The sequence below is a fragment of the Mauremys reevesii genome, linkage group 13 (genome assembly GCF_016161935.1).
Source record: "Mauremys reevesii isolate NIE-2019 linkage group 13, ASM1616193v1, whole genome shotgun sequence".
Lineage (NCBI taxonomy): Eukaryota > Metazoa > Chordata > Testudines > Geoemydidae > Mauremys > Mauremys reevesii.
In genome coordinates, this window is record NC_052635.1 from 6,659,378 (window position 1) to 6,729,752 (window position 70,375).

The 70,375-nt window shown below is 50.6% G+C and overlaps 2 protein-coding genes and 1 pseudogene across 2 annotated transcripts; 2 read left to right on the forward strand and 1 right to left on the reverse strand.

Annotated features, from left to right (window-relative positions):
• Positions 1-9,878: 9,878 nt before the first annotated feature.
• On the forward strand, positions 9,879-21,097 carry LOC120380382 (mast cell protease 1A-like). Its single transcript, XM_039498089.1, has 6 exons — positions 9,879-9,983; positions 10,729-10,807; positions 18,525-18,672; positions 19,365-19,500; positions 19,684-19,956; positions 20,288-21,097. Exons 2-6 carry the CDS (start codon positions 10,741-10,743, stop codon positions 20,429-20,431), a joined length of 768 nt encoding a protein of 255 aa, XP_039354023.1. The 5' UTR covers positions 9,879-9,983; positions 10,729-10,740; the 3' UTR covers positions 20,432-21,097.
• Positions 21,098-32,788: 11,691 nt separating this feature from the next.
• Positions 32,789-45,147, forward strand: LOC120380385 (granzyme H-like). Its single transcript, XM_039498093.1, has 5 exons — positions 32,789-32,849; positions 42,593-42,740; positions 43,433-43,572; positions 43,758-44,026; positions 44,366-45,147. The coding sequence occupies exons 1-5, from the start codon at positions 32,789-32,791 to the stop codon at positions 44,507-44,509; spliced, it is 762 nt and encodes a 253-aa protein (XP_039354027.1). The 3' UTR covers positions 44,510-45,147.
• Positions 45,148-51,214: 6,067 nt separating this feature from the next.
• LOC120379856 lies at positions 51,215-66,545 on the reverse strand (annotated as a pseudogene).
• Between the last annotated feature and the right edge of the window lie 3,830 nt (positions 66,546-70,375).

Below are 70,375 nucleotides of genomic sequence, written 5' to 3' on the forward strand. Positions count from 1 at the left end.
GAAAGGAAAGAAATTATGTAGCATCCGGTCCCTCCTCCTTTTTGTTCCTAGAAGGCAACGATGAGGAGAAAGTAGATAAAACTCCCTTCTAACAGTTTTGAAGATAAGCTCATTTTGTAATTCTTTGGCTAACAGTGAATACAAAGATACATATTTTAACAAAAGTTGTTCTCCTTCTCTCAAAAAACCACTGGCTTGCTTTTTAAACTTTTGCCCAAAGGAAAAGTTCTGTAAAGAAATTATACAACTTTCACAACCCGAGGCCCCTCTTCTAACATAAAGACAATGACCGACAACTCCAGGGTTAAAAACACCAACCCTCAGAAAGACCCCAAGCCATAAAATGATTTAGCTGTAAACTTTGTAAAGTGTGAAAGTCCTATTCCCAGCACTGACAATAAAGGTTCAAAAGAACCTATATTAGCAGGGTTCTTACAGTGGATGACTCTAAGAAAGCAGCTTATACAAAAATCAGATCCTTTTACTCAAAAAAGAAAAACCTTATATTTTACAATAAAGAGATACCTCTTCTAAGATAATCACCCACACTGGTTATCTGAAGAAACACAAGCCCTCAGTAAACCATAAAACCAGCATTGAACAAGCTGTAACATAACAAGGTCTTTTTTAGAAATATTTTGTAGAAGTTCAGTGACATGAAGATGTTTAAGGTACACTAGCCTATCCTTTGAAAAATAGCATTTTTAAAGTACCAAAAAACAACTGAGTAGAATATGAAAACTGTCACAATTGAGGGGAGTTTCCATATGTGTTTCAATAAAAAAGAAGTTAGAATGCAGTGAGGACAATTTGAAGCAGCATATATTTTTAAAAGTTCTTAAATAACATAATCCCAAAAAGATGCTAAGTTAACTCAATTTCCATAACTAAATAATGATCATCTCTGCAACACAAAGATCTTAGTCTAACTGACTTACCTGGTAAGGTCAACCTCCTTCTTCCCCCTCCCCCTCCCCCCGCACCCCGGTCTGGTAAAATTAGGTTATTCGGGAATGTAAATTGTGAAGAAAGAAGCTCCTGAAGGACAGGCATATAATACAAAACCCTCATGTAAAGAAGAGTTTTACAATAATAAAATAAAATGTAAAGACAGGTTATAGCTTTCTACATGGTTAGGCGGGGTCTTTAAAATATAGTGTTTGTTTGTTTTTTAAACTTTTGTGTAAATGAATTGCCTAGAATACAAAAAGCGCTCTACTTATAAATGGTAAAGAGAGCTTTAAAAGTCAAGGGTGTGGTTAAGAATCTCCTCCCCCGTATCCCCCAACACCACACACACACACACACACAGAGGCAAATGAAGGGTTTTATAATAAAACAATTAAAAAGAGAAAAGCCACAGCCATAGAGAACAGGGCATAGGGATAAGAGAGCTGTCCTGAGCTTTTCGGAGAATATTGATAACTGACAGAAATCTTTTTTAGCGACACAGTTTTGTAGGCAGCCATTCTCTGTGAGTTGTTATGCTTGTGCACAGGCAAGCGTTTGTCATTCAGAATCCCTTCCCCACTCTACGAGGTATTATCTCCCCTATCCAATGACCTATTAGAAATAATATTAACAAAAACACAGAGGACTTACATACTTGAAGATACGTTGTAGTGGTGCCTGCAAAGCAACAATTCCAATTTTGTTTATTATTATCTTGTCTCGACATCATAGAGCGGGGTAGGCAACCTATGGCACAGGTGCCGAAGGTGGGACGTGAGCTGATTTTCAGTGGCACTCACGCTGCCTGGGTCCTGGCCACCGGTCTGGGGGGCTCTGAATTTATTTTAATTTTAAATGAAGCTTCTTAAACATTTAAAAAACCTTATTTACTTTACAAACAACAATAGTTTAGTTATATATTATAGACATAGAAAGAGACCTTCTAAAAACATTAAAATGTATCACTGGCACACGAAACCTTAAATTAGAGTGAATAAATGAAGACTCGGCACAGCACTTCTGAAAACTTGCCGACCCCTGCCTGAGAGAATTTTTGGTTGTGTTTTTATAAAACACTTTTATGCAAACTGTAACCCTAGATGCTGCACATCATTACATTATATGCACCAGTAGATGAAAGACCTGAGACATTGCTGAAAACAGAGGTGTCATGATCCCTAAAGTCCTAATGCAGAGGGCCTGCAGGGCAATGAAAAGGCACAGCCGAAGCAGAAGATGTTGTGGGTTAAGAGGGTTTCTGGAGCTACTTTGCAATGGCCCAGATGCCCCAACAGCCTATCCCTCATGCACAAATAGCCAGGGGCTCTTGTTAGAGGAAATGGCCGTCCATATATTTCTTGTCGTTGAAAAACTATAACGTAACTACAAGTATACCATGGGTTCAACCTACTTCTTTTTTGACAACCACCTCCACCCTTGAGCCCCATAAAAACATGCTTTACACAGACATTTTCAACTGACATTTTATTTCCAACAAGCAGCTTCATTTTATTTGTACAATATGCCGTTATGTTCCCAGACCACACTCTAACTTTTATCTAATGTGTATCCGTTGGTTTGATGATTTCATCTAACGCTCTATCTGGTTCCTCCACCTCTGTCATCTTGTCCACCAACTCTGCTATGAAACTGTTAGGTAAAAAGCAAGTCCTTACTCACCTCTCCAGCACCCGAGTTTGTGCGGAGTTGGTATGGGGCTCACAAATCTGTCAGAGACCAGACAATTCGTTGATCAACGGGCTCACACCATCCTTAGCTTAAAAGCTTCGGAGTAAGTGTGGCAAGTTTATTAGGGGTGAGCATCAATGTTTATACACAGAAGTAAACAAAGTGATTAACAGATCATAATGGTCATGCATAATCAATCAAGATTCTACAGGATAAAACAGGTTAAAATGTAAATTAGAAAAGACAAAGGAGGAGATGGCTGCTTATTGCGAGGGGGGGTGTCATGAGTAGTTCGCAGGTCAGAGCTTTGATTAAAAGTTTCAGATAGAGACATCAAGTCTGGGTTAAGTTTAAACTCATGAAAAGTTCAGACTCAACATTCCTCCATTTGTAGCTTTGGGATAACTATTTACCAAAAGCTACACCCCATTTTAAGGAGCCAAGGGCCGCTTGGCAATTTCAGCCTGGGCCAACTCGAAGAGAGTAAGGCCTTTGGCTGAAGTAGGAAAAGAATAAACTGACCCACATGAGTTTATGAGGGAGGGGACTCACTGAATACAGCAACACAGTATTATAAGGATTACTATGGCCCCAACAATACCCACCAAGAGTTTTTTAACCCACCCAAATCCAGGCAGCCAATTCCATAAGGCTCCCCACCAATCATAAGGTGGCTGGCCAGAGGAGTAGTTCTTAGCCATTTCCCTTAGATGTTTGGTACGTTGAAAAGTGTCAGGGTAGGTGTCGTTTACAAAAACACAGCATTCTTCATTTATGAGGGCGCAAGTTCCTCCTTGGGCTGCTAACATTATGTCTAAAGCCATTCGGTTTTGCAAAGCTAACTGGCGCAGCTGGGACATTTCCCCGGCCTGATTCTCAAATAGGGTCGCAGTTTCATTGGTTACCCTGAGATATCTGTTAATTGGCACTCCTGTTTTGTCCCATGTAAGATTGTGTTGGACTGGATCTTTTACTCTAGCCGGTGGCATCCAAGTCATATTAGCAGTGGTCAGGGGAATGGGTGTGAAGGGGAGTCCCTGTTCTGCATTTACTGGAAATTGAGTACATACCCAGCAATTACTTCTATTTCCTAAAATACGAGTTTTAACCTCGTGGGAATATCTAATAAAAGCATTATCTTCATAAGCAGAAAATAAACTAAAAAGGCATAATAAAAAACATACAGTTGTCAGAATAAAAGGTCCTCTCATTTTTTTCGAGTCAATTTAAGTCTGATGTCTGAAAGAGGTAAGCTGGTCCACTTGTCAGAGGCAGTGTCCTCAGTGGTGGCAAGAGCTGCTGGTCCGTCACTGTGGTCCACTACAGCTGGCTTGACGTGGGAGTGGTGGATCCAGGATTTGCGTCCTTCCAGGAACACTGCAGTCTGGGTTGTTAAAAGAACCTGGTGGGGTCCAGTAAACCTCGGCTGGAGGGCGTCGCCACGAACGAACTTTTTGGCCCAGACGAAGTCCCCTGGTTGGAACGGGTGGATCTGTTCTTCCAGCGGCACGGTCTGGGAAAACTGTGAGGCTTTCCAAAGGGTACGGAGGCGAGCCTGTAGGGAGAGAAACTGGCACGCGGTCATATGATCCCCTCCCAATAGTGAAACATCAGCACGTGGTAGCGCCCCGCCTTTGAAAGGGGGGTGTCCATAGAGCAGTTCAAAGGGGGATAATCCCAATACACGGGTTGGGCGAGTACGAAGGTGAAACAGGACCAAGGGAAGTACCTGAGGCCACTTTAACCCTGTTTCCTGACAGTATTTAGCCAATGTAAGCTTAAGCTCCCTATTCATACGCTCAACTTTCCCGCTAGACTGGGGGTGGTAGGGTGTATGAAAGGAGTGTGAAATGCCCAGTCCTTGTTCTAAACGGCCAAGGACATTACCAGTAAAGTGGGGTCCGCGATCTGAATCAAGTATGAGAGGGATGCCAAAACGGGGTACAATGTCTCTAAGGAGGATCTTCGCCACTGTGGCAGCAGTACAATTAGCAGTAGGAAAAGCTTCGACCCATGAAGTCAGAGGGCAAACCAAAACAAGGAGGTGCTTTTTCCCAAAAGCCTTTGGCATATCTGCAAAGTCAATTTGAAGATGTTGAAATGGGGCAGCAGGCGGAGGTCTTCCACCCTTAATTTTGTTAAGAGGCGGAGCAGGTCCATTTTGCTGACATGTGCTGCATGCTTTCACTATTGACAGGCAGTAGGGTTGAATGCCTGGAGCATACCAAAAGCGAGCGATGGTGTCCACAAGGGCGTGCGTGCCGTAGTGACCCCCCTTATCATGGTGCCAGCGAACTGCCACGGGGTATGTGGAGCGAGGGAGGCAGGCTCGGCCATCCGGCATAAGCCAGGTCCCTTTGACCAGAGTGGCTCCGAGGCTCTCCCACGACTGTAGTTCAGCAGCGGGTACCGGTACGGGGTGCGGTGGAGTAAAGGAGGAGGTCACAATAGCCAACGTGGGCATGGCTAAGGGTAAGACGGCAGCCGCCTTGGCGGAGGCGTCAGCCAGGGCATTCCCACGGGTGACGGGGCTATCATCTTTAGTATGGGCCCGGCAATGAACTACAGCCAGGACCGAGGGTTCTTGGAGGGCATCCAAAAGCTTGTGGATGAGGGGGAGGTGCTGAATGGGTTTACCGGCAGCTGTCTGGAAACCTCGAAACTTCCAGAGGTGGATGTGACAATGCACAACTCCAAAAGCATACTTGCTATCAGTAAAAATGGTAACGGTCTTACCAGCGGCCAACTGGCAAGCTCGGGCCAGGGCATAGAGTTTGGCGGCTTGGGCTCCCCAGTTGCCTGGCAGTGAGGCGGCCTCTTGAATGTCCCATTCAGAGGTGACTGCATAACCGGTGAAACGCTTGCCATCAACATAGAAGGAGCTTCCGTCCGAGAAGAGGATGCAATCAGGGTTGTCCAGTGGCACGTCAAACAGGTTGTTCCTTATCTGTAAGATGCTATGAACTACTTCCACACAGTCGTGCTGATCCTGGAGGACTGGCAGATCAGGAAGCAAGGTAGCTGGATTAAGGGGCCCACACCTTTCAAAAATTAGGTTAGTGTCTTCTAGGAGTTCGGCCTCTAGCTGCTGCTGACGATGGGCCGAAAAGACTTGGGTCGTGCCCCTACGCAGAAGGGCTGACAAAGCATGAGAGGTCCAGACCGTGGTAAAATGACCCAGGGTCAGGCTCTTTGCCTTTGTGATCAGCAGGGCAGCTGCTGCCAGAGTCCGGGTGCAGGATGGGGTTCCCTGAGTGACAGGGTCGATCTGCTGGGAGTAAAAAGCAAGCGGGAAATGGTGGGGCCCACTCAGCTGGGTAAGGACGCCACTAGCAATTCTGCCCCTCTTGTGAACAAAAAGGTGAAAGGGTTTGCTGTAATTGGGGGGGGGGCGGAGAGACATGGAGGAGGCCACACTGTCCTTGAGTAACTGAAAGGCTTGGATCGTGTCTGGGGACCACTGCAAAGGGTCAGGAGCAAGGTTAGCAGTGAGTCGGTGGAGCGGTTTGCTCAACTCCCCGCAGGACGGCAACCAAGGGCGACAGAAGCCAATTAATCCTAAGAAACCTTGAAGTTGTTTCTTGGTGTTTGGCAGAGGGCAGTTTTGGATAGTCTGTATGCGGACTGGGTCCATTTGTCTCCCCTCTGGGGTTAACAGGAAGCCCAGATATCGGACCTTCTGTGAGACCCACTGAATCTTGTTAGGGTCTACCTTGTGGCCTCTGGTGTGTAGGTATAATAAAAGTGCCTTACCATCGATGCGGAGGGCGGCTTCTTCGCGGTTACCTAGTAGGATGTCATCTACGTATAGGACTAACGTGGATCCCTGCGGACTGGTGAAGCCTTCCAAGTCGTGGCGGAGGCATTGGCTGAAAATCGTGGGGCTGTCTCTGTAGCCTTGAGGAAGTCGTTGCCAGACATAACTTTGTCCCTCCCAGGTGAAACCAAAGAGATATTGAGAGTCTGGGTGCACAGGAATGCTGAAAAAGGCTGATTTTAAGTCAATAACAGTGAACCACTCAGCATCCCAGGGGATTTGGCTGATGATAGTAGCTGGATCAGGAACTACTGCTTGAAGAGGGACCACATACTGATTAATAACCCGTAGATCCTGTACAAAGCGCCAACGAATAGGGTCTCCGTCCTTTTTAGGAGGCTTTTTGACAGGCAGTATAGGGGTATTACAGGGAGTGCGCTGATGGCGGACTAGCTTTTGTGCAATGAATCCCTCAACAATGGGGCGGATGCCCTCCCGGGCTTCCAGCGACAGGGGGTATTGGGGGACTGACGGGGGGGCTAAGGAGGGCTTCACTTGAATCCTTACTGGCTCTGCCGAAAGGAGCAGGCCAACATCAGTGTCAGAAATTCCCCAGAGGGTTGAAGGCAAGTCAGTGAGGTCGGGGGGGGGGGGGGGATTCCCAATTACCCTGAGCTGGGGCCGAATCTCCTAACACTGTCATCAATAATCCTACCCCTTCAGGAGTGCAGGTTAAAGTAGCCTCAAGCTTACAGAGTAAATCCCGGCCCATCAAAGGGATCGGACAAGCTGGGGAAAAAAAGAAAACGGTGAGAAAAACATTTGTCAGCATAAATAACATTTAGAGGCAAAGTGAGTCCCAGAGACTGTGGGTTGCCTTCCACCCCAGTTGCAGTTTTAACCTCAGAGGATAGCCAGGGAGAGGGGGCATGATTTAAAAGAGAGAAAGTAGCTCCAGTATCAATGAGGAAACAGACAGGCAGTCCCTGGACTGAAAGGGTTAGATGAGGCTCTTTGCTGGGAGGGAAGAAAGTGAGGAAAGAGCCGGCTAAAGACATTAAGGAAATAAGACCATCACATTGTTTGCCTTCGCCCCCGGGGTACCGTCATTGAGAAGGCTGAGTTTGCTGCAGCTGCTGCTGTTGCCCGTAGTTGATCCAGGCCTGAGGAACGGGCTGGGCTGGTGGTGCAGGGTGTATTCGTCCCTGGTGTAAGTATCTGTGGATGCGACCGGACCCTCTGGGCGTCCCCAGGGGCATTCACGTTTAAAGTGACCGGGCTGTCCGCACTGAAAACAATTTCCTGGTGGCTGGGGTTGCCAGGACCCTCTTCCCCGAGCACCCTGAAATCCCCTGCCATGGCCACGGCTTCTGCCTCGAATACCACCGCGAAAAGCTAAAGCCATCAACTTATATTCTTCCTTTTTCTCTTTCTTTTTACTACTTTCCCTTTCTTTCTCCCATGCAAAATCAGCTACGTCCAACACTGAAGTGACTGACTCACCTCCCCAACCAGGCGAAACTTTAAGAAATAATCCCTTACAGGGGGTACTGACTGATTCACAAAAAATGAAATAAGAGTAGTATGCATCCTGCTGCATCTGCTTGATCTTTTGCCTAGTAATTACTCCTCCCGAGGTGTGCCCTTCCATTTCCTCCTTATCCCTCTGCAGAGATTCCGATCTGGAGTCCTGCAGATTCCCCTCTGCACTCTGGAGAGAGTCCCCTTGCGGAGGAATAGGGGCAGGTGCAGTGGGGACCAACTGACGAGTTAAAACACGCCGTGGTTTACACCCTTCATCGAAATAACATGGAGGGGTTCTCGGAAGAATACCTGACTGCCGTAATTTTTAAAGATTTCCACAGCTCTGCTGCTGTGTCCCAACAAAACCAGTAACATAACTGTCCCGGATGGTCTTTTCGATCTGGCTCCTTACTCCTCTTAAGGCAGCCTGTCTGAAAGAGCCACACTGAAGGCCACCTCATCTCCGGGTCGGCCAATACCGCGTATACCCAGTCCAATTCCTTACACACAGTGTGTACAACTTCCTCCTAGACATTCCTGTCTGTACTGGGAGTTTCCCTTCATTCCATAACTTATTTACAATCCCCAGCGGACTCTCAAGAGGCACGCTAGTCCCTTGACCCATGGTGTCTGACAGGAGCCCTCCAACTGGCGTTTATCCTGCTGTCCAGTACACGACCCCTCAATATTGAATTGGCTGGGAGAAATCTCCCGTGGCGCCTGCCAATTCGTATATGAGTGGTCTGGCCACTGGACAGAGGCACCGCACCAGAAGGAATCCCGGACGAGCCCCCAAATTGTTAGGTAAAAAGCAAGTCCTTACTCACCTCTCCAGCACCCGAGTTTGTGCGGAGTTGGTATGGGGCTCACAAATCTGTCAGAGACCAGACAATTCGTTGATCAACGGGCTCACACCATCCTTAGCTTAAAAGCTTCGGAGTAAGTGTGGCAAGTTTATTAGGGGTGAGCATCAATGTTTATACACAGAAGTAAACAAAGTGATTAACAGATCATAATGGTCATGCATAATCAATCAAGATTCTACAGGATAAAACAGGTTAAAATGTAAATTAGAAAAGACAAAGGAGGAGATGGCTGCTTATTGGGAGGGGGGGTGTCATGAGTAGTTCGCAGGTCAGAGCTTTGATTAAAAGTTTCAGATAGAGACTTCAAGTCTGGGTTAAGTTTAAACTCATGAAAAGTTCAGACTCAACAAAACCTAAATGTTCCTGGGTTAAACTGGGTCACTGCAGCTCATACCCCAATGTAATGATGGTATTTTAAAAATGATTCATGCACAAATTACCACAAATTTCTTTAATTTTACAATTCACATCATCTACAGACCAGTTCACACAGTCCAGACCTGGGGTGGGATCGGAGCTGGTTTCCCCCAGAGAGGAAAGGTCCCACCTCGCATTTCTCATCACCATTGACAGCAGAAGGAAATGCATTGAGGGTGGCTGGATCCTAGTGGTTTGTTTAACTAACTGCCCATGTCAGACAGGCAGCTCAGACTGCCAGTGACTGGGGCTCCCCTGCCGTGGGGAGCTGAGTGACTGGGGCTCCCCTGCCCTGGGTGACAGTATACAGGAGAGAAGGAAACACTCACAGGGACGGGATTTCATAACACTCTGTGTTCAGGGCCCGTGTAACCATTTAGGCAAACTAGGCGGCCGCCTAGGGCGCCTAGTGGTTGGAGGCACCTAAAAGCCCGCTCAGGGGAGGAGGTGGAGTGGAGGTGAGCTGGGGCGGGGGGCGCGGGGAGGGCCGATCGCAGTAACCGGGTGGGGGGTGCACAGGGGAACTGCTCCCCACCCCAGATCACATCCACTCTGCCTCCTCCGCTGAGCACACAGCCCCCACTCTAATTCTCCTCCAATCGGCGTTGCAAGCCTGGGAGGGAAGGAGAATTAGAGCGACGCCAGCATGCTCAGTGGAGGAGGCGGAGCCGAGGTGAGCGGGGGTGGGATCGCCGGGTAGGGTTAGCTGCTGCGGGGCGGATGGGGGAGAGTGTCTCCCCGGGCAGGGTTAGCTGTCGTGGAGTGGGGTGTCTCCTCAGGTGAGGTTAGCTGCAGAGGGTGGGTAGCTGCTGCGGTTGGGGGGCTCCCCGGGTGGGGTTAGCTTCCGCGTGGGGGGTCTCCCCGGGCGGGTTCTCCCCAGGCAGGGTTAGCTGCCATGCAGGGGGGGTCTCCTTGGGCGGGGTTAGCTGCAGAGGGGGGAAGCTGCTGTGAGGTGGGTGGTGGGCTCCCCAGGTCGGGGGCTGGGTTATCTGCCACGGGGGGCAAGCTTAGCTGGTTGAGGGGGTGGCACAAGGTGGAAGTTTCACCTAGGGCACGAAACTTCCTTGCACCGGCCCTGTCTGTGGCTGGGCTACAGGAAGTCACAGCAGGGCCCCCGTCCCCTTCTTACTGCTCTGAGACGGATGCTGAGGCAGAAACAGGGAGCTGAGCCAAGCCAGCCGGTGACTCAGCCTCGGCCGCACTCCCCACCAGATGAGCTGCTGGAGCAGAGGAGATGGGCGAGCTGCAGATGAGCCCGATGCCAGGTGTGCTGGGCTCCAGGCAGATCCCAGGGGGCCCTGCTCCCAGATGTTCTGGGATGGGGTGAGAGATGCCTCGTCCCAGAGGGATTTTCCCCTGAGCTCCTTCCTCCAGAGAGAGGTTATTCTCCAGCCACCAGCTCCCTCCCTCATGTGTCGGTGGAGTAATGCTGAGGTTTCTGAGGGCGCCTGCGTGGTCCCAGCTCCCCACGAGGGGAGAGCGTACGTGATCTGCGGTTTCCTGCTGACTCTGTAAATCCCCCAGGGCTGAGGCACGATGGTGACGATGCTGATCCTGATCCTGCTGCCCGTGGCCTTTCTCCTGCCCCCCAGGGCCGGGGCTGGTGAGTGTTTTTGGGGGGTCAGGGATCCTGGGGAGTGGAGCCAGGAGCTCGCTGGGCTGTTTGCAAATCCTGGATCCTCCCCAGAGTCAGATGCTTCTGCAAGGGTGATTGCTGGCCCCCAGGACCCAGCTAGGGAACAGTTTGGAGATGGGGGATGAAGGAGTCTGGGTGGTGGAGCTGGAACTGAGACATATGCAGGAGAGAGACTCCTGGGTTCTATCCCCGCTTGGGAGTGGGGTCTAGTGATTAGAGTGGATCTCATGGGGAGGCAGTCAGGACTCCTGGATTCTAGCTCCTTTGTCTGTGATGTCATTTTAAATTGAAGCTCTTTACGGAAGGGATTGACTTTCCCGGAGCGTCTGTGCAGCACCCGGCACAATGGGACCCTCATCTGGGTTGGTTGGTGGCACCATATGCAGATAACAGCGACAGACTGTCAAAACAGCCTCATTCATATGGACCTCAAACTAACAGCCATGAGTCATCTGTTAAAACATTCAAGTGTGAGCTGCACACAGACTTGTGTTGCTTTAATTAACCTGATTTTAAACCGCATCTGTGGTTCAACTGGTTCAGCTCTTCCTGTGGCTGCTCTGATGTTGATTTAAACCTGGCGAAAGCGTCGGAAGCTTCCCAGGGGCCAGTTAACCTCAGTGAACCAGCCTTCAACCCATACAAGTGCCTCAAGACGAGCATTTGCACAGGGTTAAAACAAACCGCGCAGACTGGTAATTCCTAATTCCTACGTCCCTCTGATGGCTAGAGACCTTCTCACTTCCACCTCCATCTATCCCTGCCTGGTATATCCCCTTTTGTTCTTCTACCTACATTGTCCTTCAGCTTCACCAGCTCTTTCCCCCCGTTCTGTCCCCTCCACCCTGATGTCTTTACACCGATTGTCTAGGTCTGACTTCATCCACCTGGGCTGAGACGTTTCAGAGTTGGTCTGAAAAGTTTTTCCCTGGGAAATTTCAACTTTGAGTTGAAAACCCCCAAAGTAATTTGTTTTTCTAGTAACTCTGTATTAATTTTTAAAAGATACATAGAGAGTGAGAAAACAAGCAGCAAAATATACATAAACTTCTCATAAGATATTAAATATTTGCTACCTCACCTTAGCTAGGCTTGAAACATTTCGTTATCTGTCGTATGAATGATCAGACTATCAGTCCCTTGTTGTATTCCACAATTTACAAACAAAATATGCTTTATAAAAATCCAACTAGTTAAAGAAAAAATATTAAAGTAAGATAAAGGCTAGAAGCAAAATTCAAATGAGAGGGATAGATACAGGGAGCAGAAGTGGGTAGGGAAACGGGGGATTAGTGGGATGAGGTGGGGCCATGCATTTGATAGGATCATCAGATACTTCCAGGAGAGCTTCTCAGATCTCTAACAATTTTGCTTGGGAAGCTCTGTAACGGTCTATAGCTCTTTCCATGGTAGCCAGGCTTAGGGTGTCTACGCTCTAATCTTCTATTGCTGGTTGTTTTTTGGATTTCCATTTTGATGGTACTTGCCTTTTCACTGCTGTTAGTGCTCTGCTTTGCCAAAGTCTTTCTGATTTATTCTGCTTCCAGTTAATACCCACTAGGTTGAAAAGTACATGATTAATTTTATTTGATAGGAGAAAAAAAACCCACTGCCCCCTTCAGTTCCGCCCAAAGCCCACCGATCTATGAGCATATGGGTTAAGTCAGCACCTGCTGAGTCACAGCTGACTTAGCAGCACCTGCATTGAACACTGAAGAGGGGTCCGACGCCTCCTCCATATGATTCCTGTGGAATTAATCTTAAATGTAGCTCCAAGGAGCGGTTCAGAGCACTGGCTATGATTTCTTTCCACTTGGTTAGCAGAAAATAATTGGCCTAGTTTCTCCTCCCAATGCCTTTTTAGGGGATCAGTGTTTAGTTCAAATTTGCTGGCCAGGTGTGCATAACATTACCATAGAGCCTGGCAATCTGGGTAACGTTTGCAGAAACGAAAGCAGTAATGGCTGAAGGAGAGCGAAAGCAGCAGGGCTAAACAGATGGGGGGCGGCACGTTTCCCTTGCATACCTCACCACTCCATCTTAGTCTGTAGTGTGACCAAAATTAAAATTGTTTTAGTGACTAAAAAGTTACAAAGTTTCAACTGAAAAGTGCCAAAAACTGGGGGGAAATAATCAGTCCTCCAAGAAAAATGCCAAAATGTTTGAGGCGAGGAGACGCCTTCTGGGAAACTTTTCATTGTCTAGAAAATCTGATTTTCTGTACAAAAACAGTTTGGAGGGGCAGCTTGGGAGCAGCCCTGGCTTGTCACTGGGGGTCGGTGGAGAAGGTGAAACTTCAGCAGGGGACGTGTCAGTGGCGTTCCGGGTGAGACTGACCCTCAAAGCTGTTAACTCCGGGCAGTGCGATTACTGACCCACTCCTGGTGCATTTGGCACTGATTCTCCACCCAGTGATGTCAGAGCTTTAGATTTACCTGTCGGCACCATGGGGTGTCCAGTCTGGGGCAGAGCTGAGGAGGGGGCAGGGTTCCAGGCACAGGGATCCCCCAAGGAGAGCATCACAGGAGGTGGGTTGAGACTGTGGGGACTCCCCTTTGGGATGGGGAGCTTGGTCCCAACCTGGCCCGGGGAGATGATGGGGCTCTTTGTATGAACCTTGTCTCCCCCCAGGCAGGGCCGGCTCTACCATTTTTGCCACCCCAAGCAAAAAAAAAAGCCGCCCGAACTGCCGCAGCAAAAAAAAAAAAACCCAAAACCCTTAGTGTGCCACTCGAAGAATGAACGGAATGCTGCTGGTGCCTGGGGCCGGCCCTACCCCTAGGTGAGATCATCGGGGAACAGAAAGCCCAGCCCCACTCCAGACCCTGCATGGCCTGTCATATGACGTGCAGGGTTTTTGGTGAAGACAAACTTCATGTTGGCAGCCGCTGACTGCAATGGAGAGTAAGCGCCTCTGTGCTGGGGACATCAGGGCAGGTTGGGGTTAGTGGGTGATGGGGGGACTGGGAGCTCTGGCACCGTCATAGGTTGCAGGGAAGGAGCAGTTAGCAGGACAGGCTGGGAGAGCAAAGCCCAGGGGTCTGATGTGCTCAGGGGACATCGGTGTGTCTCTAAGGGCATCTGCAAACCATGGTCCAGCTCCAATGCGGGGGCTATGGCCAGTGACAAGAGCTGCAGTCTGGCCCATTGATCCCAATGGGGCTATGGCCAGTGACACCAGCTGGGGTCTGGCCCATTGCCGACATGGCGAATGGAGGGGCTCAGAGCCCCAGGACAGCTCTGCGGGGCTCTGGGGTGGGGGGAGCTGGCATGGGCCCCTGTCTGGATCCAGCTGGGAGGGGTCCCCTGGCTGAGGGGAGCCGAGGCCCAGGGGACAAGGGGAATGAAGGAGTCTGAGATCACTGCCTGAGCAAACCAGGCTGATCTCCCCCACCCCAGACATCGCTGCTCTCAGGCAGTGCCCAACCCAGGAGCAGCAAGGCAGGGAGCCTCAGGGAGTTAGGAGCCATGTTCAATTCCAACTGCATCAGCTCCGCTGGCAATCCCAACCAGGCCCTTAGGCTGCGTCTTCGGTAGGGAAACAGCTGGTTTATTTCTCCCGGTGTAACGGACACAAGCCAAACCCTGGGACAGACCTGGCAGTTTGTAGCTCTCCCCCATGTCAGCTGGTCGAGTGACCATTTATGGGAGATCCTCGTCATTACCTGACCTGCTAACTCCTGTTAAAACTGCAGCCTGCCCTGTCCTCACTGGGCCTTTTCCATATGCTATTTCCCCCGGGGGTAGCCACCGCCCATTCCAACAAGGGGAGCGGGAGTTTGTTCATGGGAGGAAAATTAGGAAATTATGCACTGAACTGATTTCAGCTGAAATGACAGTTCTGAGCACCTCCTTCTAACCTCCCCTCCCCTGCCCTGCCTCAGGGCCTGGTGTATTTTGCTTGCTCCCGCTTAGCCAGCAATGAATAAAAATGAAATTGCAAACAATGAAGTGGTGCCTTCCTGGGAATTGAATGAACGCCCCCAGCCTCGGACTCCCAGCTAACTTGTACCTAGCAGGGGTAACCAGGATTTGGGGCCTGGTGGGGAATTCACCCCCTGGGTTTGAGTAGTTCATGCCGGATCTGCCAGAAAGACAAGGAAAATCACAGGTGAAAAAGCAAATCACTGTGTGTGTTGTCAGCTCGCCTGACTCTGGCATCCCACTTCTGACACCTGGGCCAGCTCCCTGACAACAGGAGTGCACTTTAGGCCACCTGAGGAGAACTCGGTACCAGGGTATTCTTAGTTCCTTTGTACGTCATTCCTCTTCCACTCTGCACCTGTCTGGGGACAGAGGGGTCACAAACAGCAGGCAGGCCAGTCCCTCCATCAGGCACCTCAGCCCAGATGTCAAGGCCTGATCCCAAGGAGCCTCTGTGTGTGTCCCCCGTCTGCCTGACTCTAATCAGGGGCTATTCGGGCAGGGGGTAAACTCCATTGCTGTTTGCACCAGCTCCCCTGCAATGAAAATGCATCACAAACCTAGCCCAGGGCAGCAAGAATCAATGGATCGGACACGGCTCTGATGCTCTGGGAAGAGATGTCTCAGACTTGGACTTGGCACCATCTGCCGATGCCTGTTAGTGTCATCTCATTGTTCCCCTGGTTCTTCCCCGTCAGCCTGTCTGTATCCACTTGTTTTCTCCTGTCCTATACCTAGACTGTGAGCAACTGGGCACAGGGGCCATCGCTGTGTTTTGTGTTTGTGCAGCACCTGGCACAGTGGGGTCCTGGGCCATAGCTGAGAATCTACCTAGGTGCTACTGTGATCCTTTGCCATGACTGGGTCTTCTAGACACTACCACAATACACCTAATAAACTGGAACTCTGGAGCGGGACAAGCCCGAGACCTCACTTCCTGGTGGGAGTTCGAGGGCCAGATTAAAATGTGTGGAGGGCTGGATGTGGCCCCTGGGCCGTAGTTTGCCCACTCCGTTCGACAGTGACACTGATGTCTGGATGGACAGATCCCACCCCTCATTAATCAGACATAGCAATTCCAAGAGAGGGACCCAGAGCCAAACAATGGAAGAGCTGAGATTGGTTCTACCAATAGGCAGATACTAAAGGATAGAATCAGAGTTACTGCCAGTCAACGTGAGTTCATGGAGAACAGATCATGTTCAATGTCATTTCTGAGCAATCTTAAAAGTCTGGTTCATTAAGGTGACCGTGCTATTATGATATATACGTGGATTCCCATAGGGAGTTTGCCCAACTACCACACAACATTCATATTGAGAAATTAGCTCTCTAAATACTCAACATGGTTCCAAACTGGGCTAACTGATTCTCCTCAAAATATGATCCTCAATGGGGAATCAGAATCCACTGGGTTGTTGCTGGTGGGCCCCGCAAAGATTTGTTCTGGGCCTGAGGTTATTCAGTATCTAAATCAATGTTCTGGAAGTTCATGTAAATTGTTGCTGGCAAAGTCTGCAGAGAACACAAGGATAGGTGGGGTGGAGGACATCTCCAAGCTACAGAGCTACCTGGGTCACCTGGTGAGTTCGGTACAATTAGACCTGCACATGAATCCAGCCAAATGCAAGGTCAAACACTGAGGGAGAAGGGATGTTATTCATGCTGGCCGGATGGGAGCTGTGTCCTGGAGAGCAGGGGCTCTGAAAGGGAGCATGGTGGAACCCATCGAAACAGGAGATTTCAGTGGAATGCTGGAGCTAAGCAGGCAGATACCATCCTTAGGTACATAAACCAGGGGATATTCATTAGCAGCAAGGAGGTGGGGTCACCTCTGGATTTGTCCCTTGTGGGACCATGAGTGGAGATTTTGTCCAGCTCTAATGTCCACACCTTTAGCAGGACTTTGGCAAATTGAAAAGCGCTACAAGACCAAGCTGGCGGGGAGAGCGTCAAGGAGAGTGATCTCCTGAGGGTTTTGGAGGCGAAAAGGGGTGGGGGTTTTGAGAGCAGGGTCTCTTCAACCTCTGTGGCCAAGGCAGGACAAGATCCAATGGCCAGGAGATAGAGTCAGAAAAGGTCTGGCTGAGATTAATATGCAAACATTAAACATGGAGCTATGGGAACAACTGACCCAGGGCTGTGGTGGAGGCAGGAGTTGCTGGGTGGTTTCTGGCTCTGGGGTGTCCACCAGGGGATCAGATTGAAAGGTCACAATGGGCTCTAATGCCCTTGAAATCTATGGGTCTGGGTATCTTGGTGAAGAGAAGCCCAGGGGTGTTTCTTACACCTGCAGTAGGGAGGGAGCAAGGTTAACCACATCCACAGCCATGCTGGGTTGGCACCAGAGCAAGGAGAAAACCCCCCACCCTGATGTGGGCACAGCTGTGGCTGGAGGCTTCTCCAATTGGCGTCTTCACCCCTCCCCTCTCCTTGCCTGGTCCATATAACCCCTGGGGCTCAGGCAGAGGCTCTGTGCCCATCCCTGGATGTCTCTGATGATGCATCTCTTGATCCTTGTCCTGCTTCCCGTGGCCTTTCTGCTACCCCATGGGTCTCAAGCTGGTGACTTTGGGGTGGAATCAGGGCCCGTGGGGAGTGTGACCCTCACATATGGGGAGCTGTGGGCAGTGTTTAGGGTCTCCCCCTTGCTCCTGCTCGGGCCAAGCACCGGTATCGAATCCTGCATCCTCTCCTGACTGCGGCTGGGGCTCTCTCAGCAGCCCAAGGGGTTGGGTGGCCCAGCCCCCACAGGCTGCTTTGGCACCCCACTGCCAATCCCTGTCCCAGACAGGGAGGTTGGCCATGGGGCTGGGCCTCTGGGCTGGGACCCAAGAAATCTGGGACCGTTCCCAGATCTGCCCAGGATCTCTGTGGACAGAGACTTGTATGGATTGAGGATGGTCACCGAAATCCCTTTGCAGGTTTACAATCTCCCTGGGCCTCAGTTTCCCTAATTTTTCAATGTGAAGAACAATTCTGCTTGTGTCAGGACACTGCCTGGGTCAGTGAAAGGCCTGGAGCAAGGGAGCCCCTGATCTCAGTTAGTTTCTGCGCAGCCCCTGGCATAACAGGGGTTTGGTTCTCGGCTTATGTGCCACCCTCATGCGAATAACAGCAATTTGTAAAAGGTGGGATTTTCCAGCACACCCACCCACCTGGCGGGAGACTCTTCAGAGGTGATCACAAAACATGTTTTATTTTCCATGGGAAAAAAACCCCAAAGTGGCACTTTTAATTTTTCACCTAAATATTACCCAACACTGGGGGGAAAGAATCAGTTTCACCACAATAATTCAGACGGGGTTGAGACGAGGCTTTCTGAGAAAAAATGACATTCCTAAAATGTTTGGTGGGTCAGTCTTGGAGCAGCCTTGGCTGGTGACTGTGGGTTGAAGAAACATCTACAAGGGACCTGTCAGTGCCTTTCCAGGTGCTGCCTGGCTTAATCTGGGCTGACTTTGGACCCCAAAGCTGTTAACACCAGGCAGTGCAGTTACTGACCCCCTCCTGGTGCATTTGGCACCGATTCTCCACACAGCGAGGTCAGAGCTTTAGATTTACCCTCCAGCCCCTTGGGGTGTCCAGTCTGGGGCAGAGCTGAGCAGGGGGCAGAATTCCAGGCACAGGGATCCCCCAGGGAGAGCATCACAGGGAGTGGGTTGAGGTTGTGGGGACTCCCCTTCCGGGTGGAGAGCTTGGTTCCAACCGAGCCCAGAGAGATGATGTGGCTCTTTCTATGAACCTGGTCTCTCCCCAGGTGAGATCATTGGGGGCAAGGAAGCCAAGCCCCACTCGAGACCCTACATGGCCCATCTGGCTATACAACACAGAGGTGATAGCTATATCTGTGGAGGGCTCCTGGTGTCGGAGAACTTCGTGCTGACGGCCGCTCACTGCAATGGAGAGTAAGCGCCTCTGTGCTGGGGATGTCGGGGCAGGTCGGGGTTAGCAGGTGATGGGGGAGCCAGGAGCTCTGGTGCCATCGTAGGTTGCAGGGAAGGAGCAGTTAGTAGGAGAGGCTGGGAGAGCAGAGCCCAGGGATATGATCTGTTCAGGGGGCGTCAGTGTGTCTCTAGGGGCCGCTGCAAACCATGGTCCAGAGCCAACGCTGGGTAAGTCAGTGGAACTACGGCCACTGACACGAGCTGGGTTCTGGCCCATTGCCCAGATCGGGGCAGGGAGGGAGTCACAGCCCCAGGAGAGCTCTGCAGGGCTCTGGGCTGGGAGGAGCTGGCATAGACCCCATCTGGATCTAGCCGGGGGTGGGGAGGAGCTGAGACCCAGGGGGCAGGAGGCCTGTGGGGCGTGAAGGAGCTCAGAGGGACAACACGAGGGGCTGGTAGAGACACAGGCTGGGACCCCAACACCACTGGGCAGGGTCTTGGTGCTGCAGCCAGAGCCTCCTAGAGGGGAAAAGTCCCCTGTGCTATTTCCCAGCCCTGAAGCCGAAAGCTGAGTCTGAGATCACAGACTGAGATCCCAGGTTGCCCGGTCCTCCCCATATCACTGTTCATGAGTCGGACCCACATGTGCCCCTCCCCCTCCTCACGTACGCTCCTGCCTCTGACGCCCCATGTATTGCTCTTGGCTTTTACAGCAAGATCACTGTCACGCTGGGAGTCCATAACATTAGAGAACGGGAAGAGAGCCAACAGAAAATCTCCGTGCGCCACCGGATCCCCCACCGGCAGTACAACGAGACCACCCTGTACAATGACATCATGCTGCTGGAGGTATCACACCCATCCCATGACCCCACCCCCAGTTACCTCACACAGCCGCAGGTCCCCCCCATTCCATCACCCCACCCGCAGTGACCTCTCAGTCATGGGTTTGAGTGTTTCTGGGTTTTGGGATGTGTGTCTGTGTCCCTGAGTGCGACCCTCACATTGATCTTCATTGTTCTTGTGTCTCAGTTGGCAGAGAAAGCGACGCTGAACAGATGGGTTGATACCATCGCCCTGCCCCGCACCAACGAGAGAGTGGAGGCAGGCGCCATGTGCAGCGTCGCCGGCTGGGGCTGCACTAGGAGAGGGAGTAAATCGATCTCGGCCAAACTCCGGGAGGTGGACGTTGTGGTGATGCCAGATGACACATGTCTGAAGAATCCTAACGTGCAATACCACATCTATAACTCCTCTATCATGATGTGTGTGGGGGATCCAAAGACGAGCAAAGACTCTTGGGAGGTGAATCTCCTCCTGGTTTCAAGAACCTTTCATAAAATATTATTATTAATGAGGCTGTTGGTGTTGCAGTCAGGCCTATGAGCAGTGGTCAGTGATCAGGCCCCACTGTGCTTGGTGCTGTACAAATGAATGGAAAAATATCTGGTTTTCTTCCAGATGAGGCAGAGACCAGTTCTATGGGTAGGGGTAGGGGTGGGGGGACTGATACCAGCTGGGCCTTGGGGGAGCCGAGCAGAGACTGGGTGGACATAGGGGGGTGTCATTGAGCTGTGCATCAACAGGAAATGACTCCCTGAGCTGTTCTTCATCTGTGGCTTGTTTCATTTCACAGGGCGATTCTGGAGGCCCCCTGGTGTGTGGGGAAACAGCCCAGGGCATCGTCTCCTGGGGGCCTCCTACCCCTCCTGGGGTGTACGTGAAAGTCTCCATCTTCATCCCCTGGATACAGGCCACGATGAGGAGGCTGCAGCCTTGAGCCAAGCCGGGAATAGCTGCAGGAGCCGATGCTGTGTTGCTTCTGTCGTTTGGTGACGCCCAGATATAGGGCCTGCTTTGCAGATTGGCTGAGCTCCCCTCTCCCTAGGATAGCCCTCCACTATCGCTCCACTCAGGCAGTGCCCAGCCCATGAGCATCAAGGCAGTGAGCCTAGAGGAGTTAGGAACGAGATTCAAGACCAGCTCCTATCCGCTCCCTTGGCAATCCCAACCCAGACCCTTAAGCTGCATCTTCTCTAGGGAAACAGCTGATTTATTTCCCCTGGGGTAATGGACACAAGCCAAACCCTGGGGCAGACCTGGCGGATTGTAGCTCTCCCCCATGTCAGCTGATCGAGTGACCATTTATTGGGGGATCTTCACTGGTACCTGACCTGCTAACTCCTGTGAAAACTGCAGCCTGCCCATGCCTCACAGGACCTGTCCCAAGGGTTAGTTAATCGGGTTGGCCACCGCCCCTTCCAAACACACCTGTTCCCAGCGCTAGTGAGGCCAGTGGGACGGGAACGCAGAGAAGGCTGCACTGAACTGACTGCAGATCAATTCCCGGTGATGATCGCCTCTTTCCCACCTTCCCTGCCCCACCCTGCCGCGCGGCCTGCTGCATTTCGCTCCCTGCTACATTGCCAGCAATGAATAAAAATGAAGTTACAAAAAAATCTGGTATTAGAGGGGTAGCTGTGTTAGTCTGGATCTGTAAAAGCATCCGACGAAGTGGGTATTCACCCACGAAAGCTCATGCTGCAAAACGTCTATTAGTCTATAAGGTGCCACAGGATTCTTTGCTTCTTTTAAAAAAATCTGGAGCAGCTGCTGCATCTGCCAGGGCCAGGCAGGAATTAACCCCACAGGGGAAGGCTGGGCTTGTGGTTAATGTGCTAAGCTTGGGCCTAGGACACATCACATTTTTGACATTGAGTGCATGTCCCCTCCCCTTTTGTCCACGTGATCCTTCCTGACTAGCTGGTAATCATGGATTTTAACCGTCCAGTCACGGGAATCATCCCAGCAGGGTCCAGTCACACCTGCTACACCAAACGGATGCTCCTGGAGGAGCAATTCCAATTCCTCGTGTTTGTTCCCCAGACTCTTCGCACTGGTGCAGAGGCGAGTCAAGAATTTCTTCTCTTCATTGAATTGAGGTTCCTGGATTAATTTTGTTCTTGATTTTTGCTGAGAGCTCATTTCTTCCCCCTTTTTACCCTCCCCTTGGCCCATTAGTTTAGCCCTTCCTTGACTCCTCTAGCCAGCCTGTCCCCATGGAGATTGGTCCCCCTTCCCCTGAGGTAGAGGCCTTCCAAACTGCAGCCCCTTCTCCCCATAGAAGATAGACTGATGTTCCACAAACCTTCCACTCTCCACACTGCCAACAGAGAGTAATCAGAATCCATTTCAGGCTGTTTTTTAGTCTAATCCAGCCCAGCACATTCACCCTCCTCTCTTGTTAACATGGACTGAGCATGCTCAGTAACACTGCTGAAGCCGGCTGCCCTCACTCTGCCCCACTATTATTGGTGGGCATGAATCATCTCTGCCGGTGACTCTCAATCCTGACCTGCAGCAGCCCTGTTCCCATTCCTGGTCTCAGACCATGAGTCAGCTCTGCTTGTTCTCCCTAATGATGTCTGATGCTGAGAACTGTTTCCCTTCAATCTTTCCCTTCCCCGAAGGTTTAGTGCAAGGTCCCATAGTATCCACAGACCCTCCGGCAAACACCTCTTTAATACTGGGCATAGGCTGCAATGGTGCTTTACAGGGTCCCTTTAATCCTTACGCTTCTCATTTAAGGCACAACTCTTACAGGAATCTTTTATTATATCGAACATGTGAGGCCAATCGAAAATCTGTTGCAGCCCGTCACAGGGTCTTTCCACTCAAAAAAGTCCTGTGAATGGACAATCATGAGTTACGTGGAGCAATTCTCTCCTGTAGTTCTCAGCCACCTGCTTGCAAACCTCACCTCTCCAAAGTTTTATTAACTAGGAAATACAAATGACAGTTATTTACAGGTTGAAGCAAGCAAACATATACACACCAGTGAGTTAGCATCTAACTCCGAACAGGGACAGAGCTGTAGTGATCTGTCCCTTCAAAGTATCTTTCAGGGCAGCTCCAAGAGGTAGCTCCTGGGGTTCTCTGGCTTCAGTTGAGCATCTCTGGACCTTAGGAATTCAAGCATCCAAAAAGATGGAAAATTTTCCTGTGACCTTGTTTAATTTCCACCATTCAGCTTCCAAGCCCACAGGATCGGCTTCCTTGCTTGTAGCATTTCCCAGGTGCTATAGGGCCATTAACCTGCTATTTGTATTCAGATGGTTTTTGATGGCCCATCTGATTTTGATATTCTTTCTGGATGGGTGAGGCGAGGGATGATTCCCAGGTCTGAGTTCACAAGTTTTAGGCAACATTTTCAAAGTTACAAAGCAAGACTTACATATGTTCTTATAGCCTAGAATACCAACATTGCACGTGAGATTTCCAAGCATTTCAGAGAGTCAAAACACTAAACACATTCTTATAAGACATATGTATTTTGAACAAAAGTACCATATAAGTGAGATGGTCTGGTCTTCAGCGACAAGGTAGTCAGTTCCTAGCTAATGTCTGAAGCCTGGGTAAGAGCTGGCATCTGGCCTGCCAACGTCACATGGCTAATGCTGCCTCCTGCCTATTACCAGTGTCAGAAATGCCCTTGGGTTTTCTGCTCATAGATTCCAAGACCCATAAATTTCAAGGTCAGGAGACCCCATGGTGACCTTCCAACTTGAATCCCTGGGCACCCCAGAGCCAGAACCAGCAACTCCTGCCTCCAGTGTGGCCTCAGATCAGTTGTTCCTGTGGTTCTATGTCCTATGTTTGCACCTTTGGCCCTGCCAGGTCTTTGCTAACTCCCAGCTCCCAGCCATCGGGTCTTGTCCTGCCTTGGCCAGCGGGGTTGAAGATCCCCCTGCTCTCAGAAACCCCTGCCCCATGGAGGTTCCTATAGATAGGGGCTGAGTCCCCTTTTTGCCTGCAATACCATCAGGAGATCGCTCTGCTTGGAGCTCTCCCCACCAAGCAGGGTCTCCAGATGTCAGCTTTCTTGGGAGCTGCCCTAGCTCTGCCTGCAGAGCCGGGCTGGAGAGCAGAGATGCTGGGTGGGTTCTGGCTCTGGGGTGTCCAGGTGGGTACATCTGGAAGGTCAGCATTGCCCCTCCTGGCTTTGATATCTATGGGTCTGGGAATCTAGGTGCAGAATAGTCCAGAATACCTTTAACTGGTAGCTGGAGCGGGAGCTACGCTAACCACATCCTCAGCCAGGGGCATGGGGGGAGCAGTGTTAGCCACATCCTCATCCAGGGGGATGGGGGGTGGGGCATCATTAGCTATGGCCCCCAGCCAGTTTATTTAGGCAACAGAGCAGAGAGGAAATCTTCTCCCCTCCCCCAGCATTGTGGGTGCGGCTGTGACCTGACAATTTCCCAGTGGGTGTCTGCTCCTGGCTCAACTGGGATGGGAGTTTCCAGGAAGCAGGGTATGTGCCCCTGTACTTGGCAGGTCCTGCCCTCCCTTCCCCTAACCTGGTCCATATAACCCTGAGGGCTGAGGTAGAGTCTCCGCTCATGTCCCTGGATGGTTCCGACGATGCAGGTCTTGATCCTGGTCCTGCTTCCCACGGCCTTTTTTCTGTCCCCCGGCTGCCCATAGTGAAATGAGAGTTGTTTAGGGCGGGGAGCCTTAGGAGCAAACCATGCCTCTTGGATCAACCAATCATACAATCATACAATCATAGAATATGAGGGTTGGAAGGGACCTCAGGAGGTATCTAGTCCAACCCCCTACTCAAAGTAGGATCAATCCCCAACTAAATCATCCCAGCCAGGGCTTTGTCAAGCCTGACTTTAAAAATCTCCAAGGAAGGAGATTCCACCACCTCCCTAGGTAACCCATTCCAGTGCTTCAGCACCCTCCTAGTGAAAAAGTTTTTCCTAATATCCAACCTAGACCTCCCCCACTGCAACTTGAGACCATTACTCCTTGTTCTGTCATCTGGTACCACTGAGAACAGTCTAGATACATCCTCTTTGGAACTCCCCTCCAGGTAGTTGAAAGGAGCTATCAAATTTACTCCCATTCTTCTCTTCTGCAGACTAAATAATCCCAGTTCCCTCAGCCTCTCCTTGTAAATAATGTGCTCCAGCCCCCGATCGTTTTTGTTGTCCTCCGCTGGACTCTTTCCAATTTTTCCACATCCTTCTTGTAGTGTGGGGCCCAAAACTGGACACAGTACTCCAAATGAGGCCTCACCAATGCCGAATAGAGGGGAATGGCCATGTCCCTCGATCTGCTGGCAATGCCCCTACTTATACAGAACAAAATGCCATTAGCCTTCTTGGCAACAAGGGCACACTGTTGACTCATATCCAGCTTTTCATCCACTGTAACCCCTAGGTCCTTTTCTGCAGAACTGCTGCCTAGCCACTCGGTCCCTAGTCTGTAGCAGTGCATGGGATTCTTCCATCCTAAGTGCAGGACTCTGCATTTGTCCTTGTTGAACCTCATCAGATTTCTTTTGGCCCAGTCCTCTAATTTGTCTAGGTCCCTCTGTATCCTATCCCTACCCTGCACCATATTTACCACTCCTCCCAGTTTAGTGTCATTTGCAAACTTGCTTAGGGTGCAGTCCACGCCATCCTCCAGATCATTAATGAAGATATTGAACAAAACAGGCCCCAGGACCAACCCTTGTGGCACTCCGCTTGATACCGGCTGCCAACTAGCTGCCAATCACAAGCCGTTCTACAGCTACATCATAGCATGAATTATTCCTGAACCAATCATATCCTAACAAGATTTTAAAACAAGAGCCCTCCCCCTCCCTCCATCCTCCCCCAGCTGTTAAGCTTTATAAAGGGAGGATGTCATATTCAAAGAAATGTGTAACTGCATGAAGGAGTACACTAAGTACCCCCTCATTCTCCCTCGTTATTTGAAGCTGCTAACTACACGAAGCTACTTTTGCGAAGTCTAGGAATTCTTTTCCTATCATGAAATAATATAACTGCATGACAGGAATATTACCTGGTTTTATACTGGATGATGCTAAGAAAACAGCTTAAGCAAAAATTAGCTACTTTTTTCAAATTTAAAAGGAAAACCTTGTATTTTCTCCTCCCTCCCTCCCCCTTCTACCTGTTTTGAAGATAAGCGCTTTTCTTTGGCTAACAGTGAAAATAAAGATACTCCTTTTAACAAAAGATGTTTAACTTCCCTCAGAAAATACACCAACTTGCTTTAGATTTATATAAAGCAGTGACTGTCCTATCCCCAGCACTGACAATAAACGTTGAAATGAGAGAAATTATGTATCATCCGGTCCCCCCTCCTTTTTTCCCCAGAAGACAACATTGAGGAGAAAGTAGATAAAACTCCCTTCTAACTGTTTTGAAGATAAGCTAGTTTCTTAATTCTTTGGCTAACAGTGAATACAAAGATACACCTTTTACCAAAACATGTTCTACTTCTCTCAAAAAAACACTGCTTGCTTTTTAAACTTTTGCCCAAAGGAAAAATTCTGTAAAGAAATTACACAACTTTCACGGCCAGAGGCCCCTCTTCTAACATAAAGACAATGGCCAACAACTCCAGTGTTAAAAACACCAACCCTCAGAAAGACCCCAAGCCATAAAATGATTTAGCTGTAAACTTTGTAAAGTGTGAAAGTCCTATTACCAGCACTGACAATAAAGGGTCAAAAGAACCTATATTAGCAAGTTCTTACAGTGGATGACACTAAGAAAGCAGCTTATACAAAAATCAGCTCCTTTTTTCAAATAAAAAAGGAAAACCTTATATTTTATCACAATGAGATACTTCTTCTAAAATAAACACCCACTCTGGTTATCTGAAGAAACACAAGCCCTCAGTAAACCATAAAACCCAGCACTGAATGAGCTCTAACATAACAAGGTCTTTTTTTAGGAATATTTTGTACAAGTTCAGTGACACGAAAATGTTTGAGGTACACTAGCCTATCCTTTGAAAAATAGCATTTTTAAAGTACCAAAACAACAACTGAATAGAATATGAAAACTGTCACAATCAAGGGGAGTTTACAAATGTGTTTCAATAAAAAAAGAAGTTAGCATGCAGTGAGGACAATTTGAAGCAGCATGTCATAAATAAACAGATCAGGGTTAAGGTCTCTTTTCCCTGGAAAGGGTTAACAAGCTCAGTAACCTGAGAAACACCTGACCAGAGGACCAATCAAGGAACAGATTATTTTCAAATCTCTGTGGAGGGAAGCCTTTGTCTGTGTTCCCTGTTTTGCTCAGAGAACTCTTTTGAATCTAAAAGAGACCAGTCATGTCTCCAAGTTCTCCTGGAGTAGTTTCTACTAATTAATAGTGAGTATTAATTAGAAAGGCGAATTAGTCTTATGATTTGATTTCTATATTTGCAATTGTGTGTTTGCTAAAGGAAATTCTTTATTCCTGTTTGCTGTTACTTTGCTTTCACTGAGAAAGAAAGGGGGAGAGGGGATTCTCTCCAGAGATTGATAAGGTTATACCCTATGAGTGTCCAGCTTGGGCTCATAGAGATTCTGTATTTTCTTTTTGTTCTCTTAATAAATTCTTTTCTTTTCTTTGGACTTGGTTAATTCCTTCTTCTGTGGAAATTCAGGGGAAGGTGAGGGGGGAAGAGACAGTTCCTCCTGGGTTTGATTCAAGCAGTTTGAATCAGGTATCTCTCTCCTAGGAAAAGGGACGGGGGAGGAAGCAGGGGGAATGGTTTGTTTCTCCTGGGTGTAAGAACTCCATGGATTTGGGGCTCTTGGAATCCCCTAGGATTTTGGGGAAGGACTGTGTCTCAATCCACATTTCCTGATTGAGTGGTGGCAGCTTAGTAGATCTAAACTAGAATTTTAGTTTAGAGGGAAACCAAGTCAGGTCCCCACATTGGAGCCCAACAGTTCCAAGTGGGGGTGAGACCTTTGACATGGTGGCATGCGGGTCCTCACCTTGAAACCCCCCAGTTTCAAGTGAGGGTAGACTCATGACACAGCATATTTTTTTAAAAGCTCTTAACTTTTCCAGCAAAACCACAGGCTTAAAATTAAATAATATAAGCCTAAAAAGATGCCAGGTTTACTCAATTTCCATAACTAAATAATGATCATCTCTGCAACACAAAGATCTTAGTCTAACTGACTTGCCTAATAAGATCAATATCCTTCTTCTCCCCACCCCCCCAGCCGGGTAAAATTAGGTTACACTGGAATGTAAATTGTGAAGAAATAAGTTCCTGGGGGACAGAAATATTATACAAAACCCTCATGTAAAGAAGAGTTTTACAATAATAAAATAAAATGTAAAGCCATGTTATAGCTTTCTACATGGCTACGCAGGGTCTTTGAAATACAGATTTAGGGTTTTTTTTAAACTTTTGTGTAAACAAATTGCCTAGAATACAAAAAGCGCTCTACTTGTAAATTGTAAAGAGGGCTTTAAAAGTCAAGGGTGTGGTAAAGAATCTCCTCCCCCCATTCCCCAACAGTGCGCGCACACACACACACACACACACACACACACACACACAAATTAAGGGTTTTACAATAAAACAATTAAAAAGACAAAAGCCACAGCCATAGAGAACAGGGCATGGGGGTAAGAGAGCTGTCCTGAGGTTTTCGGAGAATATTGATAACTGACTGAAATCTCTTTTAGCGACACAATTTTCTAGGCAGCCATTCTCTGTGAGTGTTATGCTTGTACACAGGTGAGCGTTTGTCATTCAGAATCCCTTCCCCACTCTACAAGGTATTATCTCCCCCATCCAATGGCCTATCACAATAATATTAACAAAAACAGAGAGGAATTACATACTTGAAGATACTTTGTAGTGGTGCCTGCAAAGCAACAATTACACTTTTGTTTATTATTATCTTGTCTCGACACCTTAGAGAATTTTTGGTTATGTTTTTATAAAACACTTTTATGCAAACTGTAACCCTAGATGCTGCACAGCATTACATTATATGCACCAGTAGATGAAAGACCTGAGACATTGCTGAAAACAGAGGTGTCATGATCCCTAAAGTCCTAATGCAGAGGGTCTGCAGTGAAATGAAAAGGCACAGCTGAAGCAGAAGATGTTGTGGGTTAAGAGGGTTTCTGGAGCTACTTTGCCATGGTCCAGATGCCCCAACAGCCTATCCCTCATGCACAAGTAGCCAGGAGCCCTTGTTAGAGGAACAGGCCGTCCATATATTTCTTGTTGTTGAAAAACTATAACCTACCCTTGAGCTCCATAAAAACATGCGTCACACCGAGATTTTAAATGGACATTTTATTTACAACAAGCATCTTCATTTTATTTGTACAATATGCCCTGTTATGTTCCCAGATCACACTCTAACTTTTATCTAATGTGTATCTGTCAGTTTGATGATTTCATCTAACACTCTATCTGGTTCCGCCGCCTCTGTCACATTGTCCACCAACGCTGCTACGAAACCTAAATGTTCCTGGGTTAAACTGAGTCACTGCAGCTCATATCCCAATGTAATGATGGTATTTAAAAAACGATTCATACACAAATTATCACTAAAATATTACCACAAATTTCTTTAATTTTATAATTCACATCATCTACAGACCAGTTCACGCAGTCCAGACCTGGGACGGGATTAGAGCTGGTGCCCTCCAGAGAGGAAAGGTCCCATCTCGCATTTCCCATCACCACTGACAGCAGAAGGAAATGCATTGAGAGTGGCTGGATCCTAGTGATTTGTTTAACTAACTGCCCTGGTTGGACAGACAGCTCAGACTGCCAGTGACTGGGGCTCCCCTGCCCTGGGGAGCTCAGTGACTGGGGCTCCCCTGCGCTGGGTGACAGGGATCCGGGAGAGAAGGAAACACTCACAGGGACGGGATTCCATAAAACTCTGTGCTGATTCCAGAGGATACGAGCCAGCCAGTGAAATTAACAAGTAAAGAGGGCAGATGGCAGGGAGGGAAGGGGACTTTACCCAGACATCTGCTGGAAGAGTAATAGAACAAGACAGAAGATTTCCCATAAGTGCCTGGAATGTCTTGGGGACAACATTTTGTTTCAGAAAGTGGAAGAAAAACGGAGGAGGGGGGCATTTTAGACTTGAATCTGGCAAGCAGGGAGGAATTGGTTGTGAATCTGAAGGTGAAAGGCAATTTAGGCTAAAGCAACCCTCAAATGATAGAATTCCTGATCCTAATGAAAGGAATGAGAGCAGCAGAATCAGAACAATGGACTTAAAAAACCAGACTAACCAGATGAGAAAAGTATAGGTGAGGTCCCATGTGAAGAAAATCTCAGGGCTAAAGTAATTCAGGAGACCTGGCAGTTTCTGAAAGGGGCAATATTAAAGACACAACTACAAACTATCCCTATTGAAAGCAAAGACAGGAAGAATAGTAAGAGACCAATATGGCTCCAACAGAAACTCTTTAATGTCGTGAAAATCCATAAAGGGGAAAATTGAAAAAATTACTAAGGGGGAGTCCAAAAGACTAGGACTAGCATGTAGGACCAAAATCGGAAAGGCTAGGGCCCAAAATGAGTTTCACCTCGCAAGGACCTAGCAAGGGACAGGTGAGAGGTGGAATCTCCTTCCTTAGAGGTTTTTAAGGCCTGGCTTGTCAAAACCCTGGCTGGGATTATTTAGTTGGTGTTGATCCTTCTTTGAGCAGGGGGTTGGACTAGATACCTCCTGAGGTCTCTTCCAACCCTGATATTCTGTGATTCTATGATTCTACTGTGTCCAGTTCTGGGTGCAACACTTTAGGAGAGATGTAGAAAAACTGGAGAGTTTCCTGAGGACAGCCACAAAAATAGTTAAAGGTTTAGAAAACCTGATCTAGGAGGAAAGGTGAAAAAAAACTGGGTATGTTTAGTCTAGAGAAGAGGGGGCTAAGTGGGAACCTGAGAACAGTCTTCCAATATGTTAAGGGCTGTTCTAAAAAGTATGGGAGTCAATTGTCCCCTGACGGTAGGAAAACAAGTAATGGGCTTCATCTGCCGCAAGGAAGATTGTGGTTAGTCATTGGAAAAAACTTTCTAACCCTAAATGGAGTTAATCTCTGGAACAGGATCCCAAGGGAGGATGTGGAAACCCTGTCACTGAAGGTTTTTAAGGCCAGATTAGACACAAACCTGTCAGAGATGGTCTAAGTTGACATGGTCTTGCCTCACAAGAGGAGGATGGACCAGGTGACCTCTCGATGTCCCTTCCAGGATGATATTTCTATCATTCTACTCTATGAAATGGCTTCTGAGATGAAATCCCCTAAGCTTTGTTCCCCTCTGTTGCCCATTATCTGGAGACCAGCTAGCCAGGGGCCAGGGAGATATGAAGCATTACACTGAGAAAGCTGGTCTTGAAAGTTTTCTAAGAACCAGGAGAAGAAAGAAATTATTTAGCCCGTGGGGAGTGGAGAAATAACAAATGTGCAGAGAAAGATATAGACATTTAATAGTCTTTCTGGTGCAGGCCAGAGGTGGTGCAGCAGGGGATTGGCGGTATGTGACTACACATGGCCCCCGATTGCTACTTAGCTTATACTGACCATGCTAATATGGACTGAGCATGCTGGATAGCACTGCTGAAAGGGGCTGCCCTCATTCTGCTCCCCCACTATGGGCAGGCCTGGGTCATCTCTGCCGGTGACCCTCAATCCCGACCTGCAGACCCGCCATCCCCGTCCAGGACTCAGGCCCTCAGAGAGCTCAGTTTGTGCTCCCCAATGTCTGACTCTGAGAACTGTTTCCGTTTGTGACATGGCCGTATGGGAGAATGCACCTTTCTCTGCCAGGGGGACGGGGAGATGTCCCTGCTCAGATGTTCAGCTTGTCAGTCAGGCCTCAGGGATGACAGCCTGCTACAGATGGGAGGGTTTTACCATCCAGGCGCTGGACACTGGCGGTTCGTCAACACCACAACCCCCCGCCCCACTGCAGCCAGTTTCAGAGGCTGAATCAATTGATCCCATAGGACGGACCAGACTGGACACAGCCCCAGCTGTGCAGAGCCCAAGGTGCTGAGTGTCTGCAGATGTTGGGGGCCCGTCCCTTCTCCCTGCCATGTGGCTGGGTGTACATGGACCAAGACAGCCTAGAACCCACCTACGCACTGGGAACCTGATGCTGAGGTTTCCTGTCCCCACCCAGCTGGGGCTGTAACCCCTCTGGGCCCAGGCAGAAGGGCTGCCCCCTCCTCAGACAGGCCATGAAGATGCCGCTCCTGGGGGATGGGAATATGTCATCTGGGAATGAACAAGGGGTTCTCATGCTCTGTGGCTGCTGTCTCAGTCATATTAGGGCACCCTGAGGGAGTGGGACAGATGAGGAGAAGACCAGGGGGCTTTATGCATTTAGGGGTCATGTCTTCAAGCTCTTCTCCACAACTTCGTGGGCTCAAAACATCCAATTTACCACAAGAGAAGCCAAAATTTGCAGGTGATCCCATGACTCCTGATGCTGGGGCTTCATGAAACACACCAAGGTAATTCAGGAGAGTTCGGAGCTTGATGGAGAAATGGGGCTGGGTCCTCCGTGCAATTTTAAGCCACTTTCTGGGGCCCAGAATTATAGCATGTTCAAACGCCTGGACAGCCAGGGTCACATTTTCAAGTGGTCACCCCTGTTGTGTGAGGACGTTTGCTCTTTACTGAACTATGCCACCCATGGGGCAGGCCTAGAGGAACACGGCTCCAGCACCCTCTGTTTAGGGCCTTCCCCATCGCCCATCACCATGGTATCAGTGCTCCCCCACGTCCACCACTGGGTGGTCTACATGGTCCCCAGCCTCTGGAAGAATTGCTGCTATGGGCTCTGTGGCTGCTCTACAGGAAGTCACAGGAGGGACTCCATCCCCTTCTTATTGCTCTGGGATGCACACTGGACAGGAAGCGGGGAGCTGAGCCAAGCCAGCCGTGACTCAGCATCAGCCACACTCCCCACAAAGATGAGCTGCTGGAGCAGAGGAGATGGGTGAGCTCCAGATAAGCCTGGTTGCAGATGTGCTGGGCTCCAGGCAGACTCCAGGAGCCCCTGCTCCCAGATGTTCTGGGATGGGGTGAGAGATGCCTCGTCCCAGAGGGATTTTCTCCTGAGCTCCTTCCTTCAGAGAGAGGTTGTTCTGCAGCCACCAGCTCCCTCCCTCGTGCCCCCATGTGCCAGTGGAGTAATGCTGAGGTTTCTGAGGGCGCCTGCGTGGTCCTAGCTCCTCACGAGGGGAGAGAGTGTGTGATCTGTGGTTTCCTGCTGACTCTATAAATCCCCCAGGGCTGAGGCACGAGCACTGTCATTTTTCCAGACGGTAATGATGCTGATCCTGATCCTGCTGCCCGTGGCTTTTCTCCTGCCCCCTGGGGCTGGGGCTGGTGAGTGTTGGAGGTCAAGGATCCTGGGGAGTGGAGCCAGGAACTCTCTTGGCTGTTTGCAAATTCAGGAACCTCCCCAGAGTAAGATGCATCTCCTAGGGTGATTGCTGGCTCCCAGGACCTGGTTAGGGAAGAGTTTGGAGGTGGGGATGAAGGAGTCAGGTGGTGGAGCTAGTGCTGAGATAAAGCCCCCAAGAGATACACAGAGAGCTTGAGAGCAGGAGAGAGACACAGGTATCTTTAGTAGGTGCTAGGAGCCAAGACTCCTGGGTTCTACTCCCCACTTGGGAGTAGGGTCTAGTGATTAGAGTGGAGGTCGGGGTGAGGCAGTCAGGACTCCTGGGTTCTAGCTCTTTCTTCCTTTGTGTGTGATGTCATTTTAAATTGAAGCCCTTTAGGGAAGGGACTGACTTTCCCGGAGGGTCTGTGCAGCACCCGGCACAAAGGGGCTATCATCTGGGTTGGTGGCACCATATGCGAACAATAGTGACACACTGTCAAAACAGCCTCGTTCATATGGACCCCAAACTAGTATCTATGAGTCGTGTGTTAAAACATTCAGGTGTGAGCTGCACACAGACTTGTGTTGCTTCAATTAACCTGATTTTAAACTACATCTGTAGTTCAACTGGTTCAGCTCTGCCTGTGGCTGCCCTGATATTGATTTAAACCTGGCAAAAACGTCGGAAGCTTCCCAGGGGCCAGTTAACCACAGAGAGCCAGCCTGCAACCCATACAAGTGCCTCAAGATGTGCATTGGCACAGGGTTAAAAACAAACCATGCAGTCTGGCAATTCCTAATTCCTACGTCCCTCTGATGGTTAGAGACCTTCTCACTTCCACCTCCATCTATCTCTGCCCCCTTTTATCCCCTTTTGTTCTTCTACCTACATTGTCCTTCAGCTTCACCAGCTCTTTCCCCCGTTCTGTCCCCTCCACCCTGATGTCTTTACTCCGATTGTCTAGCTTTGACTACATCCACCTGGGCGGAGACGTTTCAGAGTTGGTCGGAAAAGTTTTTCCCTGGGAAATTTTGACTTTTTGTTGAACCCCCCGCCCAGTAATTTGTTTTTCTAGTAAATTTTTATTAATTTTTAAAAGATACATAGAGAGTGAGAAAACAAGCAGAAAAATATACATAAACTTCTCATAATGCATAAACACCTCATAAGATATTAAGTACTTGCTACCTCACCTTAGCTAGGCTTGAAACATTTTGTTATCTGTAGTATGAATGGTCAGAATATCAATCCCTTATGTAGTCCACAATTTACAAACAAAATATGCATTATAAAAATCCAGCTAGTTAAAAGAAAAATTATTAAAGTAAGATAAAGGCTAGAAGCAAAATTCAAATGAGAGGGATAGATACAGGGAGTGGAAGTGGGTAGGGAAGCGGGGGGATGAGGTGGGCCCATGCATTGGACAGGATGATCAGATACTTCCAGGAGAGCATCTCATACCTCTAACAACTGTGCTTGGGAAGTTCTGTAACAGTCAATAGCTCTTTCCATGGTAGCCAAGCTTGGGATGTCTACGCTCTGATCTTCCATTGCTGGTTGCTTTTGGGATTTCCATTTTGGTGGTACATGTTTAATATTATTTGATAGGAGAGAAAAAAACCCACTGTCCCCTTCAGTTCCGCCCAAAGCCCACCGATTTATGAGCATATGGGTTAAGTCAGCACCTGCTGAGTCACAGCTGACTAAGCCGCACCTGCATTGAACATTGAAGAGGGGTCCAATGCCTCCTCCATACGATTCCTGTGGAATTAATCTTAAATGTAGCTCCAAGGAGCGGTTCAGAGCACTGGCTATGATTTGTTTCTATTTGGTTAGCAGAAAATAATTGGCCTAGTTTCTCCTCCCAATGCTTTTTTAGGGGATCAGTGTTTAGTTCAAATTTGCTGCCCAGGTGTGCATAACGTTACCACAGAGCCTGGCAATTTGGGTAACGTTTGCAGAAACGAAAGCAGTAATGGCTGAAGGAGAGCGAAGGCAGCAGGGTTAAACAGATGGGGGGCAGCACGTTCCCCTTGCATACCTCGCCACTCCATCTTAGTCTGTAGTGTGACCAAAATTAAAATTGTTTTAGTGACTAAAAAGTTACAAATTTTCAGCTGAAAAGTGCCAAAAACTGGGGGGAAATAATCAGTTTTCCAAGAAAAATGCCAAAATGTTTGAGGCGAGGAGACGCCTTCTGGGAAACTTTTCATTGTCTAGAAAATTCGATTTTCTGTTCAAAAACAGCTTGGAGGGGCAGCTTTGGAGCAGCCCTGGCTTGTCACTGGGGGTCGTGGGAGAAGGTTAAACATCAGCAGGGGACGTGTCAGTGGCGTTCTGGGTGAGACTGACCCCCAACACTGTTAACTCCCGGCAGTGCGATTACTGACCCACTCCTGGTGCATTTGGCACTGATTCTCCACCCAGTGATGTCAGAGCTTTAGATTTACCTGTCGGCCCCGTGGGGTGTCCAGTCTGGGGCAGAGCTGAGGAGGGGGCAGGGTTCCAGGCACAGGGCTCCCCCAGGGAGAGAATCACAGGGGTGGGTTGAGACTGTGGGGACTCCCCTTTGGGATGGAGAGCTCGGTCCCAGCCTGGGCCGGGGAGATGATGGGGCTCTTTGTATGAACCTGGTTTCCCCACAGGCAGGGCCGGCTCTACCATTTTTTGCCACTACAAGCAAAAAAGAAAAAAGCCGCTGGATTGCTGCGCGAACTGCAGAAGCAAAAATAAATAAATAAATAAATTTTAAAAAAGCAAAGCCCTTACTGTGCTGCCCCAAGAATGCAGGGAATGCCGCCCCTTAGCATGTGCCGCCCCAGGCAGGGCTTCCTCCGCTGGTGCCTGGGGCCGGCCCTGCCCCCAGGTGAGATCACTGGGCAACAGAAAGCCCAGCCCCACTCCAGACCCTGCACGGCCTATCTGGGTATACAACGTGCAGGGTTCCTGGTGTCGGAGAACTTCGTGCTGACGGCTGCTCACTGCAATGGAGAGTAAGCGCCTCTGTGCTGGGGATGTCGGGGCAGGTCGGGGTTAGCAGGTGATGGGGGAGCCGGGAGCTCTGGCGCCTTCATAGGTTGCAGAGAAGGAGCAGCTAGCAGGACAAGCTGGGAGAGCAGAGCCCAGGGATATGATCTGCTGAGGGGGCGTCAGCGCGTCCCTAGGGGCCTCTGCAAACCATGGTCCAGATCCAACGCTGGGGAAATCAGTGGAGCTACGGCCATTGACACCAGCTGGGGTCTGGCCCATTGATCCCAATGGGGTTAGGGCCAGTGACACCAGCTGGGGTCTGGCCCATTGCCGACATGGCGAATGGAGGGGCTCAGAGCCCCAGGACAGCTCTGCAGGGCTCTGAGCTGGGGGAGCTGGCATGGGCCCCTGTCTGGATCCAGCTGGGAGGGGTCACCTGGCTGAGGGGAGCTGAGACCCAGGGGTCGAGGGAAATGAAGGAATCTGAGATCACTGCCTGAGCAAACCAGGCTGATTTCCCCCACTCCAGACATCGCTGCTCTCAGGCAGTGCCCAACCCAGGAGCAGCAAGGCAGCGAGCCAGGGAGAGTTAGGATCCATGTTCAATTCCAACTGCATCAGCTCCCCGGCAATCCCAACCCAGGCCCTTAGGCTGCGTCTTCGCTAGGGAAACAGCTGGTTTATTTCCCCCGGGGTAACGGACACAAGCCAAACCCTGGGGCAGACCTGGCAGTTTGTAGCTCTCCCCCATGTCAGCCGATCGAGTGACCATTTATGGGAGATCCTCGTCCTTACCTGACCTGCTAACTCCTGTTAAAACTGCAGCCTGCCCTGTCCTAACTGGGCCTTTTCCACGTTATTTCCCCTGGGGTAGCCACCACCTGTTCCAAAGACCCCTGTTCCCAGCGCCCACAAGGACAGCGGGAGTTTGTTCATGGGAAGGGAAATTAGGAAATTATGCACTGAACTGATTTCAGCTGAAATGACAGCTCTGAGCGCCTCCTTTTAACTTTCCCTGCCCTGCCCTGACCTGCTCTGCCCTGCTGCGCGGCCTGGTGTATTTTGCTCATGACTCCTTAGCCAGCAATGAATAAAAACGAAGTTTCAAAACAGTGTGCCTTCCTGGGAAGGGGCCTCGGACTCCCAGCTAACTTGTACATAGCAGGTGTAACCAGGGTTTGGGCCCCGTGGGGAATTCACCCCCTGGGTTTGAGTAATTCATGCTGGATCTGCTAGAAAGACAAGGAAAATCACAAGTGTAAAAGCAAATCACTGTGTGTGTTGTCAGCTCGCCTGACTCTGGTATCCCACCCCTGACACCTAGGCCAGCTCCCAGCTAACAGGAGTGCACTTTAGGCCACCTGAGGAGAACTCGGTACCAGGGTATTCTTAGTTCCTTTGTACGTCATTCCTCTTCCACTCTGCACCTGTCTGGGGACAGAGGGGTCACAAACAGCAGGCAGGCCAGGCCCTCCATCAGGCATCTCAGCCCAGATGTCAAGGCCTGATCCCAAAGAGTCTCTGTGTGTTTCCCCGCATCCCTCACCACCCAACTGACTCTAATCATGGGCTATTCAGGCAGGGGGCAAATTCCATTACTGTTTGCACCAGCTCCCCTGTAAAGAAAATACATGTCAAACCAAGCCCAGTGCAGCAGGGATCCATGGACCAGACACAACTTTGATGCTCTGGGAAGAGACATCTCAGACTGGAACACGGCACCGTCTGCCGATGCCTGTTAGTGTCACCTCATTGTTCCCCTGGTTCTTCCCCGTCAGCCTGTCTGTAGTTACTTGTTTTCTCTTGTCCGATACCTAGACTGTGAGCAACTGGGGACAGGGGCCATCGCTGTGTTTTGTGTTTGTACAGCACCTGGCACGGTGGGGTCCTGGGCCATAGCTGGGAGTCCACCTAGGTGCTACTGTGATACACCTAATGAGTCATGTGCAGCGGCAATGGGATCCTTTGCCATGACTGGGTCTTCTAGGCACTTCCATAATACACCTAATAAACACTGTACAGCACCCAGCACAACAAAGCTCTGGTCATCTGAGAGCCTGGACGTGCTCCATGGCTCAGGTTGGACACCAGGAACCAGAGTCACCCAAGGGTCCCAGCTCCAGCTGCCATCAGACCTGCGGGTGTCACAGCGCCGGGCAGAGCGGTCAGTGCTTACAGAGCCAGGGCAGGTGCAGGGAGCAGGCTGACGCTTGCTGGGCTGGGCCCAGTCACACCCCAGCGGTGAGAATCCAGCCGACGCCGTGTTCTCCCTCCCAGCCCCAGGGACGCGGCCACCTCCCCTGGTCCGGGGCTGTGTCCCAGAGAACTGGGGCTCCACAAAGGATCTAGGTGGGGGCTTAGAGTGAAGAAGCAAGACCGTGAGCTCCCCACGCACTGCTGGGGCAAAACTGGCCACGACCTGGGCTGTAAAAACAGGGAAGGGATTTTGCCTCCCTAGGCAGCATTGGTGAGAGTAAGAGCAGCCCTGGGATGGGGGACAGGCTGGTTTGGGGGAGTGGGAATGGACTTGGGGTCTTTCCCCTGTAGGGGGTGCCAGCTATGATACAGCCTCATGGCAGGGGACTGGCTGGTTCTAGGGGTACAGAATGTTATGTGGGGCCTTTCCCCTCTTGGACATATCTGTGCTGCTGTCACAGTTCCAGGCACCTGTAGCTACCAGCAGGGTCCAGACAGCAGGTCGGTCCAGCACTGGTAGGGAGAAATGACGGATGTACAGGGATGTGAACCAATCTAGAAGGGATCTCCAGGTGGCTATGTGGGCATGGGTAGATCTAGAAACACAGCACCAACTGAAGTGAATTTAAATGGACTTAGTTGGGTATTCATGCATGTATATTGATTTTGAATGGATTCAGAGAGGTTCTGGAATTGTTTTTGATCAGGGGTGGGCAAAGTGTTTGGCTCAAGGGCCATCTGGATATGGAAATTGTATGGTGGGCAATGAATGCTCATGAAATTGGTGGTTGGGCTGCAGGTGGGCGTGAGGGCTCCTGCTGGGGATGCGGGATCTGGGATGAGGCTGGGGATGAGGAGTTAGGGGTGCAGGAGGGTGCTCCGGGCTGGGACTGAGGGGTTTGGAGGGCAGGAGGGGGATCAGGGCTGGGGCAAGGGGGTTGGAGCATGGGAGGGGGTCGGGGGGCAGGCTCCTGATGGTGCTTACCTCAAACAGATCCCAGAAACAGAGGCATGTCCCTGTTCCGGCTCCTATGCGGAGGCATAGCAAGGTGAATCTGCGCACTGCCCTGTGTGCAGGCATTGCCCCTGCAGCTCCTATTGGCTGTGGTTGCTGGCCAACGGGAACTGCAGGGGCGGCGCTTGGGGTGAGGGCAGTATGTGGAGACCCTTGGCAGCCCCTATGAGTAGGACCAGAGTGGGGTCAGGACCCTGCTCCCAGGAGCTGTGCAGAGTGGGGCAAGACCCTGATCCCACTCCCCGACTGGAGCACCAGGGCGGGACAAGCCCCAGACCCCGCTCTTCGGTGGCAGTTCGAGGGCCAGATTAAAATTTCTGGAGGGCCAGATGTGGCCCCTGGGCCGTAGTTTGCCCACCTCTGTTCGACAGTGACACTGATATGTGGATGGGCCGATCGCACACCTCATTCATCAGACATAGCAATTCCAATAGGGTGATCCAGAGCCAAACAATGGAAGGGCTGAGATTGGATCGACCAATAGCCAGATACTAAAGGACGGAAACAGAGTTAACGCCAGTCAACGTGGCTTCATGGAGAACAGTCCATGCTCAATGACCATTCTGTCATTTCTGAGCAACCTAAAAAGTCTGGTTCATTAAGGTGACCGTGCTATTGTGATATATACGTGGATTCCCATAGGGAGTTTGCCCAGCTACCACACAACATTCATATTGAGAAATTAGCTCTCTAAACACTCACCATGGCTCCAAAATGGGCTAACTGATTCTCCTCAAAATATGATCCTCAATGGGGAATCAGCATCCACTGGGGTGTTGCTGGTGGCCTCCAGGCTCTGTTCTGGGCCTGAGGTTATTGAGTATCTATATCAATGATCTGGAAGTTCATGTAAATTGTTGCTGGCAAAGTCTGCAGAGAACACAAGGATAGGTGGGGTGGAGGACGTCTCCAAACTACAGAGCTACCTGGGTCACCTGGTGAGTTTGGCGCAATGAATCCAGCCCAATGCAAGGTCAAAAATTGAGGGAGAAGGGATGTTATTCATGCTGGCAGGATGGGAGCTGTGTCCTGGAGAGCAGGGGCTCTGAAAGGGAGCATGGTGGAACCCATCCAAACAGGAGATTTCGGTGGAATGCTGGAGCTAAGCAGGCAGATACCATCCTTGGGTGCATAAACCAGGGGATATTCAGTAGCAGCAAGGAGATGGGGTCACCTCTGGATTTGTCCCTTGTGGGACCATGAATGGAGATTTTGTCCAGCTCTAATGTCCACACCTTTAGCAGGACTTTGGCAAATTGAAAAGTGCTAAAAGACCAAGCTGGCTGGAGAGCTTCAAGGAGAGTGATCTCCTGAGGGTTTTGGAGGCGAAGAGGGGCGGGGGTTTTGAGAGCAGGGTCTCTTCAGCCCCTCTGGCCAAAGCATGACAAGACCCAGTGGCCAGGAGCTGGAGTCAGAAAAGATCTGGCTGAGACTAATATGCAAACATTAAACATGGAGCCATGGGAACAACTGACCCAGGGCCGGCTCTGGCTTTTTTGCTCCCCCAAGCAAAAAAAAAAAAAAAAGGGGGGGGGGCGCAGAGCGGCAAAGCAGGAGGGGAAAAAAACAAAACAAAACAAAAAAACCTGTGGCGTGGACGGAGCAGCAAAGTTGCAGGGGACACCTGCAGCGCGGCTGGAGCGGCAAAGAAAACAAAACAAAAAAACTTGTGGTGCAGCTTGAGCGGCAAAGCAGGAGGGGAAAAAACAACCAAACAAAAAACCCTGCGGGATGGCCGGAGCAGCGATGAGGAGGGACCTGCAGCATAGCCGGAGCGGCAAAGCAGGGAAAGAAAACAAAACAAAACAAAAAAACCTGGGGCATGTCCGGAGCAGCAAATCAGGGGGGAAAAAAAACAAAAAACCCGCCACAGCCGGAGCGGCAAAGCAGGAGGAAAAAAACAACAACAAAAAGCCCTGCTGGGCAGCCAGAGCCAGGGTGCAGGGGGACTCCCTGTGCTGCTGACATGCAGCGGAGTGCGCACCCAGTCTAGCGGGGAGGGAGCGGGGGAGAGAGAGAGCAGGGGGGCGGCCAGGGCTTCAGCGGGGCGCTTGTCCCACGGTCCCGACCTCTGCGCCGCCTGCTGGGAGGGCTCCGCGCCGCTCCAGTCGGCGGAGAGGGAAGAGCAGGGGCTGACCTGCCCAGTCTGCTGCAGGGCGCGCCCCTCCTCCGCACTGCCGCCCCCTACAGGGTGGCCAGAGCGGCAAACCAAAAAAAAAACCCCAAAACCCAGCCGTACTGCCCTAGGATTGGGCGAAATGCCGCCCCATAGAATATGCCGCCCCAAGCACCAGCTTGCTCCGCTGGAGGCAGGAGCCGGCCCTGGAGGCAGGAGTTGCTGGGTGGGTTCTAGCTCTGGGGTGTCCACCAGGGGATCAAGTTGGAAGGTCACAATGGTCCCTCCTGCCCTTAAAATCTATAGGTCTGGGTATCTAGGTGCAGAGAAGCACAGGGGTGTTTCTTACACCTGTAGTAGGGGGGAGCAGGGTTAACCACATCCGCTGCCAGGCTGGGTGGGCACCAGAGCAGGGAGGAACCCCCCCTCATGCTGATGTGAGCACAGCTGTGGCTGGAGGCTTCTCCAGTCGGTGTCTCCACCCTTGGGCCATCTGCAGTGGGAGTTTCTGGGCAGCAGGGTTCACGTCCCTGTGGTTGCCAGGCCCTGCCCTCCCCTCCCCACCTCTGGTCCTTATAACCCCCAGGGGGGCTCAGGCAGAGGCTCTGTGCCCATCGCTGGATGTCTCTGACAATGCAGCTCTTGTTCTTCGTCCCTCTTCCCGTGGCCTTTCGCCTTCCCCCTGGGTCTCAGGCTGGTGACTTGGGTTGCGGGGATCAAGGCCTGTGGGGAGCGTGACGCTCACCCGATATGGGGAGCCGTGGACAGCTTTCGGGGTCTCCCCCTTGCTTCTGCTGGGGCCAGGCACCTGTATCAAACCCTGTATCCTCTCCTGAGTGTGGCTGGGGCTTTCACAACAGCACAAGGAGTTGGGTGGCCCAGCCTCCACAGGCTTCTTTGGGACCCCACTGCCAATCTGTGTCCCAGATAGGAAGATGGGCCATGGGGCTGGGCCACTGTGCTGGGACCCAAGAAATCTGGGACCAGTTCCCAGATCTGCCCAGGATCAGTGTGGACAGGGGTTTGTATGGTTTGAGGATGGTCACCGAAATCCCTTAGGCAGGTTTACAAACAATCTCCCTGGGCCTCAGTTTCCCTATCTGTACAAAGTGAAGAATAATTCAGCTTGTGTCAGGACTTTGCCCCCACCCGCCAAAGCTGTTAACACCAGGCAGTGCGATTACTGACCCCCTCCTGGTGTGTTTGGCACCGATTCTCCACACAGCGAGGTCAGAGCTTTAGATTGACCCTCTGGCCCCATGGGGTGTCCAGTCTGGGGGAGAGCTGAGCAGGGGGCAGAGTTCCAGGCACAGGGATCCCCCAGGGAGAGCATCAGCGGGGGTGGGAGGAGGTTGTAGAGACTCCCCTTAGGGATGGGGAGCTCGGTCCCAGCCCGGCCCAGAGAGATGATGTGGCTCTTTCTATGAACCTGGTCTCTCCCCAGGTGAGATCATTGGGGGCTGGGAAGCCAAGCCCCATTCCAGACCCTACATGGCCTGTCTGCAAATACAATGCAAAGAGAAGATGCATATGTGCGGAGGGCTCCTGGTGTCGAAGAACTTCGTGCTGACGGCCGCTCACTGCAATGGAGAGTAAGCGCCTCTGTGCTGGGGATGTCGGGGCAGGTCGGGGTTAGCGGGCGATGGGGGAGCTGGGAGCTCTGGCGCCATCATAGGTTGCAGGGAAGGAGCAGTTAGTGCGACAGGCTGGGAGAGCAGAGCCCAGGGGTCTGAGCTGGTCAGGGGGTGTCAGTGTGTCTCTAGGGGCCTCTGCAAACCATGGCCCAGATCCAACGCTGGGTAAGTCAGTGGAACTACAGCCACTGACACCGGCTGGGTTCTGGCCCATTGCCCAGATCGGGGCAGGGAGGGAGTCAGAGCTCCAGGACGGCTCTGCAGGGCTCTGGGCTGGCAGGAGCTGGCATAGACCCCGGTCTGGATCTAGCCGGGGGTGGGGAGGAGCTGAGACCCAGGGGGCAGGAGGACTGCAGGGCGTGAAGAAGCTCAGAGGGACAACACGAGGGGCTGGTAGAGACACAGGCTGGGACCCCAAAATCACTGGGCAGGGTCTTTGTGCTGCAGCCAGAGCCTCCTAGAGGGGAAAAGTCCCCTGTGCTATTTCCCAGCCCTGAAGCCGAAAGCTGAGTCTGAGATCTCGGCCTGAGATCCTGGCTGCCCTGTCCTCCCCCTATCACTGTTCATGAGTGGGACCCACATGTGCCCCTCCCCCTCCTCACGTACGCTCCTGCCCCTGACGCCCCATGTATTGCTCTTGGCTTTTACAGTGAGATCACTGTCACGCTGGGAGCCCATAACATTAGAGAATGGGAACAGAGCCAACAGAAAATTTCTGTGCACCACCGGATCCCCCACCGGCAGTACAACGAGACCATCTGGAACAATGACATCATGCTGCTGCAGTTAAGACCCCCATCCCATGACCCCACCCCCAGTTACCTCAGACAACTCCTTGTACCGCCCCTATCCCATCCCCCGATCCCCAGTGACCGCTCAGTTATGGGTCTGAATGTTTCTGGTTATTGGGGTGTGTGTCTGTGTCCTTGAGTGTGACCCTCACATTGATCTTCGTCGTTCTTGTGTCTCAGCTGGCAGAGAGAGCGAAGCTGATCAGATGGGTGGGTACCATCGCTCTGCCCCGCGCCGGCAAGAGAGTAAAGCCAGGGACTATGTGCAGCATTGCTGGCTGGGGCTGCACTAGCACAGAGAGTGAATCAACCTCGGCCAGGCTCCAGAAGGTGAACGTGGTGGTGATGCCGGATGCTGCATGTTCGAGGAAGCCTAACGGGTATTATCGCAGCTATAACTCCTCCACCATGATGTGTGTGGGGGATCCAAAGACGGGCAAAGACTCTTGGAAGGTAAATCTCCTCCTGGCTTCAAGCATCTTTGATAAATTGTTATTATTAATGAGGCTGTTGGTTTTGCAATCAGGCCTACGAGTGGCGGTCAGCGATCAGGCCCCACTGTGTTTGGTGCTGTACAAATGAATGGGAAAATATCTGGTTTTCTCCCAGGGGAGGCAGAGACCAGCTCCAGGGGTGCGGGTAGAGGTGTGGGGACTGATACCAGCTGGGCCTTAGGGGAGCCGAGCAGAGTGGACATAGGTGGGTGGACATAGGTGGGTATCACTGAGCTGTGCATCAGGGGGAAATGACTCCCTGAGCTGTTCTCCATCTGTGGTTTGTTTTATTTCACAGGGCGATTCTGAAGGCCCCCTGGTGTGTGGGAAAACAGCCCAGGGCGTCGTCTCCTGGGGGCCTCCCACCCCTCCTGGGGTGTACACGAGAGTCTCCACCTTCATCCCCTGGATACGGGCGACGATGAGGAGGCTGCAGCCCTGAGCCAAGCCAGGAATAGCTGCGGGGGCTGGAGCTGCGTCACTTCTGTCCTTTGGTGATGCCCAGATGTAGGGCCTGCTTTGAAGATTATCTGAGCCCTCCCCCCCTCTCCAGAATATCCCCCCACCACCATCGCTCCACTCGGGCAGTGCCCAGCCCATGAAGATCAAGGCAGTGGGACTAGGGGAGTTAGGAACCACGTTCAAGACCAGCTCCTACCCGGAGTTAGGCTGCTTCTTCTCTAGGGAAACAGCTGGTTTATTTTCCTGGGGGTAATGGACACAAGCCAAACCCTGGGGCAGACCCAGCGGTTTGTAGCTCCCTGCCATGTCAGCCGGTCGAGTGACCATTTATTGGGGGATCTTCATTGGTACCTGACCTGCTAAAGCCTGTGAAAAGTGCAGCCTGCCCTGGCCTCACAGGACCTATCCCATGGGTTAGTTCATCGGGCTGGCCACCACCCCTTCCAAACACACCTGTTCCCAGCGCCAGTGAGGCCAGTGAGACCGGAACGCAGAGAAGGCTGCACTGAACTGACTGCATTTCAATGCCCGGCGCTGATCCCCGGTGCTGATCGCCTCCTTCCCACCTTCCCTGCCCCACCCTGCCGCGCGGCCTGTTGCATTTTGTTCCCTGCTCCGTTGCCAGCAATGAATAAAAATGAAGTTATAAAAAATAGTGTTTCAGGTACTGAGCGATCAACTCGAGCTGTGAAATCCAGAGCAGCTGCTGCATCTGCCAGGGCCAGGTGGGAATTAACCCCACAGGGGAAGGCTGGGCTTGTGGTTAATGTGCTAAGCTTGGGCCTAGGACACATCACATTTTTGACACTGAGTACACGTCCCCACCCCTTTTCTCCACTTGATCCTTCCTGACTAGCTGGTGATCATGGATTTTAACTGCCCAGTCATGGGAATCATCCTACCAGGTTCCAGTCACACCTGCTACACCAAACTGATGCTCCTGGAGGAGCAATTCCAATTCCTCATATTTGTTCCCCAGACTCCTTCCACTGGTGCAGAGGTGAGTCAAGAATTTCTTCTCTTCATTTAATTGGGGCTCCTGGATTAAATTTGTTCTTGAGTTTTGCTGAGAGCTCATTTCTTCCCCCTCTTTACCCTCTCCTTGGCCTGTTAGTTTAGCCCTCCCTTTACTGCTCTAGCCGGCCTGAACCCATGGAGATTGGTCCCTGTCATAGGTTTCACCCCCACTCTGAACCTTAGAGTATAGATGTGGGGACCTGCGTGAGAAGCCCTAAGCTTAATTACCAGCTTAGGTCAATATGTTGCCACCATCCAAATATTTGTGTCATTTGGAAAACTCTGTCTCCAACCCCCAAACCTTCCCCTCTCTGGGTAGCCTTGAGAGACTCCTCCACCAGTTCCCTGGTGAACACTGACTGAAACTCCTTGGACCTTAACACAAGGAAGAATTACTTCCCCCCTCTCCACTCCCCCCCCCCCACCAATCCCTGGTGAGTCCAGATCCAACCCCCTTGGAGCTAAAAACAAGGAAATATCAATCAGGTTCTTAAAAAGAAGGCTTTTAATTAGAGAAAAGAAAGGTAAAAGAAAAAAACCCCTCTGGGAGATAGCATACAAGCTGATCTCACAGACAACAGATTCAAAACACAGGATGTTCCCCATGGCAAAAACCTTAGTACACACAAGAATACCCAATTTGATTATCCCCTTAATGCCAAGACAAATTACAAAAAGAAAATAAACATAAACCTATTTAGTTCCTTCCTTAATACTCACTATGATAAGAGGCTGATTCCTTGATCTTTTCCACTCTGGCCAAAACTGAAACTGACTCTAAACAAAGGAAACTTCCCTCCTTCCTTTTGAAACATCTTGTTCCCCCATTGGTTCCTCTGGTCAGGTGTCAGCTAGGCTAGGTGAACCTCTTAACCCTTTACAGGTAAAAGAGGCATTTACACCTTAACTATCTGTTTATGACAGTCCCCTTCTCCTGAGGTGGAGTCCATCCAAACTCTGCAGCCCCCTCTCCCCATAGAAGATAGACTGATGTTCCACAAACCCTGCACCCTCCACACCACCTATATAGAGAGTAATCAGACCCCATCGCAGCCTGAGTCTTAGACTAATCCAGCCCAGCACATTCATTCTCCTCTCGTCAGACCTGCTCTCCAGTCCCCTGAGCACCCTCACAGCCCTTCTCTGCATCTGCTCCAGTCTGAATTCCTCTGTCCTGCACACGGATAATGCAAATTGGTTCCCGATGGGAAGCCGGGTTCATGGCAGCTCCTGGTGCACCCTGAACAGTGATGGCAGGTGTTTGTTGAGGTCGCAGCACTGGCCAGGGCAGCTGGAGTCCGGCATCCCACGACCCCGGGAAAGGTGCCCAGCAGCACGCCTGGCCCCAGGAGCCTGCCTTGGGAGCCCCAGAGCTAGGGGCAGTGGCCTGGCTTGGCCCAGATGTGTCTCGCTCAGAATCATGTGAGGCCTGGCATTTGGGTTTGCCTGCCACAGATTAGCTCCTGCACGGTGGGGCTGAATCAGGTCCATCTGGGGTGATGCCTCCCCCCTCTATAGGCAGAGGCAGGGGGAGCAGGAAATGGACAGGTTGCACCCCTCAGAAAGCCCATGTGACACATGCACAGGCCTGTGGAGGACGGATGTGGGTCCTGGCTGAGACCCTCAGAAACCTCAGGGTCATCATGCAAGCACTGTGGTTCCTTCTTTCTCGCATTCAAGATGCCGGGGATAAGGCCACTTGGTGAGGAATGACCCACAGCCTGGAGTGCTGCACAGCTGGGGCCATACAAAGTTGGAGCCCGGCCTACATAGATACGAGCTCTGGCAGCTCTGCAGCCCATGGGACGTTCCTCCACCCCCATGCTGGTCTGTTGGTCAATGTGGCAAATGCTCTCCAGTTGAGGTGACACATCAGCCCCCTCATTCACAGGAGCGGGAGAGGACACAGCTCAGGATGGTGTTGCAGATGGGGATTTACAAAGAGCGACTTAGTGCAGGCCTGGGCCTATGGATTCCAGGCCTCGGGTGAGATGCAGTAATGTTCCCTGCCCACTGAGCCAGTCAGTACCCCAGACCTGGGTCCTCATCAGAGCCGGTGTCCTCCAGAGAGGAAAGGCCTCTTCTTGCATTTACCATTGCCACTGACAACAGAGGGAGATGCAGCTAGACTGGCTGAATCCTAGTGATTTGTTTTTCCTATTGCCCTGCTCTGACAGACAGCTCAGACTGCCGGGTTTAATCACTGCGTGGCTGGGGCTCCCCTCTCCTAATTAACAGAGATCCAGGAGGGAAGGAAACACTCACAGGGATGGAATTTCATAGAATTCTGTGTTGATTCCAGAGGACACAAACCAGTCTGTGAAATTAACAAGTTAAAAGGGCAGATGGTGGGGAGGGAAGGAGACTTTAACGACCCAGGTTTCAGAGTAGTGTCGGAGAAAAACTCAGTTCTTGCTTTTTCGTTTGGGTGCAGCAAAATCAAATACTTTATTATTTCTCCAGTAATTACAATGGAGGGAGAGAGTGCCATAGGACACAGGGTCGCCCCAGTCCCGGACAGGTCTCTCAACTGGTAAACAATTAGAGCAAGCCTTTATACTTTTGTTACTGACAATAACTAGCAATAATACAGACAATAAAGAGCAACAACTACATTTGTTTATACATAAGCCATTCTGCTATCTTGTTTTCTCACTCCTAGAAGACACCAGGCTGCATATTTGGTTATCAGTTACAAGGTCGTAATAACTTTTTACACAGTTCTTTCCCTCTGCCTCACACTATCCTTGCTTCTAGAAGTCTCAAGTCATTAGGGTTACAGCTGGGCTAACTCTTGCTAACTGACTGACATGCATTAAGATCCCCTTCAAATCCTTATTAATTCTTTCCCTGCTTCCACAGTAGCAGCCATGTTAGTCTGTATCTGCAAAAAGAACAGGAGTACTTGTGGCACCTCAGAGTCTAACAAATTTATTTGAGCATAAGCTTTCATGGGCTACAGCCCACTTCATCGGATACATAGAATGGAACATACAACAGGAAGATATTTATACATACAGAGAACATGAAAAGATGGAAGTAGCAATACCAACTGTAAGTGATACTTTCTTGGGGAAAACAGTTTTAGGAAGAAATCACTGGAGACACACAGCTGTAAACCTTGGAGCAGCCATTGACTGCTACACGCAGAACTAACCAACAGCAAGCCAAACAGGCTGGGCTACCCCCTAGTAATCTGACTCAGTTGCCATAGCAACACAAGATTCTATTACCATGACAACCAAATACACAACATATTCCTCCCCCTTTAATAAGAAGGTCCCCAAAATAAAACAAACACTAACTAGAGAAGGAGGGTAGACTGCCTCCATTCCCGGCTAACCCCCGGGGATTATTTTGCCCCGTAACCATGGGTTCGGCCTAGCTAAAGATCCAGCCGACAAGGAGGCCTTCTGTCTCAAGGTGGATTATGGCGGACTTCTGGTATTGTTGCACCCGGAAGTGTCTTGGGCATGGGCCTGACAATGGGCTCAGGGTTCGTAGGGCGAAGAGGTGAGGATGGGGTATCAGCTTGTGCCGGGCAGAGGGGTATCTCTGCCCCTGGCAGTAATGGAGGGGGACAGTCAGGAACAGGTGACTCTTGATTCGGTGTCTCGCGGGAAGTGGTGAAGTCAGGCAACTTAACTGAAGATGTGTCCTGAGGACTGGTATGACCGGGCAGCAGCTGATCTACATGTTGCTGCCAGGTGAGCTCCTCTGCAGTCCAGACTGTGTAGGAAACAGGTCCCGTTTGAGCGATGACAGTGGCAGGGACCCATTTAGCTCCAGAAGTATAATTCTGAGACAAAACCAGCTGTCCTGGGTTAAAGGTTCATGAAGTCTTTTGCTCTGGGTGCAGGCCTGATTACTTGATCTTGCTGCTGACGTTGCACAATTTGTCTGGGTTCAGAAGGTTTCAGCAGATCAAAGCAAGTGCACAGCTGTCATCCCATCATTAGAAAGGCCGGGGATGCTTTGGTTGTAGCATGAGGTGTGTTTCTGTAGGATAGTAAGAAGGTGTCCAGACGCTTTTGAATGGATAATTGTCCCCTTGCCGATTTCAAAGCTTGTTTCATTGTCTGCACAAATCTTTCAGCTAATCCATTGGTGGATGGATGATATGGTGCTGAAGTGATGTGGTGTATCCCATTTGCCTTCATAAACTTTTGAAACTCCTGAGAGATGAACTGCGGTCCGTTGTCACTCACAAGTTATTCTGGCAGACGGAAACGACTGAAGAGTCCTCGTAGTTTTTGGATAGTACTCTCTGCAGTAGTGGACGGCATTATAGAGACTTCTGGCCATTTAGAATGGGCATCTACCACCACCAAGAATATGCTTCCTTCAAGGGGGCTAGCGAAGTCAACGTGAATACATTGCCACGGGTTTTCAGGCCAGTCCTATGGATGTAGGGGTGTCCACTGGGGTGCATTCCTCACACCCTGACATGACATACAAGCTCTTGCCTTCTCTTCAATAGCACTGTCCAATCCAGGCCACCAAAAATAGCTTTGTGCAATTTCCTTCATGCGCACTATTCCACAGTGACCGGAATGGAGCTGTTCTAACATCTGTGATCTCAGTGGTGGTGGGATAATGACACGTCTCCCCGACAACAAGCAACCAGATTGGATTGATAACTCTGTCCTCCTAGACATGTAGGTAACAAGGTTGGGTGAGACCGGAGAGGTTTGTTGAGATGTTCCATGCATCACCAGGTCCATAACTTGGGACAATACTGGGTCAACTCGAGTTGCCTTCTTTACCTGAGAAGCGGTGATGGGTGTGTTCTCTACAGTAAGTAAAAGATTTCCTTCTGGGCAATATCTTGATGTTTGACTGGCAAAGGCAGCCTTGAGAGAGCATCCGCATTGCCGTGCAGAGTGGATTTACGATATTGGATTTCATATGTGTGTGCATACGACTAGCGGCTAATGGAGAAATGTCTGTGCGGGGTCCAAAAATTGAAGTCAGGAGTCGATGGTCTGTGAGAAGAGTAAACTTCCGTCAGAACAGGTGCTGATGAAACTTCCGAATTCCAAAAAAGATTCCTAATGCCTCACGTTCGATTTGGGCATAGTTAGTTTCTGCTTTGCTTAGAGTGTGTGAAGCAAAAGCAATAGGTATCTCTTCTCCTGAAGGCATAATGTGTGACACAACTGCTCCCACTCCATAAGGGGACGCATCACAGGCCAACTGTAGGGGTAAGGATGGATCAAAGTGCGTCAGAACTTCAGAATTTAGCAATTCATCCTTAGCTTTGTTAAATGCAACATCACAGGCTTCAGTCCACTTCCAGGCCTTGTTCTGCCCAAGGAGTTTGTGAAGTGGTTTTAGCAGTGTGGCTAACTGTGAGATAAATTTTCCATAGTTCAATAGTCCTGGAAGTGAGCGAAGCTGGCTAACATTTTGAGGAGGGGGAGCCTCCACAATAGCCTACAACTTTGCTCTATTCAGCACAGAGAGATTATATATGACATCACATGTTAGCTAATAATAACATCATACTATAAATGAGTAATAAACTAAAATCATTGGCTACACATCCATCCATCCATCCATCCATCCATCCATCCATCCATCCATCTGCAAGAGCCAGTCATTCAGCCATGCCTCTGTAATACCCAGCTATATCTCCAGTCAGGCTGGAGGAGGTGGACGCTCCTCTCTAAAGCTTCAGATGCAGGGTTTTCTTGATCCAGCACATGTATTTGGAGAACCTGGTAAACACACTGGGAGTTGACTCATCAGCGTTGCCATGGGAGACTATGCCCTGGGCCTTCCCATCACAGACTGGGGGGCTCCCGGAGTCGCCCTGAGAAGCAAACACCAGGCACGGGGTTACTGATGTCCAAGCAAAGGATGGGCTGCATTCTGTATTCACAGTCCTGAAATCCAGCTCCTTACCCTGCTTCCTGGGGACTCACAGTCAAATCACTCCAAGGACGTGCCCGGGGCTCCCACTCCATGGTCCAGGGACCCAGCAGACCCCTGTCCCTGATTTCTCAGATCTGCCCAGTTCCAGTGTCTGATTTCTAACATCCATCCCTGATTTTTTTTAACCTGCTCATTTCCCATGCCGGATTCTGCTGATTTCCAGCATCCCTATCCTTGATTTCTAGGATTTCCTGCTGATTTCTCAGATCCACCCCTGGGCTCTTTCTTTTATTAATTCCCATCATCTCTCTCCTAGGAGACAGTTGATTCCAAAACTGGATTTCTAGGATCTCTCCCTAGGGTCAGAGAAGGGGTGTACTTGTCTGGCTGGGGGGGAGCAGAAATTCCCGACCCTCACTGATTTGAGTCCATTGTTATGGGCATACATGTGCTAATGTAGCTGTAGCCAGGGCCATCCTTACCCATATGCAAACTACGCAGCTGCGTAGGGCACCAGGAAATTGAGGGTACCAAACTGACGCAAATTTCCTGGTGCCCTACGCAGCTGTGTGCTTCTCCAGTGCCCAGCCCGATTTCCCGGCCAGCTGAGCCAGCCAGGAAATCTGCCCCTGCCCCTACTCTGCCCTGCCTCTTCCTCAAATCCTCCGCCCCTGCTCTGCACCTCCTCTTCCCACCCATGCTCCACCCCATCTCCATCCCCACTCCACACCTTGCCCTGAGCTACGTCCCGGGGGAATGCAGCAGGGTCGGCGTTCCCCTGCACTCACCAGGTGGCGGGAAGTGGAACGACCCAGCCCAAGCCCGCTCCACTCCGCTGGCTCCCAGCCACACCACCAGTGAATGCTGGGGGTTGGTTCCCCTCTGCCCCCAAGTCCCAAGGCTGGGAGCCAAGGGGCCCAGAGCAGAGCAGGCTGGGGCTCTGTCACTCCACTTCCCACTGCCCCGTGAGTGCGGGGTCAGGCCTGCCCTACGATCACTGGGCGGCAGGAAGTAGAGTGACCCGGCCCCCAACCTGCTTCGCTCTGCCGGCTTGTGCTGGGGGGTGGTTTCCCCCCTGCCCCACAAGCCAGCTTCTGTACCACACAGTGTCTAGGGACGGCCCTGCCTGTAGCCTGTATACAGCACTAATACCGTGCTCTGTTGGCAACAAACCTGGCCAAGCGCCTTCTCCAATAAACCAAGCCTGTGATCTTCTTGGACAGTTTGACTGAAGTCTGTTGTGCAGGCTGTCTGGTCAGACTCAGTGCAGCACACACAGAGAACACACACGTAGCCAACAACTGACAACACTGATGACCCTGACCACTAATCTGGTAAGTAGGTGAGCTGCCTTCTGTTGGAATCGTGACCTAACATGGCAGAAAGCTACGAGACAGGGAAGCCTCTTATCCCCGTCCTGCAAATCCCCATAAGTTTGATGAGATATGGACGCTCTGGGTTGCCAGCAAACTGTTAGAGAAGAAGGAGCAGGTTGACCTAGAGGAGGATTTGAGTACGGGCTTCTTTATTGCGATACTTGTTCCCCAATTGTGGAGTAAGCACTGGATTAGTTACAGCACACTCTTCTTTATCTAAGTTAGTATGTAAACGCCTATGTCCATTACAACACCTCAAAACCCTTATTAAGTAATAGAAACACCTTTACTATTCGTATTCCCACCCCGTCTATTGTTCACAGCATTATGCATGTTGTACAGGCATTTTTACCTTGAAAATACATTTCTTTGCAGTAATTGGTTGCTACAAATTCCCTTAATCAGCGGTTCTCAGGGGAGGGAGGAAGGGGCCATGACCCAGGGCTCGCTTGTGTAGCTGGGAAAGGAAGGGACGGGGAGATAACACTTCTTTTACAGAAAGGGTATTCTTAGTTTAGACAACTACGTTTTTCATGCAGCTGCAGGTTTATCAATCCTTACAAGCAACAGGGAAGGGAAAAGTATGGCAACTTATGTATCAAACAAAGAAATACTGCCTGCTTATGCCTTTATCCCCTAATGCCATGTCAGCACATCAGCAGCTTCCCAGGTCTTTACTTAATCCTAACATATCCCAACACAAAGGATGTCCATAAGAATTTTAAAAAGAACACGGGGAAGAAACATAGAATGGAATCTGTAAGGCTAGAGCAGAGACAGAAGTCTGGGAAAATAAAAGCGTAATTTCTGACTGGATGGAAATCTCATGGCAGGCTCAACTGATCCCTCCCTCCCTCCATCCTGCTTCAACATCTATCCATCATCCATCCTTCCCTCCTTCTGCAATATTTATCCATCATCCATCCTTCTGTAATATCCATGTCTGCCTTCTCATCTGCCATCCATCCATTGTTCCACAGTATCTATTCATCATCTGTCCACCCGCCCTTCTGCCATACCCAGAAGTCTTCTCATCTACCATTTTAACTATCCATCCCCAATATCCATCCATCTAGCTCTCCATCCACCCTTCTGCAATAGCCATCCTTCTGTAGACTTTTTATTTTATGTAAAGTTAATTTTGTACTATGTAGATGGGTTCGGCTCTGTTGGCTACAGTTTCAAGCTCACAGAGTGAAAGTCACCTCGGCTACTTGCTTCAGATTTAGAGTTTTTAGGAACACATAAAGACCAAAGGTAGTGACCACACACACATTTCACAAGGACAAGGCCTAGTCTGTTTTTCAAGTTTTATTAAAGCTACAGTTAAAGTTATGATGACCCAAGCATGTAGAAATTCTATACAGACCTAGGCACACGTTACATATACAGTTACACTCACACCCTTAATGATATTCTTAAGGTCTGATGGCTGCCTGGCCAAATGATTGTCAGTAGAGGGATGGTTCCTGCTGGGGTTTCCAATAGGGAGCTCAATTTTCCTAATTTGAGCACCCTCTGCTTATAATGTGATTCCAACTATTCCTCATTAGGGCCTTCCCATCACAGACAAGGGGGCCTGTGGAGTTGCCCTGAGAAGTAAAATCAGCAGGTGAGGAGTTACTGATGTCCAAGAAAAGCGCGGGCTGTATTCTGTATTCATGGTCCTGAAATCCAGCTCTGTACCCTGCTTCCTGGGGACTCACAGTTAAGTCACTCCTTCCTTAGAGGTTTTTAAAGTCAGGCTTGACAAAGCCCTGGTTGGGATGATTTAGCTGGGGATTGGTCCTGCTTTGAGCAGGGGGTTGGACTAGATACCTCCTGAGGTCCCTTCCAACCCTGATATTCTATGATACGCCCGGAGCTCTCACCCACAGTCCAGGGACCCAGCTGGCTTCTGTAACTGATTTCTAGGATCTGGGCATTCCGGTGTCTGATTTCTAGCATCCATCCCTGATATCTTTAATCTGCTCAGTTCCCATCCCTGATTCCAAACCCTGATTTCCAGCATCTGGCTGACTCCTGCCCTTGATTTCTAGGATCTCATGCTGACTTCTCAGATCCATCCCTGGGTTCTTGATTTGGGAATTCCCATCATGTGACTCCTAGGATTCAGCAGATTCCCAACCCTGATTTCTAGGATCTGTCCCTCACTATTAAGATCCATCCCTGATTTCCAGGATGTGATCCGTGTCCTTGACCTCTGGGGCTCTGCACACCCTGGGGACTGAGCAGATATGGGCCCTGCACCCCTGGAGGTCTGTGACTATGTGGGGCCCTGCACCCCTTGGGGCTCTGCACATGTGGCTTCCTGCACCACTGAGGCTGTGCACTTCTGGGGCCCCTTAGCCCTAGGGCTGTTCACATCTGGGGCCCTGCACCCTTGGAGGCTGTGCACTTGTCTGGACCCAAACCCCCTGGGGTTATGCTCTTCTCAGGCCCTGCACCCCTGGGCCTGTGCATATCTGGGGCACTGTAGTGCAGGGGACATGCATATCTGGGGCCCTGAACCCCCGGCGACTGTGCATATTGGGGCCACTATGCCCTCCCTGACCAGCCTGACCCCTGGGGAGCAGGTGTATGAGCAGCAGTGTCATGGCCCAGCTGGGGAGGGGGCATCTGCCTGGGCAGTGGGTTACAGGCCCGGCTGGGCAGCGGGGATGCCAGGCAGGAACCCTCAGGTCATGTGCACAGGGGTCTGGGTGCACAGGGGGACCTGCTGTCTCAGCACTTGGACCCCCCACCACATCAGCTGTGGGGGAGGGTGGAAAAGGGGAGTCCCCATGTGGGGCCCCTCAGCCCCTGAGTGCATTTGGGGGGTGGGGCATGGGCATTGCAGGGCTCTTCTCACCCTGGGCAGTGCTCTGCAGCCCTGCTGAGGGGGGGGGGGGAAGTGGTCAGACACTAAGAGGAAGGGCCCGATTTGAGGCCTGTGATGTGGTTAACTTGGCCTCGCCTCAGTGTCTCTCTGCAACAGGAAGTCTCCTGTGTGTGGCTGGGGCCTTCAGGACTGCGGGCTCACAGACTCGCTTGCCTGCCATTTTGCAAAGCAACGTTGTCCCCACTCTCCCTTCACATCCAGGGGAAGGCGCTGGAGGAAGGTTCCTATACGGACAGGTGACCTCCACAGCTGGGGCTGCGGCACATCTGGACACTGCTCAGCCTGGAGCCGTGCACATCTGGGGCAGAGCCGAGACCTGATGCAGCTTGCAGTGACCCCTCCTGGTCCATGCCCGCACCTGGTCAGTATTGATAACATGTAACCATCTGAGCCCATAAAACAATAACTCTGGCAACATGCTCTGCTTGGCAAACAGATGAGGTTTCTGAAATTAGTTTAGTCTCTAAAGGCTTTGTTTTGATTTCTTCTGCAAAACCAGGTGTGTCAGTATCTGGAGGATAGGCAACCGTTACAGAGGTTTTACCTCCCTTTGCAAAGCTTCAGCCAGTCCTCGAAGAGCAAACTTGGCTGGAGAATAAGCTGTGTAACCAAATGGTCCCACCTGTTCAGCCTGAGATGATGCAAACACAATCCTTCCCATTCTTCATTCCTCCATGGTAGCAATTATGGCATGGCTTGCGTAAAGCTGAGACATCTGCTGACATGGCTTCGCTGGCCTCTTCCTCCAGGCTGGGGGCGGGGAGAGATCAGGCCCAACTGGGTCAGGGTCCCCACAGCTCAGCCCTCGGAGCCCTGCTCAGTTGGCAGCTTCCCATTCGGGGGCCAGGAAGGGTTGGGGACACACTTAGCTGGGAGCCCCCTGTGCCCCTGACACCTGTGCACCACTGGGTACTGCGCACATCTGGAATGACACTGGGGGAAGTGGTACAGCAGCTAACAATAGTCGTGGCTCTCGCCCCAGGTTGGGATTATTATGGCCCTTTGATCCTTCTCAGCTGTCCCCCTGCCCCGCAGTGTGGGTGTGAGCCAGGGGGAGGGCTGTGGGTCAGGGAGACCAGATTCCCCCGCCTGTGACAGTGCCGCTTCCCACAGACACCCAGACTGGGGCAAAAACAATTAATCTAATTCTCAACCCCTCTGAGCCAGCCATTCTTGGAGGAGAGTCGGCACCTCCTAGAGGGGAAAGGTCCCATATCCCATTCCCCACACACCTGAGCCAGCCAGGGCCCGGCCATGGGGCTCGATGGGAGCTGGTGCCCCCAGAGGGGAAAGGGCCCCTGGCTCATTGCCCAGCCCTTTAGCCAGCCAGCCTCCATCCTGGGGCTTTATTGGAGCTGAGATTCCCTAGAGGGGAAGCCCCATGTCCATTCCCCACCCACCTTCCCATGAAGGGTCACTGTGTGGCAAGAGGCTGGATCCCATGAGAAGCTTTGTCCGTTGCTGGGGGTGAGGGGCTGAATGGACACCAGTGGTTACCTGCTTGTGGCAATATGTCCTAGGGGGCCCATTGCATGTTTGGCACCTGTGAAAATCTCCCCATATCCCCCCATTGGGAGATGCTGGGTGTTGAGGTTCCATGGGATTGAGCCCCAGGACTTGACAGGATGGGCTGCGGATTTCCAAGGGGTGTTAGAGGCCCAATTCCCACTGAAAGTCAATGGGTTCCTGCATGCGGCTTTGAACATCCCAGCCTGGCTGTGTGTGATAGCGGCAGCCAGTTCTAAGGGTCCCGGAGGGAAGTAAACACCCATGAAGGCTAAATGTCATTACACTTAAATGATGCTGGCTATGTCATGTAGGAGTAGAAACAGCTGATTGACCCAAAGGGGTTCCCTGGGGACCAACCTAGCGAACGCAGGGGCTGGGGCACTGGCTGGTGGAGCTGTGCGTCTCTGAGAAAAGCAGCAGAAAGACTGGAGAAGCTGCCAGAGAAGGCACCAGCCACAGCCAAAGACGCATGGGTAGTATGACCCTGCGCTAAGCCTGGGGAGAGAGCTTTTGGGCAGAGTGCTGGCTGAAGGAGGCTTGGGACTGGGAGTAAAGAAACAGTCACTGGTTGTTTCATTCCAACTGCATTCAGAGAAACAGGACTTTGGACATGCTTTGTAAATAAATAGGGAATAATAGACCTAACACCACAATTTCTCCTCCTAAGGAAACATCCTGCAACACCCCACTCGCTGCTCAGGCCAAGGGAGGTAACCATTCCTTGAGCAGCACAGCAGGGTATGTGTTGCTGACACCTTCTGTACCCAGCACAATATTAGTGGCCCAAAATGACAAGAGGCAAGACCCAGGACAGGGGCTGGCTGGCTCAGGGGCAGGGAATGGGACACGGCACCTTTCCCCTCTAGGGGAACTTGCTCTAATCCGGCCCCAGGATGGGGACTGGCTGGCTCATTGGTGCGTTTCTTACCTCAGGTTGCAGTTACAATGTGCTGCTGTCACCATCACATCCTTCCGGATCAGGAACCTTCTGCAGCCTCCTTCTCCATTTCCTCCTGTCTCTATCTTCACAAAGGCCACATAGGGTCTGGAGTGACATTCAGCTTCCCATCCCCAGATGATCTCCAGAGAACACAGGATGGGAATTGAAATTAATAAGCAATGTGGTTAAGGGGCTGTGGGGCCGCGGTATGTGGGAGCCAGGGCCAGATCGAGGCACCAGCCAAACAAGCTCGTTCTTTGGGTGGCAGATTCAAGGGACGGCTTCCCTCCAATCCTAGGGCTGCCCCTTTTTTTTTTAATTTCTGCCGCTCTGGCCGCTCTATAGGGGGCGGCAGCGCGGAGGAGGGGAGCGCCCTGCTAGGAGCCGGCTTTGCGCTCCGTCTGCCCCAGCCGGTGCCAGGTCTGCAGCAAGCCTGGCAGCCAGCGTCCTTCCCTCCCCACTGACCGGAGCGGCGCGGAGCCATCCTGGCAGGCAGCGCAGTGGGAGGGGCCGAGTGGTGAGCGCCCTGGCTGAAAGAAGCCCTTGCCACCCCCTTCTCTCCCCCCGCCTCCGCTCCCTTCCCCCTGCTAGCCAGGGCACGCACTCCACTGCCCAGGGCACATCTGCAGTGCAGGGAGTCCCGCAAGCTGGAAGTTTGCACCCTGGCTCCGGCCGCCCTGCAAGTTTTTTTTTTTTGCTTCACCGCTTCTTGCCCCCTTTTTTTTTTTTGGTTGGGGCAGCAAAAAAGCCAGAGCCAGCCCTGATGGGAGCTGGGAAGCTGTGTGGCCCAGTAGCCAGAGCAAAGGCCTGCAGCTGGGGACACCTGTGTTCTGTTCCCGGCTGTGCTGCTGTGTGATCTTTGGCAAGTCCCAGCCCCTTTCTGTGCCTCAGTTTGCCCATCTGGGGCTAATGATCCTGACCACCCTTTGTAAAGCGCTTTGAAATCTCCTGGAGGGAAGAGCTAGGAGCCCGGATCCCCAAAGGTATTCAGGCTCCCGGTGATTTCAATGGGAGTTAGGCACCCAAACACCTCTGAGGATCTGGGCCTTGATGTTTTTATTTAGCACCAATTTTGTTTATGGCTCAACCCAGCACCTGGATCCTGCCCACCGCCCCAATATTCACCCCCAACCCTGTATCATCCACACACGCAACGTCCAGTCTACAGGCCAGTGATGGAAAAGGCAGTGCAAATTGTTCAGAGAAAACGTTTCTTATTCAGAAAAATTGGCTTTTGTTCCTTCAAGTGCCATTTGTTTTTCAAACAAACGTCCGTTTTCAATATTCTACAAATATTTGGAACTAGACAAGTCTTTCTTTTGCCCCAATGTATCTCAGCAAGGCTTTCTGGGTTCCCTTCCTTTGGGTTTTTCCAACCTCCAGTCAGTAGCACTATAATAAATAATTAAATATTTGTGGGGTGGGAGAGGGAAAAAGAAAAGAAAATACTGAAAACAAAAGTTGAGTCCGGCTCAAAACGTGTGAAACAAAATCATTGAAATTTCAATGTTTTTCACACAACCATTTCAATGTGCTATTGTCACAGACTGTTTAATTTAACTAGCCACGCTCTGTGATCATAGGTTGGCCACCAAAGCCACATGGCCCCATTCCTGCTCTCTGGTAGGGGGAAAGAAAGTTTTTAAGCCAGCCAGAGACACGCTGGAGCTAGGAATTTTGATGGTGGAAACCCCGTGAGGAATGGATTAGGTATAGAAATGATCAGCATTTGTAGAAGTCCTATAGAATTCAGCAGAGAAAATACAACCCATGCTCCGGAATCCCTATAGCTGATGTAAAAGCCTGTGCACACGTGGGAATTCTAATGAATCAAGAGGAAAGTTGTCACCGAATATTGTTCTGGGGTAATGACATGTAGACAGACAGACAGACAGACACAACATAAACAGAGAGATCTAGGGACAGAAGTGAGTCAGACATAATGTAAAAAGCCAGGCAGACACAATCTGGAAACGCAGGAATGTGGCCCTGAGAAAAAGCGAAGAGAAGAACCATTTTGGGCACAGAGACTTGGCTTCAGAGGCAGGCTCTGTACACTGAACAGAGGAGCTGTCTGCTGCTGTTTGATTCTGACTGTGTTCAGGGAAACAGGACTCTTCTCTAGCCTAAACATGCCCAATTCTTTTAGCCTTTCCTAAATCTCTGATCATATTTTTTTGTTCTTGTTTCTCTCCTCTGGACTCTCTCCAGTTTGTTCACAGGGAAGGAAATGTTTCAGTCTGTTCATATCTCAGCGTGTTTCATTTTGATTGAAAATGTTGCAATGAAACATTTCGACATTTCTGAGTGAAACCCCCTGCTTTTGGAATTTCCATTCTGCCAAAAATGTTGAAATCTCAACTCTTCTTAGAAAACAAAGATTGAAATGTTGCCATTTCCTGTTAGATGGGAACACTGATACTCCCTTAGCTCCAGTGCCAACCTGGCCCTATGCACATCAACAGCAAAGCTCCCATCCACATGTATGGGGCCAAGATTTCACCCAGGGTGCTGGCTGTTGGGTAGCCTCAGGGTTGAGTTCACCAGTAGATGCTCCAGTGAAGGTGAAGAGTAGAGATGGTCAGACCATGTGGTATGGAAGGGGGGAGGGTTCCCCTTTTTCCATCAACACTTTTCCTGAAACATTTTGCTAAAAACTCAAAGCCTAACTATGTGTAATCATGGGAGTTGTATTTCAGGTGCCTCATTCTCTTATGGGAACACCGGCCTGGAAGGGCCCTACTGGGCCATGGGATCCAGTTCCTCCTGTCACAGGCAGCCCTGTCATATCATCCCATCCATAAACTTATCAAGCTTTGTGTGCATCCTTGTTAGGTTGTCCTCCCGGCTCCAATTGCTCCCGTTGGACGTTGTTCCAGAACCTCCTCCCTCTGATGGTTAGAAACCTTCCCCTCGTCTCCAGCCTCCATTGATCCCTGCCACTTTTATTCCCATTTGATTTGTCCTTTAGCTTCAACAGCTCGTCTCCCTCCCTGGTGTCCCCCTGCCCCCTCCTGATGTATTTATGGAGCAACCAGACCCCTCTCAGCCTGTGTTCTATGCCAAGCTAGCCCAGGTATTTTATTCCTTTTTCAACAGACCAGCTTTCCATTCCCCTGATCGTCCCACCAGCCCTTCTTAACACCTGCCCCAGCTGAGATTCCTCTTTCTGGGACAGGGCTGTCCAGAAGTCTGCACCGGATTCCAACTGAGCAATGCCCAGAACCTTCTCCGCTGGCATTAAAACCTTCCTCTCTATTGGAGACACCTCGGCTGCTTCATCCCAGGACTGCATGGGCCTTTCTTCTGGCCACATCCCGATGGTGGCCCACTGGGCCGGTGCAACCATTTAGGCGACCTAGCGGGTGCCTAGGGTGCTGGGATTTGGGGGGCGCCATTTTATTCGGCAGTGACAGCGGCAGCCGGAACTTCGGCCGCCCTGGTCGCCACCGGCATTTAGGCAGAGGGAGCTGCTGCAAGTAAGGGGGGGCATGCAGGGGAACTCCCCGCCCCAGCTCACCTCTGCCCCGCCTCCTCCCTGAGCATGCCATGGCCGCTTCACTTCTCCCACTTCCCAAGCTTGCGGCGCCAATCAGCTAGGCGCCGCAAGCCTGGGGGGCGGGAGAAGTGAAGCAGTGATGGCGTGCTCGTGCTCATGCATGGAGCAGGAGTGAGCTGGGATGGGGGGGTGCTTCAGGGCGGAGGGTGGGGAGCTGCCGCAAGGGAGGCACCTCAGGGCGGAGGGGGGTAGCTGCCGTGGGGAGGGATGGGCACCTCAGGGCGGGGGCGCGCAAGGTGGAAGTTTCACATAGGGCGCGAAACATCCTTGCACTGGCCCTGGTGGACCATGGTCATCCTGTGATTCACTCCCTCCCTGTCTGTCACTTCCAGCTGATGAGCCCCTGGCTCAGAGGAGAAATTCTTGTTTCTTGTCATTATGTGCATGAGCCCATGTCCTATTTCAACCTGTTTCCACCAGCACTTTGCACAAGGGCACTAACACTGGAGAGACCTCTCTGCAGTTATCCTATGTGCTGGGCTCACCGGCTGGGCTGCATCTCCCATGATGCAGGATGGGCTCCCGTCTTGAGGCAATGGAGCATGGGAGGGGCATGTCCATGGTAGTTTCCATTGGCTCCTTGGCCTGGAGCAGCTTGTTGTACCCCCAGTAGCTTTGGGCAGGGAACTATTTACCTGGAAGGCTGATTTCTTGGTGTGGGGGCTGCCAGCAGAGCATGGTGATGGGGTTGTAATGCTGGTACCGCTCTTTGCACAGGCTGTCTGACATCACCTCCTGCTCTGCCTCCAGCAGCCTGTCAGTGGTGGTGTTCACTCCTGTCCGACCCCACCCAGCCACACTGCACTCGGAGCCTGGGCTGATGTGGTGATTGGCCTCCAGAAGGGAGACAAGTCCCACCCACTCGGTCAGCTCCGCACTGTGCCACAGCTGACATGAGCAGAAGAGAGAGAGAATGGATCCAGATCAGCGCAGGGGTGATGGGATGTGGGCGGTGCCTGTAGCCCTGTGAGGTCACTGGGGGCGGGGTGATGGGATGGGGGCGGTGCCTGTAGCCTTGTGAGGTCACTGGGGGCAGGGTGATGGGATGGGGCGGTGCCTGCAGCAGTGTGAGGTCCCTGGGGGGGGGGTGATGGGATGGGGGTGGTACCTGCAGCAGTGTGCGGTCCGGGGGTGGGGTGCTGGGTTGGGGGCGGTGCCTGTAGCCCTGTGAGGTCACTGGGGGCGGGGTGATGGGATGGGGCGGTGCCTGCAGCAGTGTGAGGTCCCTGGGGGTGGGGTGATGGGATGGGGCCGGTACCTGCAGCAGTGTGAGGTCACTGGGGGCGGGGTGATGGGATGGGGGTGGTGCCTGCAGCAGTGTGAGGTCACTGGGGGTGGGGTGATGAGATGGGGGCGGTGCCTGCAGCAGTGTGAGGTCACTGGGGGTGCGGTGATGGGATGGGGGGGGTACCTGCAGCAGTGTGAGGTCACTGGGGGTGGGGTGATGGGTTGGGGTGGTACCTGCAGCAGTGTGAGGTCACTGGGGGAGAGTGATGGGATGGGGGTGGTGCCTGCAGCAGTGTGAGGTCACTGGGGGTGGGGTGATGGGATGGAGGTGGTACTTGCAGCAGTGTGAGGTCACTGGGGGCGGGGCGATGGGGTGGGGGTGGTACCTGCAGCAGTGTGAGGTCACTGGGGGTGGGGTGATGGGATGAGGGCGGTACCTGCAGCAGCATGACGTCATTGCCAGTTCTGTCCTGGCTTCATGAAGTCTTGTACTTCAAGGTATTTATAGGTGTTGCTGGAAAAGCCAAGGGGAAAATATAGGGGCATTAGTGCCCATTGGACAGCAGGGTATTTGTAGATGTTTGAACTCACCCCTGCGGCACCTCCTGTTGATGACTTCCGGGAATTAGCTCGAGTTTCAGCCCAGAGTGCGTTCTGCAGGCCGGTGATCCACTTGTCTCTTGCTGTTGGCTCCCGTGTCCCTCCCTGGACCCAGTTCCCCTTTTACCTGGGGTTCTGCCCCCTGGCAGTAACCCCTTTCTCTCAGGGTCTCCCCCTCCCAGGGAATCCCCACCCACTCTCCCCACCTTGCCTCAGTATCAGGCTACTGCCAGTCATCATCTAGCCCCACGCCCTGGGGCAGACTGCAGTATCAGCCACTCATCACTGGCAAGGAGGGTTTGGACCTGCTGCCTTGGCCTACCCCTGGGCTGCCCTCTGCAACCCCCAGTACCTGTTAGCCCAATGCTAGGCCACAGCCTGGGGCTTTCCAGGCTGGAGCTCCCCAGCTCCTCTGCCTTTCCCCAGCCCTGCTCCGTTCAGGTACCCTGTGTCTAGCTCCCTGCAGCCAGGCCGTTCTCCCTCTATAGCTAGAGAGAGACTGTTTGGACTCCTGGCTCACAGCCTTTTTATACAGGCCAGCTGTGGCCTGATTGGGGCATGGCCCAGCTGCAGCTGCTTCCCCAATCAGCCCAGCTTTTAGAGCTGCAGCTCTCTCCAGGGCCGCTTTTTAAACCCCTCAGGGCAGGAGCGGGTAACCACCCCGGTACAGTACCCCAGAGCTGGGTGCCCACCCATCACAGACCCTCCGGAAGGGACACAAGCCTAACTCGTGTCATGTGCAGATTTCTACCTACATTTGTGTGACTGAGTAACACAGAGACTCTCTTATGCATCTACATGTGGATGGACTTCCTCCTTCTCCATTCTGGTTGGCTAAAATGAGCCAAAAGACTGACCAATAGAGTGACCCATTGTCCAGTTCTTGTGACCAAGGTTCAAAAAACATGTTGATAAATTGGAGAATGGTCAGAGAAGAGCCACAAGAATGATCAAAAGATTAACTTATACTGAGAAACTCAAGATCAATTGGTTTCAAATTCAGAGGGACCATAAAGGATTCGGTTTGGTTTCTTTCTCAATGATTGTTTCGTGGTATGAGATTTAGCAGGGACTGTAACTAATGTTGGAACCACTTACCAAAGTTCATTGTGGATTCTCCAACACTGGCAATTTTTATTCACAATTGGATTTTTTAAAAGATCTGCTGTAGATCAAAAGGATTTTTTTGGGAGATGTTCTCTGGTCTGTGTTATACAGGAGGTCATTCGAGATGATCACAAAGATATTTACAACTATGGATCATTGAAGTGCATATGGCAGAAGAAGGAAAATACCCATGGGAAGGTGTAAGGCCCTAACCTGGGTGCAACTTTGAAATATTGAAAGAATTGTTTTAAAGCGGGGAAATCCCAGATGCCTTGGCTGGGCCGACACAGAAATAAGGTCGCTGGAATGAATGAAACATGCAAATAAGAAAAGGATCAAAGAGTTTTTTATGCACTGGTGCCATCTACTGGATATGGACAGCAGTAGCAGGAAGCCCAGATCTGCCCGTGAAATGACCCTGGGGACAGAAATCACAATGTGGGACATAAGCGGCTGCTGAGTCCATCAGAGAAGATGTTGAAGTCCAGAAGGGAATCAGGACGCTTGGCCCGGCCCCTCTGGACAGCACTTTCCCTCCTCCAGGGTTAGCAGAACATGAGAAAAACTGGTGAGACTTCATGACAGAGATTGAATCTCCTTGTCTTTCTTTGATCTCTGTCTAGATGTTCCCCTTTTGACACCAAGAAACGTGCTACAGACCCAAAAGAATTGATGGCTGATGATCAGAAGTGGATGTCATAGGAAATCCTGGGGATTGGATCAATCTCTGGTACAACAGCTGGGCCCCAGCACTGATCTATGTCAATTGCCTACAAGGTTGCTCTGTTCAGTAGGGCTCAGATCCCCAAAGGCAATCAGGGGATTTCTTGATTGGTTAAGAACAGCCACGGGTCTGGGTTTGAGAAGCGATGGCCAAGGGAAAAGACTTGAGAAGGGGCTGGGTTTCAACTGAGTGAAGTAACTCAGTGACGGGGTTGTTCTTATTGAACTGACTAAAATCATCAGCTGGGATGTTCATCCTCTGGGGCAGGTCTAGTTTGGTGGGTTTGGGCTTTAAAACCTAACAGGCACCCAGTGAAATTCGTCATTTTCACATCCCATAAACGCTTCTAGTGTTTGGGGCAGTAGTGTAGCTGGTGGGACTGCTTCCGCTCAGGCCGGCATGCGCTAAAGCGGCGCCTGCCCGCCGCATGGCCGGAGGAGCCATGGGGTGGCAGTCTGGCTCGGAAGCGTAGGAGCGAAGGTGAGCGGGGTGGGGGGTTCCGGTCTGGGGGTGTGGCCAGAGGGGAAGCCAAGGGGGCGTGGCCAGAGGGGAAGCCAAGGGGGAGGGCGCCTTTTTAATGATTTTTGCTCCCCCTACCCTGAAAACCTGGCTACGCCTCTGGTTTGGGGCAACATATTGCCAGCTCCAGTCCCATCCCAGAGATGGAGACTGGCTGGCTCAGGGGGTGGGAAATGGGACACGGGGCCTTTCTCCTCCAGAGGCACCAGCCCTGATCCAGCCCCGGGGTGGGGGACCAGCTGGCTCAGGGGTGGGAGAAGGCGTGTTTCTTACCCCAGGTTGAAGTTACAATGAGCCACCGTCACCACCACGTCCTCATGAATCAGGAACCCTCCGCAGCTTCCCGTTGACCCGATTTGCACGTAGGCCATGTAGGGTCTGGTGCCAAGTGGGGCTTCCTGTCCCCCAATGACCCAAGCTGGAGAGAGACAGGGAGGGGCTCAAAAGGGAGCTGGACAGTGGGACTAAGAGCCCAGTGCAACCTGGACCCTCATCCCTTAGCTGAGCCGCCTGCTAGCCTGGATCTCAGCCCCTTAGCCCCCCCGCAGCCCAGCCTGCCCCTAAGTCACCCCCTCTCCCCAACCAGCCCGGTCTATCCCATACATACACGTACCCGCTGCACATCCACCTATTTCCACGTGGACCCGTCCATCCTTCCATCCATTCTTTATCTCATACATGCCCATCCATGTTCTGGCTGTGGGGCCACCCCCTGGCCATCTCCCCTCTCAGAGAACTAGGTCAGGAATTTCCTGTCACCCCTCGGCCTCATTCTCCCATCTCCTGACACCTGCCTGAGCCCATGGCTAATTCTATCCCCCTGGCCTTGGTGTGGGTTGCGCTGCCCACAGCCCCAATCTCCCTGTTCTCACCACTAGAGCCGGGCAAAAATGTATAAACAATTGGCAAATTTGCTAAAAAAAAGCAATCTGGGGCATCCAAAGTACCTGTGAATTGAGGTGGAATTCGGTAGATTGTTTTGGCTGCAAAAAATATTTTTTTTCCAGAAAAAAGTAGAAAAATTTTGTTATGTGCATCGGGAAATGAAACATCTCGAGTTTCTGTTTCAAATAGTGCTTCCTTTACAAATGGAGGGAGTTGGTTTTTTTTTTCCAACTATTTTTTTAAAAAGTGTCTAAAAATATGCATTTCGGTTCAAAACTCAGCTAATTAAAATGTAAGCATGAAAAACACCTGCACAGGCCACAAAATGGAAGTAAAAAGCAAAACTAAAATTATTTCAGTTTGAAGGAGACACCCCAAAGCAAACGACGCACCCACCCCCAATTTGTTTTGAAACTATGTCTTTTTAGGGTTTCTGCTTCTGTGAGAAAAAATGCCCATTATTAAATATTTGTTCCCTGTGTATGTACAGATAGACTTTGATCGTGTCACCCCTTCCCTTTAAAAACAACAAGGAGTCCGGTGGCACCTTAAAGACTAACAGATTTATTTGGGCATAAGCTTTCATGGGTAAAAAAAACCTTCTTCAGATGCATGGAAGAGCTGAGAAAGGAAAACAAAGAGATCAGTTGTTGCCAGCAGCAAATGAAACAACATGTGCACAAACCTAAGACACAAAAATCCAAATCCTGTTCTTAAAAAAGGGTAAATTTTATTAAAAACAAAAAGAAAGAAAATGCATCTGGATCTTAGGCTTTTACTAGATTTAAAAAATCTCACTTACAAAAATTAAACATCAAGAATAACCTTCTTGAGGCCCAGCTTAAAGGTTACAAGCAAAACAAAAACATCTGGGGTGAGCACAGAGGAGTCCACAAGCCTTACAAAATAAAAGAAATAAACCTAATCGTGTCTTTCTAGACATTTCTGATCACTTACATATCTGGGGTTCCAAATAAGCAATTTCTAGGTATGCTTATGATGGTTTTCATACCTGGTCTTCAGCTTCTCCCAGCATAACTGTTGCCCTCTTCCCCAGAGAACAACAACAGACACAAAGGGAAAGTTTTTCCCTCATTTAAAAAAGTTCTAGCCCTGCCATTGGCTCTTTTGGTCATGTGCCCACTCCCTTCCTTCACCTCTGGACTTTTTTTTAACCCGTTACAGGTAAAGCAAGTACAAAACAGCTATTAACAGGGATTTTATAGCTAACTGGCAGGGTGGGTGTCCATAAAAAGGAGCTACCCCCCACCTTCATTTATCACACTTGCCCATGTTGACAATTCCTGATCATCTTCCTCTCCTCCAAGTGTTTCAAAATGGATTCCTGGGAGACCTGCTCCATGATTTGTCCAGGGACTGAGGTGAGGCTGTAATTCCCAGGATTCTCCTTCTTCCTCTTTTTAAAGATGGGCACTATAGTTGCCTTTTTCCAGTCATCCAGGACTTCCCCTGATCACCACGAGTTTTCAGAGATAATGGCCAATGGCTCTGCAATCACATCAGCCAATTCTCTCAGCACCCTCTGATGCATTGCATCCGGCCCCATGGACTTGTGCATGTTCAGCTTTTCTAAATAGTCGTTAACCTGTTCTCTCACCACTGGGGGCTGCTCACCTCCACCCCATACTCTACTGCCCAGAACAGCAGTGTGACTATTCCTGATCACCTTCCTCTCTTCTAAATACTTCAAAATGGGTTCCTTGAGGACCTGCTCCATAATTTGTCCAGGGACTGAGGTAAGGATGACCGGTCGGCAATGGCAATGTCGATTTCAGTGCTACTCCCCTCGTCGGGGAGGAGTACAGCAGTGTGGAGCTGACCTAGTCTGTGAAGAACGAGGGAAAAAAAGCATTTTTCTAGATCATCTCTCACTAGGTTGTCTCCACCATTCAGTAATGGTCACACACTTTCTCTGACCTTCTTTTCCTTGCTAACATACCTGTAGAAACCCTTCTTCTTACCATTCACATCGCTTGCAAGATGCAACTCCAGTTGTGCTTTGGCCTTCCTGATTACACCCTTGCATGCTCGAGCAGTATTATTATACTCCTCCCTAGACATCTGTCCAAGTTTCCACTTCTTGTAAGCTTCCTTTTGGTGTTTAAACTCACCGAAGATTTCTCTGTTAAGCCAAGCTGGTCGCCTGCCATATTTGCTACTCTTTCTGCACATCGGCATGTACTCAACAGTGCCAAGTAGAGTGGGACAATTACCTCCGTGTCTTACATACGACACTCCTCTTAATACACCCCAGAATGATACTAACCTTTTCCCCAACCGCTTCACACTGCTGACTCATATTCAATGTGTGATCCACTAGAGCCCCCAGATCCTTTTCAGCAGTACTAGCACCTAGCCAGAGATTCCCCATTTTGTAGCTCTGCATTTGATTTTTCCTTCCTAACTCTAGCTCTTTGCATTTGTCCTTATTGAATTTATTCTTATTGATTCCAGACCAATTCGCTAATTTGTCAACTTTGTTTCAATATCTAGTCCTGTACTCGAAAGTATTTGTAGTCCCTCTCAACCGGATGTCGTCTGCAAATATTATATTTATATTCTCCACTCCATAATCTAAGCCATTAATGAAAATATTGCATAGTACCTGACTCTGGACTGACCCCTGTGGGACCCCACTAGAATCGTTCTCCCAGTTTGACACACAACCCATTGAGAGTTTTTGAGCACAGTCTTTAGACCATTTCTCCCAGCACCTTATAGTAATTCCCTTAGTTTATTCATGAGAATGTTTGGTGACATTGTGTCAAAACCCTGACTAAAATCATGATACATCATGTCTACTGTGTCCCCCCATCCACCATGCCAGTAACTACGTTAAAGAAGGACATTAGATTGATTTGGCATGATTTGTTCTTGTCAAATCCATGTTGGCTATTCCTTGTAACCCTATTATCCTCTAAGGGCTTCCCAACTGATTGTTTAATAATTTGATCCATTATCTTTACAGGTATCAAAGTTAGGTTGACTGATCTACAATTCCCTGCATTCTCTTTGTTCTTCTTTTGAATGATAAGTACTACATTTTCCCTTCTCCAGCCCTCTGGGACCTCTCACCTGTCCCTTGGTAGGTCCCTTGTGAGGTGAAACTCATTTTGGGCCCTAGCCTTTCCAATTTTGGTCCTACATGCTAGTCCTAGTCTTTTGGACTCCCCCTTAGTAATTTTTCAAATTTCCCCTTTACGGATTTTCACAACATTAAAGAATTTCTATTGGAGCCATATTGGCCTCTTACTATTCTTCCTGTCTTTGCTTTCAATAGGGATAGTTTGTAGTTGTGCCTTTAATATGCCTCATTTGAGGGTCACTTTAGCCTAAATTGCCTTCCACCTTCAGATTCGCAACCAATTCCTCCCTGCTTTCCAGATTCAAGTCTAAAATGCCCCTCCCTCTCCGTTTTTCCTCCACCTTCTGAAACAAAAAGTTGTCCCCAAGACATTCCAGGCACTTATGGGAAATCTTGTGTCTTGTTCTATTACTTTTCCAGCAGATGTCTTGGTAGTTAAATATCAGAGGGGTAGCCGTGTTAGTCTGGTTCTGTAAAAGCAGCAAAGAATCCTGTGGCACCTTATAGACTAACAGACGT

What these genes read in the sequence shown, in the direction of transcription:
- LOC120380382 (XM_039498089.1), top strand. Translation starts at nt 10,741, where the DNA reads ATGGTGACGATGCTGATCCTGATCCTGCTGCCCGTGGCCTTTCTCCTG. An exon ending in GCCCCCCAGGGCCGGGGCTG is followed by an intron (nt 10,808 to 18,524) that starts GTGAGTGTTTTT and finishes GTCTCTCCCCAG; the next exon opens with GTGAGATCATTGGGGGCAAG. An exon ending in ATGACATCATGCTGCTGGAG is followed by an intron (nt 19,501 to 19,683) that starts GTATCACACCCA and finishes CTTGTGTCTCAG; the next exon opens with TTGGCAGAGAAAGCGACGCT.
- LOC120380385 (XM_039498093.1), top strand. Translation starts at nt 32,789, where the DNA reads ATGATGCTGATCCTGATCCTGCTGCCCGTGGCTTTTCTCCTGCCCCCT. An exon ending in CATCATGCTGCTGCAGTTAA is followed by an intron (nt 43,573 to 43,757) that starts GACCCCCATCCC and finishes TGTCTCAGCTGG; the next exon opens with CAGAGAGAGCGAAGCTGATC. An exon ending in CGGGCAAAGACTCTTGGAAG is followed by an intron (nt 44,027 to 44,365) that starts GTAAATCTCCTC and finishes TTTATTTCACAG; the next exon opens with GGCGATTCTGAAGGCCCCCT.